Raw genomic sequence first — 63723 nt, forward strand, 5'->3', positions numbered from 1 at the left:
CATGCCAATCTCATCAACATTGTTTATGAGCTCGTGAGTGCTGCCCAGCTGCATGCACCTCCAGGTGAGTGTGGCTGGTGTTAGAGCAAAAAATTGTAGCTACTCCCATGGTGAGATGGTCTGTCCTCAAACCTTCTGTCCATCCCTTTACCTAGTTGCATAGTTACTCTTTTGCCTGTAGTCACCATTTTAGAGGAAGTTTAACCTTTCCTTGCATTAATGATACAAGCCAAGAAGTCTTGTCTGGGCTTTCTCCCTTTAGGGAGATCTCAGTCTGGAATAAGTGATTAACAGATTAATTTTTGTAAATGTTTTTTTTTATTATCCAACTAAGTGACTTATTTTAATATGAACAGATTTGCTGTACTCAGTGCTGGAGCTGGGGAGCTGGTGTCAGGTGGGTCAGATGTTGTACTCACAGTGCCATGTGGAGGGAGTGTACACCAATGGTAGCACTGATCCCCACACCCTGAGTGACCCTTACACCTCCTGGAGATTCAGTCCTCTGTTCTGTGATGCCAGCATCCCCATTGAGGACCTGGTAGTGTTGCCAGTTGTCACCCATGCCTTGAAGGGCTGCCTCATTTCTCACATTCCTACTCAGAACACTAACTTGATGCCATACCAGAACAGTCCAGGGACAACAGCCAGCCTGGGAGCAAATGCAGACTTCACCAGCAGCTTGCAGTACCTTGTGACTCACCTGCATGAGCGTGGCCAGGACCTGCTTGCCCTCCAGCTGTGCCTCAAGATGGTGCAACAGAACCCTGAGTCACTTCCTGCAGGATTTATACCAGACTGGAAGCAGGTGTTCACCATCCTTCTGAAGGTCATTGGAACACCCAAGCCAGACATCACTCTGGCTATTGGTTTGCTGCTGCTGCTGCCAAAGAAGGAGGCTCTTAGAGTGCTGAATGAGCTGATCAGGAGATTTGGGTTTGACTACATCAAGTTGATGTCTATTGGTGCAGCAGGGAAGGACTACAGCAGTTTGCTTGGGCTGACTGATGTGAAGGAGCAGTTTGAGGTATTGGTGAAAAGAGCCCAGTGGGGCAAGCGACTGTCTGACATGAATGTTTCATTCAAGGAAGCTTTTAGAGGTGACACAGTGGCTCTTAAGGCAGTTGTTAGCAATCTAGTCTCTCAGCCAACCTGCACATTTCCTCTCCTCCATGAGTACTGCGAAGACTTTGGGATAGATGTGACTGACTCATTGCTGTGCTACCTGCAGACAACTCTCCACTCATGGTCTCCTGTAGTGCCAGACAAGAAGCCTCTGCCTGGCGAGGTGGTGCAAGTTGAGCCTCCACATGCTGTCCTGTCCAAGTGTGAGGCCATCATTGCTGAGGTGAAAAGTAAGGCTCTGCTCTTTGATATGCTTTCATCAGAGGTGGAGCAGCTGAGCCCTTACAACTATGAGTTAATTCATCTGGTGTTGCAGCAGCTCATTACCCTCCAGGAATTCTCACAAGACATGGAACTTCACAGGCGAGGACTCGACGTGATCAGCTTTCTGAAGGTGTACCCCCGCCAGGCTCCGCCAAGCAATGCTGAGGTGGATGAGTGGATAGCCAAACACCCACAGAGCCAAGCAGAGCCAGACATTGCTAAATATCGACTTCCCTTCCATGAAGTTTACATTCATAGTTCAAGTTTTACAAAGACAGTGGAGGCAGAACTCAATATTTCAACCCTTGACATCTGGCTTCAGGCATCACACATCCTGAAGCTCAATGCTGACCACATGTGCCTGTCGGCTGTTCACAACACTGTGTCCAAGACAATGGAGCTGGAGGCTGCCACGAGACAGAAGCTCAGCACCTCCTCTGAGTCAGTGACCTCAACAACAACACCAAAATGGAGGCTGTGCAGCTCCCACAGCAACCTGCTGGCACAGGTCAGCCTGGTTATCTGCAGGATGCAGGACTACCAGCTCGCTGCAGCCTGCTGTACCTGGATGGTGAACCGGCTTCCTCCAGGTGCTGACAAAGTGGAGGCTGTCAAGAGGAGCTGCATGTTGGTGCAGCAGTGGAAGGAAGACACTGCAGACCCCAAGGCTGTCAGTGCCCATGCCAAGATGGAGAAGTGGTACCAGCAGCTGGGCTGTGAGCATGCCCTGCACAAACATGGGCTGGCTGAGCCCCAGTATCTGTCCCTCACCCGCAGCCCTCGCCAGCTGATCACTGCCCTGTACCACCATCCTGCCCTCAGCTCCCTCTCCACACTCTGCACCCACAGTATGCCTGACATCAACGCTTGTGTCTCAGAAATTTGCACTGTTACCCAACTTCAGAAGGCAAGTCCTTTATTTAATTTGAAAAAGGTAGATATGAATAGATTTGGAAATAAAAATATTACAGCAGCTTCTTTTTGAAGAAAGACAAGGTATCAATGGTGGAATGGATGTAGAGTAGAAAAGGATTGTTGCGCAAAGCAGGTCATCACTTCATTAAATACTTTTTCTTGCTGGTATATAACTGTAACTTGTCATTGTCTTCACAGATTCCTATGGCATTAGTTTTCTTGTTATTGTTTTGTACTTATTTTCACAGCTTCATACTAGCATCATTAGAGCTCCACTCTCATTGGCCGTACCATAACTTCCTTCCCTCATGGTGGTCACACCATAAGTTTCCTCCCTCACACTAGCCTTACCATAGCTCCTCTAGCTTACACTGGCCTCAACATAACTTCCTTCATACTGGCCACACCATAATCTCCCTCCTCACACTGGTCTCACCTTAGCTTCTCTAGCCCATACTCACACTGGCCACACCATAACTTCATTCCCTCACACTGGCATCACCTTAGCTTCTTTAGGCCCACACTCACACTGCCCTCACCATAGCTTCTTTAGCCCACACTCACACTGCCCTCACCATAACTTTCCTCCCTCACACTGGCCGCACCATAGCTTCTCTAGCTCACACTAGCCTCACCGTAACCTCTCTAGCCCACATTGGCCTCACCATAGCTTAGTTCTTGCTGCATCACCACTCACAGCCTTTCTTTGGCCTCCAGGTGGCAATCCTGCTTGACCTCCTGGAGCAGTGGCTGCCAGCTCCTGAGGACACCATGGGAGGTGGACTGGATGAGACTGTCACCAACTTCAAGATCTCACTGGACCCCACAGAGGCAGCTGAGAATACACAAGACAATACTTCACTTTCCAGGTTGGGTTTGGACTCCTTGTAGCCTCAGAAGTGTGTTACTGGTTCCCATACACCTTTCATGCAGAACAGTGTATAGGATATCCTTGAGTTATGAATGAGTTCCATTTCTATGCGACATCATAAAGTGGTTTTTGGTGCAGGTCTGAACCAGCCTAAGCAAGCACTTACAATATGTTGCTCACCTTTGCTAATACTATAGTACTGTAAAGTCACAATCTAGGGCAAAAAACATAACTACTGTACCTGTAAAAAATATATGGAAGATATACAGTAAATAAGAAATAATAAAGTAAATCAGTAACAAAATAGAATTAGCAAAGTGGAATGTACAAGAACGAGCACTGTCAACATCAGAACCACCAAATGGTGTAAGTCAAGACCATTGTAAACAAAGGATTCCCTGTAGATTCCCTGTAGTGACGAGTCCCACACAAGGAACCTCAGTTTATGTCCTCCACACCAATTGCTGAATGCTGTTATTGGCTCCACAGGGTCATCTATCTGCTGAAGTGTTGCCCCCAGGAGGAGGCTGTGAGTTACCTCCTCCAACGAGCATTGTCCGAGGACACCAGCATACCTGCCTCTCACTGCCTGCGTGCCTTGCGCTGCCTCCTGGCCATTGCTGACGAGGCCACCATACAGAAGAAGTACCCACAGGGCATAGCTGGGCTGAGGTGAAAAGCAGTGTCCTGGCACCAGGCATCTCATTCCCTGGCTTGCCTGTCACTCTTTGCTTCCATAAACTGCTGACTCGTACAGTTTTTTTCTCTTTAATAAATTTGACTTAACCTTATACTTACCCTGTGTTGTGATTATATTTTTGTATTTCTCCTCCCTCATCTGCCACTTGATAACAGACTTGTGATTCAAATAATTGCACCATTACTGTTCTTCCCATGCAGGAATCTCCTTAAGTCACTGAAGTATGTAAGTCGCCTGGAGGCCTTGGGGCACACCAGCACTGTGCAGCATTTCAATGGTATGGACAAGAATGCCTTAGTGGAGGGACTGTGGCGCACCCAGCGACACAATCCCAAGGCCCTGTGCCTCATTACAGACATCTGTCATGACTATAAGGTGTGTATCTACCTAGCTTACTTAGTTGTGACATACAGGAAAGGAACTATGCTCATATTGTTCCTTCTCTGTTATCCCAAAGTTTATCCAACTTTATCTTGAAATTATGTATTGTTGTTGCTTTGACCACTTCTCTGTCCAATGCATTCCAAACTTCAATAGTTCTATGTGGAAAACTGTGCTTCTTGATGTTCCTCTTGCATATGCCTTTCTTTAATTTCTTCCTGTACCCCCTCATGGTTTGCTCATCCCACACCATCAGGACCTCTCTGTCAACTTTCTCCTCTTCTTCCATTAATCAAAATGTTGCAATCAAGTCCCCTCTTGTTCTCTTCTGCTCCAGGGACATTAGGTCCAGTCTTAACAATCTCTCCTCTTAAGGGAGATTTGTCAAACTTGGGAGCATTTTGGTTGCAGCTCATTGTATCCTCTCCAGCTTTTTAATGTCCTTCTTCAGACTCAGTGACCAGACCACTGCTCTGTACTCTAGTTACAATAATCTTCATCATATCCTCGTCAGTGTATGAAAATGGCACTTTTATGTTCTCAAGAAGATTGTAAGTTTCCCCCACAATTTTACTGATATGCTTTCCCAGTGAAAGCTATCCATTACTATTACCCCAAGATTTTTCTCAGTGTTCCTTTTTCTGGATTTTTGCTTCTCCCAACTTATAAGTTTCAACAGGTCTATTTTTGCTTTTTCCAAACTCCAATACACTACATTTTCTTGCATTAAACTCCATTTTCCATTTTTTACTCCATTCATACATCTTATTCAAGTCCTCTTGGAGCAGGTCACAGTCCTCCTTATTCTTCACTTCCTTCATGACCTTCACATCATCAGCAAACAGACTTGTATAACTTCCTGTCTCTTCAACCATATAATTTATGTATACAGCAAACATAATCGGAGCTAGGACTGACCCCTGAAGAACTCCACTGTAAACATTTTTGAATGTAGATGTTTTGTCTCTTATAACTGTCCTCATCTCTCTGTCCTTTACGAAGCCCTCCATCTATGCCAATAATTTTTCTTCCACACTGCCTACTTGTCCAAGTTTCCACACTAGTCTCTTGCGTGGAACTTTGTAGAAGGCTTTCTTCATAAATGCAATCTTTCCATCCATCTCTTTCTTGTATTATATCAATAACTCGAATAAAAGCACACTAAGTTAGTTGCACATGAGTGTCCTTTTTGAAAGCTAAACCGTTTGTCACTTATTATGTCTTTGGTTTCCAGATATTTCATCCATTTGTCTTTAACTGCCCTTTCACAGATCTTAGCCACCATACTTGTCAATGATATAGGTATATGATTTATTAGATCCTCTCTCTTGCCTCATTTACATATTGAAACAATATTTGCTCTCTTCCAGTCTTCAGGGACTCTACCTTCCCTCAATGAACAATTTATGATACTGTGTATTTAAGCACTTAGCTCATTGCTACACTCTTTCATCACCCAGTTTGACACTCCATCCAGTCCATGTGCCTTCTTTGCATCTAATCCACTCAGTAATTTCTCCACTCCTTCGATAGATATTTGGATCTCATCCAAGATGTTACCATTCATGCTCATTTCCTCTTGATTATTGAAAACATCTGTGAAAACTTTCTGAGAACAGTCATTTATGACCTCTGCAATTTCTGCAGCTTTCATGTATTCCGTGCTTATCCCTTTGTTTTTTTTTGTTTTTTTTAGTTTACTGTTTACAAGTTGATAAAATAATTTTGGCTGATCCTTACACTTTTCTTCTATATCCTGCTAAAAATTTCTTTTTAACTCTGCATAGTTGAGCGTATTCATTTCTGGCCTCTGTATAGTTTTCCCATAGTTCTGGCTTTCTTTTCCTTCTCCATTTATTCCACATCTGGTCTCTCTTACTTTTTGCCTTCATTCACCTCTTGTCAAACCAGTCACTTTTCCTAATCTCTCTCCTGCTCACTTTTGGTATGTATTGTCTGACACTGTCATTATAAGTTTTAAGGGACAAGTCCCATTTTTCATTGATGGTATTGGTCATGTCAAAGGTGCTCCAATCTGCCTGTGTAAAATATTGTTTCATGGCTTTATAATCTACCCTACTATAGTTCAGCCTTCCAATCTTGTAACTCTCTTCTCTCTGGGACTTTAAGGTCTCTGTTATTTGGAGTTCAATTAGCACATGATCACTTGCCTTAGGGAAAGTCATAGGTGACACTCAATATTTTTGGGGTCTTTTGTGAAAACCAAGTCCTGTTTCGATGGTGCGCCATCACCCCTAAATCTTGTATCAATTGCAATCCATTGTGTTAAAATGTTTTCCATGGCTAACTTCAGCATTTCACTCCACGATTCATCACTTCCTTCAGTTGCCCACTCCTCCCAATTTAATTCTTTACAGTTGAAATCACCCATGATGGTCAGGTTTTTGCAGTGGCTTATAAGTTCCTCCATATCTGATAACTTTTTTCTTTTTTTATTTATTTATTTATTTATTTTATTTTATTTTATTTTATTTTATTTTTATTTATTTATTTATATTTTTTCTCCTTGTGTTCTTCAGTGTTCCATGAGCTTGTCCTTGGTGGTACATATATCACTGCAAAGTTCTTCGTGGTTTTACCCTTTAATCAATTCATCGTTATTGCTTTCATAAACTACTTCATCCACATGTAGGTCTTGGTTAAAATCATAACACCTTGTTTCTTTATTTTCAACTTTTTCCAAATATCATATTTTCCATCACCTATGTTTAAACACTCAATGGATTTATCCAGTTTTATCTCTGTTAGGCCCATGATATCAGGTTAATTTCTTTTGAGGTACTCATTTAACTCAGTACTTGCTGTGATCAGCCCATTCACATTTGTATACGAGTATGTCACTTTTAGGTTGTGTCTCCTTCCACCCTGGTTTTTATGTACCGCTTTCTTATTTTCATATCCATCACTTTCCAGTAGAGCATCTTTTTCTCTGTCTCTGATCTTTCCTTGTTTTTTACCTTTGCCTCTGACCATAGTTCATTCACTTTTGTCCTTTCCTCCTCATTAAGGTCTTTCTTTATCCAGATGTTTCTGTACTTCACCTTCTTTGCCAACCTACTCACCCCTGCCAGGGCTTCTTCAGCATCTATCTGTGATTTAAACTATTTTTAATGGCCATGTTTCTCCTTTCACATATTTTCTCAACCTCAGGGCTACTGCCATCACTCTTAACTTCTTTTACTATCTTTATAATATTAACTTTCTGTCCCTTCTCTCTCAAACTTGTGTGGAAAATTATCCTCTTTCATCCCAAAGACTAGTACACATTTCTTCTTGTCCACATTGTCTCTTACCAGGTTCTCATTTTCTTTGATCGCCTGAACAAATGACTCCCTTGCTGTAGCTGCCCGAAGGCAGCTAAAGGATTTTAGACCCACACGGTGACACGAATCATTTATTGCATACGGTCAAACCTGAAGACATATGTAATAAACATAAGACGTGCGTAGCACTACTAACCATTACATACTGTATCAACATAATGCATCACTAATCGTGGATTATGCTAATTAAGGCAATCGATCCCTCATAATACAGATGTGGAACTCACATGTTTGGGGTCTTAAGGAGGCCTGTCACCAAGCAACCCCTGTTTCTATATTGTAGTGGTCCGATCTTTCCCAGAGTAGTCACACCCTAACTCGGTGGCAGTACAAAGGGATCTGTCCCTCTGGGCTTCGTTCCTGTTGGCCCTCGGTGCCTCATGCCTGCCCATCTTACCCTTAGGTCAGCAATAGTTCCCAGATGACTCATTCCTCTACAGAGATCCCTCTGTATCTTGTCTACCCTGCACGCCATGTCATCAACTTTACCATGTTACCACAAACCTCACAATCTCTCTGCAGCTAAGCTCTCCACAGCTAGTTCCTCTCACACACCGTCACTACTGCAATTAACTATTATAATTAATTCAGTTTCCTTAATCTCTACTCTAATTAACTTAGTTTCCTTAGTGTTACCCACACTTCATATACTCATTTTAACTCTCATAACACAGATCATGTTACTTAGCATATGCTTGCTCAACAACAACTTCTTTCACCCGCTCGGTGGTCTTTCACCCACTCAGCGGTAACACTCCTCCTGTCGGGCTTCCCCCGAAATTCACATAATGCATAAACTCACGTAGTCCCAGTGCCATCCAACAGAGTTCGTAACCAGTGGCCCCTTTCTCAGCAATGAGCAGACAAGTCTCTTCACCTGATCAGATGACTGACAATTCACTGTGGCCATTACCTGAAGTAGATAATGGCACGTGGTGGGAGAGCAATTACGTCACTGAGTGTAAAAAAAAAAACGACATTTACGTTATGGTGCAAGCTGCGGGGAGAAACTCCATAACGTAGTCACTCACACCACTGCCGAGGCACCATTATGCGCAGAACTGACTGGTGATATTTTCAACTACATGGCAGTCACTTGGAATCGGTTAGTAAAGCTCTCCATATATATGTTTTATTTACGACAGGTTTCATCCTCTTCTCTGGTCAATAACGAGCTTCATAGCCTCAGCATCACACCAGTTCTCAGCACTTCGTTGTGGTTCTCCATTCATTACCACCCTGTTCTTTCTAAGGCTGATGCGCATAGCGACATAACTGTGAGTGCAGAATTTCAAAAGACCGTGATGAATAGGTCAGCATTCGAAGATGGCAGGATCTCTAGTGGTCTTTCTCCTTATGATGTACTCCCCCTGGTGAGACTTCCGGGACTCGGTGTCACATGCAAGCATTGAAGAGTCCTTGTCCTCCCCCTGTTCAGCTACGTTCGGTTCAGCTCCGAGAGTTAACAGTCCTTCCAAAGTGGCCTTGCTTACTCTTGTGTCTATGCAGGTTATCTGAGTCCAAGACGTTCGCTCCTCACACTTTAGTGCCATTGCAGCCAGTGATAGTGCCTTGCCTCTGTAAATACACAACCCCCTGATAGTGTCTAGCCTCTGCAAGCACACAAGCTCACCCTCTGGTGGTGTTTAGCCCATGCAAGCATACAAATGCACTTCCTAGTGGTGTCTGATCCTTGCAAGAACACAAGCTCACTTCTGGATGGAGTTTGGTCTCTGCAAGCACATAATTTCTCACTGCATCCTGCTAGTGTCTAGTCTCTGCAACCACACAAACTCCCTGCACCCTGCTGGTGTCTAGTCTCTGCAACCACATAAACTCCCTGCACCCTGCTGGTGTCTAGTCTCTGCAAGCACATAAACTCCTGCTGGTGTCTAGTCTGCAAGCACCAAGCACATATATTCATTCCCTGATGGTGTCCAGTCTCTACAAGCACCAAGCACATAAACTCATTCCCTGATGGTCTAGCCTCTGCAAGCACCAAAAACACAAACTCATTCCCTGATGGCATCTAGTCTTTGCAAGCACCAAACACACACACTCATTCCCTTATGGTGGTGCCTGATCCCTGCAAGCACACAAGCTTGTTCCCTGGTGGTAACTTGTCCCTGCAAGCACACAAGCTTGTTCTCTGGTGGGAGCCTCTGCAAGCATACAAACTCAGTCCATGGTAGTAGCCTCCCTCTGCAAGCATACAAACTCATTCTCAGGTAGTAGCCTCTGCAAGTACACACTCATTCTCTAGTGGTAGCCTCTGCAAGCACACAGACTCATTCTTTAGTGGTAGCCTCTGCAAGCACACAGACTCATTCTCTTTTGGTAGCCTCTGCAAGCACAGCAACTCATTCTTTGGTGGACTGGTGTACCTAAAGGACTGACTGAAGGACTGGTGTCCCTTAAGGATTGATACAAACTCGTTCTCTGGTAGTAGCCTCTGCAAGCTCACAGACTCGTTCTCTAGTGGTAGCCCTGCAAGCACACCAACTCATTCTCTAGTGGTAGCCTTTGCAAGCACACCAACTTGTTCTCTAGTGGTAGCCTCTGCAAGCACACCAACTCATTCTCTAGTGGTAGCCTCTGTAAGCACACCAACTCCTTCTCTAGTGGTAGCTGCTGCAAGCACACCAACTCGTTCTCTAGTGATAGCTGCTGCAAGCACATCAACTCGTTCTCTAGTGGCAGCCTCTGCAAGCACACCAACTTGTTCTCTAGTGGTAGTCTCTGCAAGCACACTAACTCGTTCTCTGATGGACTGGTGTCCCTTAAGGACTGACTGAAGGACTGGTGTCCCTTAAGGACTAATACAAACTCATTCTTTGGTAGTAGCCTCTGCAAGCATACAGCCTTGTTCTCTTATGGTAGCCTCTGCAAGCACACAGACTCATTCTCTTCCTTATATCTCTCACTGAGCTGTGGATGTTGTTACAGTCATCCTTTTAGACCCTGTATCCTTTGTTCTGCCATCCTCTTGATGTCTGTTAACTTAGGATGAGCATGCCGAAATGGAATGGGGAGCTGGGAATGCCCATCCACTATATCCCATTTCCTTGACCTTAGCTTGATGACCTCTTTATCCTCCATTGAATAGGCTTTTCCTTCTATGTAGGTGAGCTCACTACCCCATATAGCTTCTATACTTTATTCCAGACATTCTCCAGCCCTTAAGGGGAACATTCTACCTCTGTTGTTCTCAGACGAGTCAGACAAGTCGTCCCCATCATTCCTAATGGGTCCATTTATAGTCCATCCTAAAGGGGTACGTGTTACAAAGGGTTCTCCGTGGCTCCCTGTCCTGACCTCGAGTGGAATGAATGCTTGTGGTACGTCCAGACCTATCAGTAACACCACCTTCAATAGTGTTTTACATGGCGTAACTCCCCTCAGGTGGTCCCACAATCTGACCTCATTACTGGCAGCAGCTGTCGCCAAGGAGGCTGGTAAGCGTTTGACAACTCATTGGTTGTCAGATGCTTACTGGCCTCCTTAGGATTTTGACAGTTTGACCCTTCCTCGTTCCCACGCTGACTGTGACCAAGTCGATCTCTTGTGCCTTCAGCATCAACGTCTCTCTCATGAGCATGTCTGCTTTCCCCACAGCTTGAAGTTGGTTAGCCAAGTGTTCAGTACAATATGATCAGTCACTGCCTGAATCTAAGAGAGCCCCAGTAATCAACCCTGTCTGTCCCCTTGAAGGTTTTCTTACATTAACCTTCACTATAGGTAAGGTGTCTTTCTTGTGGCTTGATTGTCAGGCAGAACTGTCATTCCCACTCCAGTGATTGTTGCTGGTGTGGCTTGTCTCAGCTCCTCTTGTCCATCTATATGGTTTTCCCTGTGCTATCATCGTCACAATCTGTTTGTCTCTTGCTTCCCCTTCTTCCTTCACTCCTCTGCCATTTGACTGTGTGATGGTTGCAATTGGGCTGACACTGCTTTTTTGTCATTTGTTGCTATGTGGTTTGGTCTCTTGACAATAATCTGGTTGGTCACTGGCCTTTTTAACTCCCTTTCATTGTTCCCAGAGGCATTTGGTAATGTTTCATCTTCCATTGGCCTATTGGGGCCCAATGGGTTCCTCATAGGGAAATGTAGGTATGAATGATAGAAAGTACATCCCCACAACTCCACAGAACTTGTGGCATCTGCATTCCGCCAGGCATGTGTAACATCGTTTATCATCTCTCGCTAGTAGTGTTCTAGCCTGTACAGACATGTCACTGAAAACAAGGCAACTCTGGAATGAGTGACTTCCCTGGCACACTGTATATAGTTGATCTCTTCTACCATGCTTTTTCTCCACTGATGTCACCATGACGGGAAGCCCCTACAGATCTACTCTGCCATATGCTTGGATGTTGTTGGGCCAGTCATGCCCATTTTACTTGTTCTAACATTTCTCTGAGAAGTACTTGAAGCCACTTGGTGTGTGGAAACTCACCATCATAGCTTTTCCAATATTTAAAGAGGCTAGTTTCGTAACACTCTTGCAATCTTCCTCTAAACCGCTCAGCTATCAGTCTCACCTACCCTTGTGTGTCTCTTTCCCTCAGGTATCCTAGGTCTCATAGGTTCATTACACAATTTACAAGGTTGCATACTAGGTCTCTCAGGCCTTGTATGTCATTCCAACTTACAGTTGCTCCATGCCAAATTTTGTTGACTAATTCACTAATGTATGTTTCTTTGTCTCCATACTCCTCATACAAGGTGGCCAAAGCTTATTCATATCCCAATTTTGGGTCTTTAATTCGTATACTTCCTTGCAGTGCCACCATTATGGGTCCAGTGTAAGCTGATAAGAGCATTTTGTTGAGCTTCGTTCTGTAAGGGATGTTCGTTGCCTCCACATGGTCCTTGAAGGCCTGTCAAAATTCCCAATAGTCCCCACAAGAACCTCCACTAAATGTAGGTGGCGGCATGTAAGCGAGTCTCATGATGTCCATCATTTCTTTCATGCCTGGGACTAACGCTTCACCCCTCAGAATGTCTTGTCTTCTCCCTTTAATACTTCCACTACTGAGCCACCCCCTTGTTGGGCATCCTACCCTACCTTCTCTCTCTCTCTGTATCACATCCACTGACTGGCCACCCTCTTGTTGGGTGTCGCACTTTGCCGTTGGTTGTGTTGGGAAAAGGGCGTCGTGTGTCATGTTGGTTTTCTTCCCTGCATTCTTCCCTTTCCCTCTCTTATCAGGGTGAACTTCCTCCCCCTGGTAACATATCTGGGTGCATTTCCAGCTGGCACTAGACATGTAAGTCTCTTTCTCCCTCTGATCTCTTTTCCCCTGATTGAGACAATCTTCCTCCCCCTGGTTTCATACTGGGGTCTGTTCTTAGATGGCTTCATGAGGATGAGGTTCAGATAAAGCACAACAAGTCAATTGATCTTCCTCACCCGTTGGCAACACAGCGCCATGCCCCGTTGCTCTTGTGAATTTCTTCAGCTCTTCTTGCATTGTCTCCATCGTTTCCTTCCTATGGGTAAGTCCTTCCGTGACCACTTGCATCAGTTAGCTCTTGCATTATCTCCTTTACTTCCTTCCTCTGGGTACATTCTTCCATGACTACTTGTGTCAGTTATTGTATCATCTCTCATCTCCTTTATTCGTGTGGATGTTTGTGGATACTACTTTGCTTCGAGAGCATTGTCATCCAGGTGAGCCTCATTCACTGACTCTTCATTTCGTGGTGAGCTCAGCCTTCCATCCATTGTGACTGGGAACTGGAAGTAGATACTTCGTTAAAGGGGTGTTAGCTGAGGGGTTGGTAATTGAGTCCACAGGACTGGTGTTACAGAAGAACTGCTAGAAAGGCTGATATCACTGAAGGACAGACTGAAGGACTAGTGTCCCTTAAGGACTCACTGAAGGACTGGTGTCCCTTAAGGACTCACTGAAGGACTGCTGTCCCTTAAGGACTCACTGAAGGACTGATATCACTGCTTCTGATGTCACGACAGATTCCTTGATTGTTGTCCACCATCTGATGTACATTTGTCACACTGCATGTGGTGTTCACCATACTTACTTAAACACACACACACCTGTATGCAAATTACTTCTCTTCCTTCCCGGCTGAGCCACATGCGCCGGACACCCCCAGCTGTTCAGAACGAGGGCACTGCGCCAGTCTCCTGTCCAGGCAACACACACTCACTGCCCGCCCTCAAGGCAGGACGGAGGTGACCCGTGTGCTGCACACCCACCCTTGGCAACACACACGTGAACACACCCGCTGCCAATCCTTGAGGCAGGATGGATGGGCCTTGCCTGCTGCTTGCCCGTCCTCGGCACACACACACTCGGTGATCTGACCTGGGGAGGATGCCCGCCCTGTGTGTCACTTATCTGCTCCGTCCTCAGGGAGAACGAACTGCATCGGTCCCTTCTGGAGGCCCACTGGCGTCTCCCCTCGGGTGGTGTTGCTCGCTGGACATTCACAGAAAATTACACATCTGATTGTAGCTGCCCAAAGGCAGCTAAAGGATTTTAGACCCACACGGTGACATGAATCATTTATTGCATTCAGTCAAACCTGAAGACATACATAATAAATATAAGACGTGTGTAGCACCACTAACCATTAAATACTGTATCAACATAATGCATCATTAATCATGGATTATGCTAATTAGGCCAATCGACCCCTCGTAATACAGATGTGGAACTCATGTGTTTGGGGTCTTAAGGAGGCCTGTCACCAAGCAATACCTGCATCTGTATTGTAGTGGTCCAATCTTTCCTGGGGCAGTCACAGCCTAACTTGGTGGCAGTACAAAGGGATCTGTCCTTCTGGGCTTCATTCTTGCTGGCCCTCAGTGCCTCACGCCTGCTCATCTTACCCTTAGTTCAGCAATAGTTCTCAGGTGATGCATTCCTCTACAGAGATCTCTCTGTATCTTATCTACCCTACACACCATGTCATCAACTTTACCACGTAAACACGACCCTCATTACCTCTGCAGCTGAACTTTTCACAGCTACTTCCTCTCACACATATTCACTACTGCAATTAACTATTATAATGAATTCAGCTTTTTTAATCTCTACTTTAATTAACTTAGTTTCCTTAGTGTTAGCCATACTTCATATACTAGTTCATTTTAACTTTCATATCACAGATCATGTTATTTAACATATACCTGCTTAACATCAACTTCTGTCACCACTCGACAGTCTTTCACCCGCTTGGCAATAACACTCGCCTTGTCTTCTAATTGTTGACTGACAATGTCCTTGAGATTTTTTTGCATCTCTTCCTTCTCATTCTTCTGTTCATCATGTTATTTTTCCATCTTTTTTACCCTCTATGAATTGATTTTCACTTTATCACTAATTTCTTTAAGGGTTACTTCATGGCTGTTACACTTAACCTTTAGTGTGGCATTCTCTTCCTTTAGTTTTTCCAAACTTGTCTTCGTCTCACTGTATACCTTTAGAACACTATCATATTCTTCAAACTTCTTTCTCTGGTCATTGTTTTTCTTTGATTAATTTGTCCTGCTTTTCTAAAATTCCAGCAATCAACCCTCTCATTGCTCTTAATTCCTTCGCAACATTAACGATCCTTCTCATATTTGTTCTCCTTTTTTTTTAAATACCTGAGAAATTCCACATTCCACTTGACTTGCCAAGTTGCCTTAACCCCAGAGGAGTTTTTATAGAAATACCTCTAGGTTGCAGAGCTGAAGTGAGAGTAGATAAGGGTTTGTTTACATTACCTTCATCGATAGTGCCACAGCTGAGATCTTCTCTATCCATTTCTCATCACAACAAGCACATTTACAGGATAATTTTTGAGACAGGACACACACTAGCAGCTCTCCTTCCTTTTGCACATATCTAGGCATCCTTGATGAAAGCAGTAGGCAGCAATCAGGATAAATAGCTGAATCTCGTAGAAGCACAGTGCTCACACGTGTGTGTGTGTGTGTGTGTGTGTGTGTGTGTGTGTGTGTGTGTGTGTAGGAGGGACACTAGCCAAGGGCAACAAAAAAAATAATAAATAAATAAAAAAGAAAAAAGCCCACTGAGATGCCAGTCCCAGAAAAGGGTTCAAAGCAGTAGACAAAAATTGAAGGATAAGTGTCTTGAAACCTTCCTCTTGAAGGAATTCAAGTCTTAGGAAAGTGGAAATACAGAAGCAGGCAGGGAGTTCCAGAGTTTACCAGAGAAAGGGATAAATGATTGAGAATACTAGTTAATTCTAGCATTAAAGAGGTGGGCAGAATAGGGGTGATAGAAAGAAGAAAGTCTTGTGTAGTGAGGCCGTGGGAAGAGGGGAGGCATGCAGTTAGTAAGATCAGAAGAGTAGTTAGCATGAAAATAGCAGTAGAAGACAGCTAGAGATGCAACATTGCAGCAATGAGAGAGGCTGAAGACAGTCAGTTAGAGGAGAGTTGATGAAACGAAAAGCTTTTTGATTCCATCCTGTCTAGAAGAGCAGTATGAGTGGAACCCCCCCAGACATGTGAAGCATACTCTGTACATGGACGGATAAGGCCCTTGTACAGAGTTAGCAGCTGGGGGTGTGAGAAAAACTGGCGGAGATGTCTCAGAATGCCTAACTTCATAGAAGCTGTTTTGGCTAGAGATGAGATGTGAAGTTTATGTGAAGTTCAGATTATGTGTAAAGGACAGACTGAGGGTGTTCAGTGTAGAAGAGGGGGACAGTTGAGTGTCATTGAAGAAGAGGGGATAGTTGTCTGGAAGGTTGTGTCGGGTTGATAGATGGGGGAATTGAGTTTTTGAGGCATTGAACAATACCAAGTTTGCTCTGCCCCAATCAGAAATTTTAGAAAGACCAGAAGTCAGGCATTCTGTGGCTTCCCTGTGTGAAATGTTTACTTCCTGAAGTGTTGGATGTCTATGAAAAGACGTGGAAAAGTGCAGGGTGATATGTTTCATCAGCATAGGAATGGATAGGGCTAGAAGTTTGGTTTAGAAGGTTATTGATGAATAATAAGAGAGGGTGACAAGACAGAACCTGAGGAACACCACTGTTAATAGATTTAGGAGAAGAACAGTGACCATCTACCACAGCAATAGAACAGTCAGAAAGGAAACTTGAGATGAAGCTACAGAGAGAAGGATAGAAACCGTAGGAGGGTAGTTTGTAAATCAAAGCTTTGTGCCAGACTCTATCAAAAGCTTTTGATATATCCGAGGCAACAGCAGAAGTTTCACCAAAATCTCTAAAAGAGGATGACCAAGACTCAGTAAGGAAAGCAAGAAGATCACTAGCAGAGTGGCCTTGATGGAACCCATACTGGTGATCAGATACAAGGTTGTGAAATGATAGATGTTTAAGAATCTTCCTGTTGAGGATAGATTCAAAAACTTTAGATAGGCAGGAAATTAAAGCAATAGGACAGTAGTTTGAGAGATTAGAGTGGTCATCCTTTTTAGGAACAGGCTGAATGTAGGTAAACTTCCAGCAAGAAGGAAAGGTAGATGTTGACAGACAGAGTTGAAAGAGTTTGACTAGGCAAGGTGCATGCACGGAGAACAATAGGAGGGACCCCATCAGGTCCATAAGCCTTCTAAGGGTTTAGGCCAGTGAGAGCTTGGAAAACATCTTTGTGAAAAGTTTTAATAGGTAGCATGAAGTAGTCAGAGGGTGGAGGAGAGGAAGGAACAAGCCCTGAATCATCCAAGGTAGAGTTTTTAGTAAAGGTTTGAGTAAAGAGTTCAGCTTTAGAGATAGATGTGATGGCAGTGGTGCCATCTGGTTGAAATAAAGAAGGGAAAGAAGAAGCAAAGTTATTGGAGATATTTTTGGCTAGATGCCAGAAGTCACAAGGGAAGTTAGATCTTGAAAGATTTTGACACTTTCTATTAATGAAGGAGTTTTGGCTAGTTGGAGAACAGACTTGGCAAGGTGCCGGGCAGAAATATAATTGCATGAGATTCTGGTGATGGAAGGCTTAGGTACCTTTTGTGGGCCACCTCTATCATGTATAGCACAAGAACAAGCTGTGTTAAACCAAGGTTTGGAAGGTTTAGGTCGAGAAAAAGAGGGAGGAATGTACGCCTCCATGCCAGACACTATCACCTCTGTTATGTGCTCAGCACACAAAGATGGGTCTCTGACACGGAAACAGTAGTCATTCCAAGGAAAATCAGCAAAATACCTCCTCAGGTCCTCCCAACTAGCAGAGGCAAAATGCCAGAGGCACCTTCACTTAGGGGGATCCTGAGGAGGGATTGGTATGATAGGACAAGATACAGATATGAGATTGTGATTGGAGGAATCCAATGGAGAAGAGAGGTTGACAGCATAAGCAGAAGGATTAGAGGTCAGGAAAAGGTCAAGAATGTTGGGCGTATCTCCAAGACGGTCAGGAATATGAGTAGGGTGTTGCACCAATTGCTCTAGGTCGTGGAAGATAGCAAAGTTGAAGGCTAGTTCACCAGGATGGTCAGTGAAGGGAGAGGAAAGCCAAAGCTTGTGGTGAACATTGAACTCTCCAAAAATGGAGATCTCTGCAAAAGGGAAGAGAGTCAGAATGTGTTCCACTTTGGAAGTTAAGTAGTCAAAGAATTTCTTATAGTCAGAGGTGTTAGATGAGAGATATACAGCACAGATAGATTTAGTTTGAGAGTGACTCTGTAGTCATAGCCAGATGGTGGAAAACTCAGAAGATTCAAGAGTGTGGGCATGAGAGCAGGTTAAGTCATGCACATAAACACAACATCCAGCTTTGGATTGAAAATGAGGATAAGAGAAAGTAGTAGGGAACAGAAAAGGGGCTACTGTCAGTTGCCTCAGACACCTGTGTTTCAGTGAGGAAAAGATGTGGTTTAGAAGAGGAGAGGTGGTGTTCTACAGATTGAAAATTAGATCTAAGACCATGAATGTTGCAGAAGTTAATGAAGAAAAAGTTGAGGGGGGGTATCAAGACACTTAGGGTCATTATCAGAAGAGCATTCTGACCTGGGGACATTTGTGGTCCCCTCCCCAGATGGGGACTCTGAGGCTGGTGTAGGAGTTGCCATGATTATTTTGAATTTTTGAGTGAAAGGTGTGTATGTTGTTAGGTGCTTGTAGTTTTGTGTGGAGGAAGAGAGTTGTCTTTAGAGGGCAGGCTGTGAATGCCCCCTTGTGTTGTGAGACACAAAGGGAAATGTTCAGTGAGGTCACAGCTGGGTTTAATGATAAGTTCACAGCATCCCCTAATCCAGTGCTTTAGACCCCACTGGGAGTAATTATCGTTTTGGCAGGTGCCTACTGTCTCCTCCTTAGTTGTATTTAGCTAGTTGTGGTTTAGAGAAAGGAAACCATTTGGTATTGAATCATGTGTGACCTGTTCTTTGCTATTGCATAGTTGTGACACCTTGGCCATGTCAGCCACTTCACTCCTCACCCTTGTACTATTAAGGAGCAGCTGGCTGTTACAGAAGAGCTTGAAGAATTTAACCATCCATTCCAAACTCCTGACTCAGAGACCACTCTCTGCACTTCTGCATCATAATGCTAGTATTGATATACATTTTCATAAATCCATTATCATCAATTTTTTATTAATTTCCAAACCACAAGTTCCATTCAAATACCAACTAATGAGTGTCTCCTGCAGGTGACAGCGGCTTCTCTGTGGGGTGCCTTGCTCATGCAGCTCACACACTTTGTCAAGGTGAGGCAGCAGATGTCCCACACACTTTGGGTTTGTCTCATGCTTTGTTGGTGGTAGGAAATGAAAGAACTACTTTTCTGAGAATAGGCTTTTCTCAGGGTGAGTGAGGAAGGAGTAACAGATACCCACCACTGCCTTGCTTACTTTACTATTTCTCCCTTTTTAAGCCTGATAAAAAGAAAATTGTCCAAAATTATGTTTGAATGACATTTATTTGCAAATACACTGTAGAAGGTATGTGGTAAATGGCATGTTTTGGTGTTTAGATTGGACAGCTGGAGGTGTCTGTGATGGAGCGAGTGTTAGTGCAGCTGAAGAGTATGCCACACCTGTTGGTGGTGCCAGCCCTCACCACTGCTTGGACCACCCTCATTGCATACCCTTTCACTAAAGGTGTGTATGTGTTGCACATTGAGTCACTTCTTATCACAGGAAAACTTAGCAGTTGTTTGAGGGGACACATGATGCGACTATGTTCTTTTCCTAAGGATCAGCAAATTCTTTTGAAACATGTTTTAAGCCATTCCTTTTAGGGAATTCACTGCATGGGGCACTTAAATAATTTGTTGCTGCAGGACACATGCTGCAGTCAGAAAGGAAATTAGACAACAGAGATGAGGCATCAGTGAGGAGTGAGTGGCACAGTTAGGCAGAATATGAAAATTTTAGATTTCTCCTACTACAAGTCAAATGGTGCCATATTGCAGCTGTGGCTCCTGTAAGTGAGACCAGCCTAGCCAGCTGTGTGCACAGTGTAGACCTGCTGCTGCGACACTGCCCTGTGGTGGTGTCCACAGCACCCCTTCTGCAATACTGTGCAGACCTAAGCTTGTCAGTACTTGGCCTGGCTATTGCTGCTGCTGACCTAGACAACTCTCATGACCTGCAGGTAAGTGGCTATTAACACTTTCCTTGGAAAGTTGATAAAAAATATTGTGCATGTGGCCACCCCTTAGAAGAAGAGTGGCCAATAATCTTTTCTCTCGTGAAGGATGGTAGTTAATGAGGAAACAGAGATAAGAATGGGAAGAATTGTGATCATGCCATTTTTATCTCTTACCTTTAGAATAGAAGCACTGATCCAATGTCCTCAGTTTGAAGCCAGAATACCTTTTCAGCTTCTACCTTTACAATAGAAACAGTATTGCAGTGCCCTCAGCTTGAAGGCAGAATACTATCTTCCTAAAATACTATGTTACAGAGCATGGTTGAGGCAGCTGACTATAACACCTTGAAGAACACATACCTCAAGCTGAAGCCCCAGTTTGCCTTCCCCAAGCGTGTTGAGGTAAGCTCTACACATTTCCAGCCATCAGTGTTGGCAAGAGACAGTGAGGAGGCAACACAAATGTGGCACAGCTGTGTAGGCATTCTTAAACATAATTTCATCTTATACTCATTGAAGTTTCATGACAATTTGTAAACTGGATGAGTCTTCCTGAAGACTTGCTGGACTGCCTCACAAGTGTTGGAAAATATGTTGAGATGACCATAAGAATTTCTTGAAGATCTTACATGGAAAATTTGAAGTGTTAGGTACTGCAAACCTATATGTTTATAATGAATGCCTCATGTTTTGTCGATGTTTATTATTTGATTACTTGAATTTCTCTGACTAATGCCCTGGTTCTCTAACTCTACAGGAGCTGCTGGAGTGATTCTTCTCGCCTGTGTAGAGGAAAGTGCCTGAGTGAGGTAACTGTACAGCCTCTTGGAATGTAGGAATCCCTCGCCTTTACATCAGTTATCATCTTGTTTCTCTGTCTGGTTAAGGAATTGCCTCACATTAATAACACTGTAGATATTTATAATAATCATATTTTGTTATTGATTACTGGAAGATAGACTTAATGTCTTCTGTAAAAAGCATAACTTCACATTTAAAAAGAATATTGATATGGCAGCCGTGTTTTGAGAAAGGGCTTGGAGAATTTCAAGTAAAGTGTTTAACTGCAAATTCAAGGTTTTGTTGACCTCAGTGTGTGTGTGTGTGTGTGTGTGTGTGTGTGTGTGACTGAAAGGAACTTTAGATCTATCCATAGTTTTTCACGTGTTAAAATGAGTAAGTGCACTACACACTAAAAATTACCGAATAGGTCTTTTTTTTCACAACATGAAGTAACATGAAACTTGCTGAGGTGACATTGTGAGTGGCGCTATAGTGTGACTACCGCCGAGACGCGAGGAACGTCACGAGATGTTTGACGCTGTAATGCGAGAAAACAATTAAACTGATAATAATGAAAATTAAATAGTAATCCGAAAAGAATGGGAGATCTGCAGAAGAGGTCAAGGTTTTTGGGAGGAAGTGGCGTGAACTGTACTGACCAACTGTGATTTACGTTGCCAGACCTACACGAGGCCCATCCCGCTGTGACGGCCAGCAGCAGTGTTGCCAGCAACGCGCAGCCGCCAGCACTCCATGCCTTATTGTCTCGTCCCTCGGCGTGTTCATTGTCAGGCTTATTTGAAGAGTCTGGTTTTGATCGCACGTAAAAACAGATGAAGTAATAGTTGCATGAGAGGACGAAACCCTTGGGGAGATAAAATCAGGTAAAAATATTAAGTGACAACTGAGCGCTAGTCGCCAGCGAGCGACGAGAGAGTTTGGAGTCCGAATCCTGATTCCCAAGTGGGTTTAGTTTCTCCTGAGCCTGGTCAGAGTAAGGGTGTGCGCTGCCAGCTCTGCGCCATGGTGTGTGAGCCAGCGTTGTGTAGACTCAGCCAGGCCCTCGCGTCGCCACTCGCCCCGATGTGATGCGGCCGCAGGACAAGACAATGAGGCTCAAGATCCGTAATTTGGTGCAGCAAGCTGCCGTGGCCTGCGTGGGCCTGACTTTGTGTGTGTTAATACTCCAAAATTTAGCTCATAGCCTGCGTGACTCTGCGGCGACAGCGGAAAGGCCCAGCTCGCCCAAGTTCCTCCCCGTGCAGGCGTGGCCGGAGCGCGCCCCAAGGTCCCTGGGCAGAGACTATGAGGTGGCCGCCGGGGCGAGCGACTCCAACACTATCCTGGGGGAGGGAGAACCCTCGGGAGGAAGGAGAGAAGAGAATCTGGAGGAGGAAGAGGAGGCCAAACAGAGACGTCTCTTAAATACCTTAGTAGCAACGGCTACTGCCCAACCCTCCACCAGCCTTGATGACCTCTTTATCACCGTCAAGACGACTCGAGGATTCCACCACACGCGCCTCGACCTCATCCTCAAGACGTGGTTCACCCTGGCGCGGCAACAGGTGGGTCTTGCCACGCGCACACTCGCCTCTTAAATATTCACTATAATAATTTAACTCATTAACTTCTGTGGACAACGTAAGCGTGATATACTAAGACCGCTGAATGAAATGCACCGACTGTCAAACGTTGCTGCTACGACCGTACGCAATTGTCATCTGTAGAACACGCCCGTGTGCAAGAGCGTCGTACGTGCTTGTTTCCAAATCACTTGCTAGAGCGCACAGAATCGCTGGATAGGTTTACTCATGTCTAACTCCCTTCCCATGCATGCGGTGAATGAAATGCTGGTGCTCATGGGAGGGAGGAGAGCATTACAATACTTTAAAGATTATGCAAGGGTGGTATATACGTAGTATCGCATGAACACACTAAACAAAAACGAAATAAAGCGGGATGAAGGTGTGTGTGTGTGTGTGTGTGTGTGTGTGTGTGTGTGTAGGGGAAGAAAAGATTGGGTGGTGGTAGTGGCAAGGCGCGGGACAGTCGGTGGCTGATAAGAGGAGGTGGAGTCACTTCCCGAGGGTGGGGGTCTGTCCTTTGTTGTGGCTTATCACCTGCCGCTCAGCTGTGTCGCTCACAGACAGCTGAGCGTCTTGAAGCCCAGATAACGCCGTGTCGTTGCTCCTCGTCTTTCACCTTGCACTCTGCCAGATTACTTTGTGATTACTTAGTGGAGAATGTGCAGGCAGTTCATTCCTTATCCAATACTTTACAAATCTAGTTAGATTTTAGAGAGCTGCTTTTTATAGTTTATTTAGTAAGACTTTGTTTATCTCATATGCATATTTTTCCTTTAAATCCGCAATAGAATCACTTCGACTTAGGTCACTTATATGTTGGTTAATTATTATAATAGCGATCTGAGTCAGGTGAGGAGTGTCTCACCTCATATTTATGGTGTCTGTTAATCTCACGTGCATCTTTTTCCCAAAACTAAACCTAGAGTAGAATCACTTTGAGTTAGGTCATGCATATGATCTTAACAGACCAGCGACTTTGGTAATGTGACGAAGCGTGTCATACGTGGCATGACCTAGCTTAGGGCCAAACGTCACACTTATCTCCGCTGTAGCATCGCTCCCACTGCGCCTCACATATCAGTGTTCCTTCCTTAACCTTTATCTGGTACTCTTGAGTTTCCCACGCATATATGATACGCGTGCACCACCTCTCTCTCTCTCTCTCTCTCTCTCTCTCTCTCTCTCTCTCTCTCTCTCTCTCTCTCTCTCTCTCTCTCTCTCTCATTGTTAATGACCCTCGTCCGTCGGCCTCGCCTGACCCGACGCCTCTCAATCCTTGACCTCAGCCAGAGGAGAGGTCAGGTCACCAAGATCAGGTGGCCAGAGCAGGGGCAGCGAAGTCAAGAGAGTTCAAAGTTGGTTGTTGTTGTTGTTGTTGTTGTTGTTGTTGTCGTTGTCGTTTTGTGTCTTAATACCGAAGGATGAGGTGGTGAAATCGTAAAATGATAGTAAATAGTAAATTTTAATAGTAACTGCAGTAATAATAGTAAATAATGACTAATGATAAAAAAAGAAACCGCGATGATTATAGTATTTGCAAGCGTCAAAACGAGAGAGAGAGAGAGAGAGAGAGAGAGAGAGAGAGAGAGAGAGAGAGAGAGAGAGAGAGAGAGGATCATCACGCACAATACATCACGGGGTTGCATACATTTGGTCAAAAGAGAGAGAGAGAGAGAGAGAGAGAGAGAGAGAGAGAGAGAGAGAGAGAGAGAGAGAGAGAGAGAGGAAAAAAGAGCAGGTGTTTGAAGGTAACTTTTTACAAGCATGACGTCACAGCTCCTCCCTCCATTCACCCCTCTTTCCTCCTCCTCCTCTTCCTTCTCTTACATGACATTGTGTTCGGTGTGACGATGAGTGGCAAGAGAGAGAGAGAGAGAGAGAGAGAGAGAGAGAGAGAGAGAGAGAGAGAGAGAGAGAGAGAGAGAGAGAGAGAGAGAGAGAGAGAGAGAGAGAGAGAGAGAGAGAGAATATATCCTCTTTAATCCTTGTTAAGAGTATCCCTTCCCCCTTTCCCCTCTCACCCCCTCTCCCAGTGGTGTGATTGCGTGATGGTGATTACAGTGATGGTCCAGTGACACCTCTGATTGAACTCTTCCTCTCTCTCTCTCTCTCTCTCTCTCTCTCTCTCTCTCTCTCTCTCTCTCTCTCTCTCTCTTGTCCCCTCATTTTCTCCCCTTCCTCTCCATCATCCCTCATTTCCCCTTACTGGTGCGTGTTTGTCCTGCTCTCCCCTCATCAGTGGCCCTCATTGCTCTCTCTCTCTCTCTCTCTCTCTCTCTCTCTCTCTCTCTCTCTCTCTCTCTCTCTCTCTCTCTCTCTCTCTCTCTCTCTCTCTCTCTCTCTCTCTGGCCGGATAATAGCGTGTCCGGATGATCCACTTAAACCAATAGATTACAATTACTGAGTAGCCACCGAGACTCCATGCGGGTGTGTGTGTGTGTGTGTGTGTGTGTGTGTGTGTGTGTACGCGCGCGTGTATGTCTGACCCGTGTTCTGAAATGCTTTGCTCTCTCACCACGATTGTTTTTCAAGGCCACAGCGATGACTAATAATCCTGTTCCCAAGAGTGTTTCCCCTGTTAATAATGTAGAAATCTTATCAGTATGTCACTAGAACCGTAAAAACACCGTTAAAAAACCCGTGTAACTTCAACTATGTAGAGCCTTTTGAAAGTAGTCGAGGTGCGGCTCAGAAGCGTTTCAGAATACGGTCATGCGTTTGTGTGTGTGTAGATAATATGCCGTGTGTGTGTGTGTGGATAATGTGCAGAGGCGTGGGTGATTACCGGTGGGTGGGGTGAGGATGTGTCTGATTGATTGAAGTGGAGTCAGGTGGAGTGAGGGACGTAGGTGGGGTGTGAGTGGCGGAGGAGGCCTTTGTGTGTGGAAGGAATGATGGTGGAAGGGGATGCAGGGATTGGAAGTGATGGAGGGAGGCAGGGGTATGCTGGGGAGAGACAGGGAGGAGTGACAGGAAGAGACAGAGGTGGAAGGGGAGAGAGGGTGGAGCAGTACTGATGATAAGAGGACGGAAGACACACGGATTGAATGACGCCATACACAGACACACACACACACACACACACACACACACACACACACACACACACACACACACACACACACAAGGAGTAACGCGAGAGGCTGGGAATACGTCTCGTTACGACCCTCACTCGTCTCAGCCACCAGACCAGATTCCGTCTCGCGCGCCTCCCTCCCCTATCCGCTTACTGAAATCTTAGCGTCCACACGGCCCTTTTTGTGAGGCCACGCACGGTACTCGTCACCGTCTTAACCTCGATTTATGGCCAGCAGGACCCAGGCGAAGACCAGATCCAGGCTAGACGCAACACAGTCATCCCGTGTCCTGTTGGTCTCCACATGGGATCTTTTATGGGTATTGCAGTGTAGGTTCAGTTTTCTTTCGTCATTGTGTGTGTGCTTGCAGTAACATGAAGGGTGTTTCAGCGATTATATCGTATTTGTATTATCAGTATTAGCGGTAGTTTTAATAGTAGAGGTAGTAGTAGTAGTAGTAGTAGTAGTAGTAGACTTGAAAAAATGGTGGGGCTTAGTGAACGACAATGGTCCCATCATAGGGTACACACCCAATGCCGCTAAGTCCGTCCTTATTGTAAAGCCTGAACACTATGACAGTGCAGTGGATAGCTTCAGTGGCAGTGGAGTTATAATAACAAAGGATGGACAACGGCATCTGGGTGCTGTCATCGGAACAGAGGAGTTCAAGAAGGAGTACATAGGAGAAAAGGTGAAGGAGTGGATACATGAGGTGGAAGTCCTGTCTGACATGGCCAGGACTGAGCCTCATGCAGCCTACTCTGCCTACACCCACGGCTTGCAGCATCGATGGAGATTCGCCATGCGCACCATCCCAGGCATCAGCCCTCTCCTTGCACCACTGGAGGTCTCGATAAGGAACACCTTCCTCCCAGCGTTACTGAGATACCACACCATCGGAGATGGGGAAAGGGCGCTGCTCGAACTTCCACCAAGACTGGGCGGGATGGGAATCACCTCCCCTGAGAAGTTGGCGACTGTGGAGAACCTCAACTCCCTCAAGCTCACCAGGTCCCTCACAGAGAAGATCATTGCTCAGGACGCACATGGTGAAATAGCCCAAAGTGCAGTCACTGAGCAAGGACGAATTATATCTAGAGATAGGCAACAACATCAACGAAACTGTCTCGAAGACCTGATAAACATCCTGCCTGCAACCACAGTGAGAAAAATCCTCACTGCACAGGAAACGGGAGCCTCTAACTGGCTAACGTCACTGCCCATCAGAGCGAAGGGCTTCAGCCTCAACCAACAAGAATTTGTCGACGCCATTGCTCTGAGGTACGGCTGGCCGATGGAAGGACTCCCCAGTACTTGTGTGTGTGGCTCCCCCAATGACGTCAACCACACCAGGACGTGCAAAAAGGGGGGATTCGTATGTATCAGGCACGATGAGGTGAGAGATCTGACCGCCAGCATGCTCAGGGAGGTGTGCCACGATGTCTCCACTGAACCGACCCTCCTGCCGCTAGACGGCGAGCACCTGCGCTACAGAACAGCCAACACCACCAACGAGGCTCGAGTCGACGTCAGTGCACGAGGGTTCTGGACAAGGGGACAGAAAGCATTCATGGACATACGGATCTTTGACCCGATGGCCGCCTGTCACCACGAACTCTCCCTGGAGGCCGCCCACCGCAAGAATGAGCAGGAGAAGATCCGAGCGTATGGGGAGAGAATCCAACACGTTGACCAGGGCAGCTTCACACCTCTGGTCTTCACCACATCTGGCGGGATGGGCTCCAAGGCTCAGTGCTTCTACTCAAGACTAGCCGACCTAATGGCAGAAAAGAAGCACCAGCCAAGGAGCCATGTCGTCGCATGGATGAGGTGCCGTCTCTCATTCTCCCTCCTCAGATCTGCCCTCCTGTGTCTCAGGGGGACAAGGCATTCCACTCCCATACCTGCAGACTTAGGAGGCCTCGACTGCGAGGCTACAGTGGTGGAGAGTGGCATAAGAGTAGATAGAGTAGAGGTAGAATGAATTTATAGTTAACAACTAATGTGTATATTATAGAGTATTAGATATGGTTGGATGCCACAGTCATTAGCGGGAGCTGGGGCTAATGACCTCCAAGTAATGGAGCCCCTAATTGACACATCAATAAACATGGGGTGGAGGTATTATTCTTTATATGTAGTAGTAGTAGTAGTAGTAGTACTAGAAGTTGTTGTTGTAGTAGTAGTTGTTGTTGTTGTTGTTGTTGTAATAGTAGTTTCGTGTTATTATCATTATTATTTTATATAAGACGGGTTCTGGCTTGAAGCAACAAAAAATAACAAAAAAAAAGGCCTACTGAAGAGTAGTACTGCTACTACTACTATTACTACTACTACTACTACTACTGCTACTACTACTACTACTGCTACTACTACTACTACTACTACTACTACTACTGCTACTGCTACTACTACTACTGATACTACTATTATTACTACTATAATTATTATCATTAAGCTGATATTACGTAATGAGTGATACATTATTTTGGTGATGGCACGGCGTCAGTGTTGGCGGCGCTGCGTCAAGCCACTCTGGGGACACACACACACACACAGACGCCAGCATGCATGTGTGGCTCACGTGGCAATTAGTCTTCATTACAAGTGATCCGCGCTGCTCTACGACCAGCGCGGGAGGGTCTGTGGTGTTGTTTGTCACATGCAGGCAGAGAGGAGCCAGAACCGCGGCGTTGACCTTCCCTCCTGCTTACTTAACCTTTTCAAAGTCATTCTTGAATCAGATCGTCCTCGCAAAGCCGCCGCTCGATAAAGCTGACCTTTACTTTGCTACGCGGTGCAGGGCGGGGCGGGGTAGAGCGGAACAGGGTAGAGCAGGGCAGGGGTGCTGGTGGGGGATGGAAAACTCGTTCCCATGGGACAGGCCACACCCCGGGGCTGTGGGCACTCAGCCACTCCTGCTCGCCCCGCCCTTTCATCCTCGAGTATTAAATAGGACGATTACATCCCTCTTTTGGAGCGCAGGCCTTCCTCACAATGGATACTTTCCTGCTCGTTCATGACGTGTGTGTGACGTGTGTGTGTGTGTTATTTTCGGCCCTCTCGCTTCTGTCTCCTGTCGTCTGCTGTTCCCTGCCGCCGTCCAGTATCTGATGGGATCATTACATTCCCGTTTAGAAACTCAGGCCTTCTTAAGAGCACTTTTTTTTTCTATTAACGCGCGGAGCGTGTCTGTGTCCCTCCAAGCCAGCCCTCGCCCCGCTCCTGCCCTCATCACCCGCCGCCCTCCACCACCACTGAACCAACACACCTCCTGGAACACGGAACTCACAAACGCGACCCGTAAAAGTGACACTTTCTCACGGGCTTATGGGTTTCGGAGGTTCTTCCACGGAGTCTCTTTTAGCCTCTCAGCCCTATGCCCCTTGGAGAGAGCGTGGCGGCACAAAGGGGCGGCAGATGGCTGGCTGGCAGGTCGGCATTGTGGATTGGAATGGAAGGGCAGGGGGTGGAGGGGGGCGGGAAGAGGGGGGTGAGGGAATTGAAGTCGCCTTAAAAATAATGTGTCCCGCCTTAAGATGGAGCTGGTGGGGTTATTAAAGGCTATTCTGGGCGTCAGGGGTGCGGGAGTTTTACGTCTCGTGTGTGTGTGTGTGTGTGTGTGTGTGTGTGTGTGTGTGTGGGAAGGGGGGAGAGGGATCGGATTGTGAGCAGTGCAAGGTGGCAGACAAGACAAGGCTGTGTAGTGATGGGTGGGGGGATATGGACGGACCTTTCCTCTTTCTTGTGGTGGTGATGGTGGTGGTGGTGATAGTAGTAGTAGTAGTAGTTATAGTAGTAATAGTAGTAGTAGCAGTATCACACCACAATTAGCAGCTTTCATTCATCCTTCCCTCCTTCCCTCCCACCAACCTTCCTCTTCCCTTCTCTCCTTTCGTCCTGTACACACATAAATCACAGCCTTCATCTTACGTAGTACCTCCTCGCGGCACCAAACTCCGCATCGTTATCTCATCTACCGCTTCCCCTTACCTCTTATCTGTTGGGGCTCAGATATCCTCAGTATTCTAAGAACGGGCGTGGCTAGCAAAAATTTAGTAAGCATTTCAAGTGTAGCTAGAGTGAAGTGCTTTGGGGTCGGAGCTGCGTGATAAGGGGACGGCAGTTTACCCCCGGTGTGGTCATTCATCTTGTCTGTGTTACAAAGGCCACTGATAGAGGCGATCACGGCCCTTTGTAGAGGCTCAGATTGCCAGCCCGCAGTAAACAATAGCGCCATCGAGTGAGGGCCAAGGTTCTTACTCTTTTATTCTGCCGGTCCTCCTCATCTCTCTCTCTCTCTCTCTTCTCTCCTCTCTCTCTCTCTCTCTCTCTCTCTCTCTCTCTCTCTCTCTCTCTCTCTCGTGTTTTTCTTGTCTCATTCTGCTGCTGACCTTCGTTCATTTGTCGCATTGTCTGCCACGCCTCATAACCTCGTCCAATATTTTTTTTTCCTTTTTTCTTTTCTTCTTTTTCTGTCTGTTTGTCTGTCTGTGTTGGAAAGTTCATGAACTGTATTGCGCATTTTCTTTATTTATACATTAGCCTCACTTGCTCTCCTCCTCCTCCTCCTCCTCCTCCTCCTCCTCCTCCTCCTTCTCCTTCTCCTCTTACTCCTACTCCTCCTATTCCTACTCCTCGTCCTCCTTCTTCTCCCTCACGCGGAGTCTCGTATGATTCAAGGACTCAAGTGAAGGATTTTTATCTTTCCTTTCTCTCTCATACCATGCACGATGACATCAGCGGCTTGGAGGAGGCGGACGAGGAGGCAGTTTATGCAGCGTTCCTAGCCACACAATACCGAGCACTACATCACTTCTTCAATACCAACTTAATTAAAGAATAATGAAGACATGACGCAGCGCTTGGCCGAGAGAGAGAGAGAGAGAGTGAGAGAGAGAGAGAGAGAGAGAGAGAGAGAGAGAGAGAGAGAGAGAGAGAGAGAGAGAGAGGCCAGTACCCCGATAACGACAAGGGGGGAGTGAGCTTACTGCCCCGAGAGAGAGAGACCAAGGGCGAGAGGAAAAAACAAACAGGAACAAACACAACGAGTGGGTGTAACAAGGACGAGGAAAGAAAAACCGAGAGAGGGAGAGGACAGCATGTAAAGAGGGAGCGAGTGGGAGAACAAGTGGGAGAGAGAGATGAGAGGACATACCGAGAGGAAATGAATGATGGAAGAAGGACCATGTGGGAAGAAATAGGAGAGAGAAGGAGTGGTGTGGGAGGGATAGGGGAGAGAAAAGAAAGAATAAATGAGTGTTGAAAGAAGAAGACGATATACGGAAAGGGAATAAGTGATGTAGGAAGAAGAAATAAAGATTACGTACTGAAAGGAAAGGAGTGATGTAAGAGCAGGAAGAGAGAGAGACAGAGAGATAACCAAGATAACCCAACCCAACACAGCACAGCACAACACAGCACAGTACAACACAGCAGTAGCAGTAGTAGTGGTGTCGGGGCGCGAAGACACAGCCATTAGCGGCCGGCCGTTCACACGTCGCGAGCGTTGGGCTGGCGGCGACTCTTGCTTAGGACCCTCGCGGCGGCACGCATTTGCATCTGGAATGAGGGAGAGTGAGAGGTAATTGGGAGGGAGAGGAAGCACGAGGAGGAGGAAGAGGTGTGCTGGTAAAGGAGAGGGAGAGGAGGAGGAAGAGTGCTGGTGGAGAAGAACGAAGAGGAGGAGGAAGAGGTATGTTGGTAAAGAAAAGGAGGAAGAGAAGAACGATGAAGAGGAAGCAAAACTGGATAATGAGACGGCAGAGATAGATAGATAGATAGATAGATAGAGAGAGAGAGAGAGAGAGAGAGAGAGAGAGAGAGAGAGAGAGAGAGGAGAGAGAGGAGAGCAGAGAGAGAGAGAGAGAGAGAGAGAGTATCACTGCACTGTCTCTTGTAACTCTACCATCCCTTATTTACCCCGTCGACCACAGTGATCCCGTCTCTCCCTCCCTCTCCCTCCCTCTCCCTCTCTCCCTACACATGAGGGCGGCGGGCGGCTGGCTGGAGTAGTTTTTGCAGTTGGTTACACAGCATGCAGCGGTATTTTGATCTCTTTCCTGTTATGAGCAGTCTGCAGCAATAGTCAGTAGTAGTAGTAGTAGTAGTAGTAGTAGTAGTAGTGGTAGTAGTAGTAGTAGTTGTTGTAGTTGTCGTTGTTGTTTTTGTCCTAATAGATGAATAGCAACCACAATAGAATAATGGCATGGTAATAGTAGTGGAAGGTAGTGCCAGAAAGTAGCAGTAGCAGCAGCAGTAATAATATAAGTAGTAATAACAGCAGCAGTAGTAGTCGTAGTCGTTGGGTGTCGTTGAGCTTGGTGGACAGAGGCAGCCGTCTTGCCAATGCCCTCGGCCATACAAACAGCCCCACGCCCCAGTATTGTGAGTGAATGAGCGACGGGAGGGGCAGGGAGTGAGAGAGAAAGAGAGAACGAGAAAAGAGGGGAGGGCCGAGGGGGTGGAGAGGGAGAGAGAGAGAGAGAGAGAGAGAGAGAGAGAGAGGAGAGACGAGGAGAGAGAGAGAGAGAGAGAGAGAGAGAGAGGGACTGGGGGGATAAAACCTGAATAATATCAGGAGAATAAAGGAGAGAAGGGAGAGGGAGGGAGAGGAGGGAGAGGATTGCGTCTTGGTTGGTGGCCGCGTCCCCGACACAACACAACAAGCTGGCGGGCGGGTTGTGCTGTGAATTGCCTGAGTGGATATTGGATCCCAGCGGCTCCTCCTCCCGCCCGTGTGTGTGTATGCAAACAAACAGATGCAGGCGGCCGTGGAGGAGGCGAGGCGAGGCGGGCTACTGGAGGTGCTGCAGGAGGTGTGTGTGTGTGTGTGTGTGTGTGTGTGTGTGTGTGTGTGTGTTGGTTTATTCCTTCGGTGGACAGTGCTACTATAACTCTTCTGTTTCCTCTCTCACCTCTGTGTGTGTGTGAAGTAATGGGAAGGAAGGCATTGACGTATTTTGTAGGTTGTAGAGTACAGGGAGTGGGCAGGTTCTGTAGCGTGCTAGCGGTGGACGGGAGGGTGACGCGGGCTGCTGGAGGCACAAGACGGTCGCGTGCATAGAGCGAAGGTTCAGTGTGGCGTACTCTTGTCTGTTGGTGTTACTGTCGACCCTTCTCCCTCTCCTGCATAGCTAATGACTTTAATGGACTATTTGGGGCACCTGCTTTCTCTCTCTCTCTCTCTCTCTCTCTCTCTCTCTCTCTCTCTCTCTCTCTCTCTCTCTCTCTCTCTCTCTCTCTCTCTCTCTTAATTAAAAGGGCAACGTAGATGAAAGATCTTCTCACGGGTGTTTCCTCTCTTTCATAGTGCAAAAAAAAAAAATCTATCATACTCAGTAGAAATATAAAAAGACACCATTGAAACCCTTGATAGCCTCCACCAAAGTCAAAGTAGAAGTCAAGATAGAGTGCAGAAAAATCTGAGTCCTATCGTTCATCTGTGTGTCTTTAGAAGCATTGCCTTGAGTAAGCTGAGAAGGGAGGTTGTAGGAGGCGATAAGACGGGGAGGGAGAGAGGGAGAGAAGGGGAGAGAGAAGCTTACCTGTGTTGATCAAGGCTCTCCTCGCCCTTCACTGGGAGAGGAGGGAGATTATCACGAGATATAACAGGGAGAGAGTGAAGGAGGGACGGAGGGAGGGAGAAAGAGAGAGAGGGAGATGGTACCCGTGGGAGCAAAGATCTTGTCCTTAAATTTGTCTTCTTTATTTTCATTTTCTTTCTTACTATACTGTCTCTCTCTCTCTCTCTCTCTCTCTCTCTCTCTCTCTCTCTCTCTCTCTCTCTCTCTCTCTCTCTCTCTCTCTTATGGTCATTGCCCTTTATCTCTGTTTTCTCTCTTTCTCTCTCTTTTTCTGTGTGTGTGTGTGTGTGTGTGTGTGTGTGTGTGTGTGTGTTACCAAGTGGCCTAGATGAATAATTACACTTGTACACACACACACACACACACACACACACACTGACGCACGTTCAGTTTCCCAGGCTCTCTCTCTCTCTCTCTCTCTCTCTCTCTCTCTCTCTCTCTCTCTCTCTCTCTCTCTCTCTCTCTACTCTCTCTCTCTCTCTCTCTCTCATCTCATCTCACCCTCCCTCCCATCTCACCCTCCCTCTCTCTCCGTCTCCCTTCTATTCACGTGCCGTCAACCGAGTGAGGACTGACTGGTGGTGACTGGCGACGTATTGTTGGCCACGGCGTCATCCCCTCCTCCTCCTCCTCCACCCATAAGGTTAGCGTGATAACATGCCCCACCGGACAGATTGTGTGGCAGTGAGAGGAGGGAGGGTCTCTCTCTCTCTCTCTCTCTCTCTCTCTCTCTCTCTCTCTCATTGTCGGAGTCTCGAATTATTTGAATGTGGAATATTTCATGCATGACTAGTCTTGCGTACAGGGTGAAGCAAAAATTAAACGTGTATTGTGCTGCTTCACCACTTCCTCTGCCACTTCTACTACTACTACTACTACTACTACTACTACTACTACTACTACTACTACTACTACTGTAACTTATTATTTTATTATGATTTTTAGTCAATGCCGTGAATAGTGATAATAATAATTGTAGTCTTTGTTGATGTAACGGTGTGTCCTGTAATAGTAGTAGTAGTAGTAGTAGTATAATACCATGGACACAGACATTTAATTGCAATATGCATATTGAACAGTGGAAATATTCCGGGCGGAGAGAGAGAGAGAGAGAGAGAGAGAGAGAGAGAGAGAGAGAGAGAGAGAGAGAGAGAGAGAGAGAGAGAGAGAGAGAGGAGAGAGAGAGAGAGAGAGAGAGAGAGAGTAATAATGAAAGTCCTTAGTCACTGCACATATGTATACATTCACGAGAGAGAGAGAGAGAGAGAGAGAGAGAGAGAGAGAGAGAGAGAGAGAGAGAGAGAGAGAGAGAGAGAGAGAGAGAGATTTCGTAGAGAGCACTGTTGAAACTCGAGGCGTTAAAAAGCCGAGCTGGTATCAGGCACCGAACTCAACAGTTGTTCGTCGCCTAGGGGGGATCGAGACCCGGCGAATTTGATCCTTCCTCTGTTGTTAGTTCCCACACTCCCTGAGCCCCCGTGCCCTCCCCTGTACCCCACCCTCCTCCTCCTCCTCCTCTTGCTCACCCCTTCCCATCCCTTCCAGATGAGATTTTAAGTGTCTTGTTATTGTGTTTGTGTGATAAGTGTTAATTGTCCGCCTCGCTGACATGCTCTTGTTGTCGCTAGTAGTAAAGTAGTTGTTGTGGTAGTGGTGGTGGTGATTGTGGTAGTAGCAGTAGCAGTAGCAGTAGCAGTAGTAATAGTAGTAGTAGTAGTAGTTCATTTCTATTGTCAGGGCTATTGCTATTTTTATTGCCACTACTACTACTACTACTACTATTACTAACTACTACTACTACTAACTACTACTACTACTAACTACTAACTACTAACTACTACTAACTACTACTACTACTAACTACTACTACTACTAACTACTAACTACTACTACTACTAACTACTAACTACTAATACTACTACTACTGTTATTATATGTGCTCGCTGAGTGAATTCTTCATTATTTTTCCCGTAGTTGTAGCATTATTATTATTATTATTATTATTATTAGTAGTAGTAGTAGTAGTAGTAGTAGTAGTAGTAGTAGTAGAAGTTTATTAATTGTTGTCATTTCCACTACCAGCACCACCACCATCACTGCTACTACTACTACTACTACTACTTTTCCGCCTCGTAACCTCGCAGGTCTCAGTGTTGTCTCCTCGCTACACTAATCGTCCCGTTCTCCCATCCTGCCTCGACACAAACAGCGAATGGTTCCTTCCTTTTATTCCCCAGCAAATAGGAAATCTGAGCAAATATTTGTGGTGTGTTATCCCACCCACGCTTCCCTCTCCCTCCCCTTCACTTCCCTTCTTTTCCCTTCCCTGTGTCCCTTTCTCTCACATCCCGTCTCTCCCTCTGTCCCTTTCCTTTTCCTCCTCCCCCTCCCTCCGTCCCTCCGTCCATCCTTTTCTCCTTACTTTTATTTAACTTTTTAGTTTATTCACCTGATTTCTCTGTTCTCTATTTGTCTAATTTTTCCTTGTATCTTTCTCCTTTTCTTTCGCTTTAACTTCCTCTTTTTCTATATTTCCTGTTTTTCTCAGTAATTCCTTTTTTCCTCTCCATTTCTCCAGCTTTTTCTTTACTCCTTTCTCTTTTCTCTTGTTTTAACTTCTTTCTTCTTATATTTCTTGTTTTCTTCAGTAAACCTTCGTACTTCCAATCTTCCTCACTTTTTCCTTCTTCAGTAGAGAGAGAGAGAGAGAGAGAGAGAGAGAGAGAGAGAGAGAGATGTGAACAAAACAGGACTTCTTCAGTATGATGACCACGGAAACCCAGCAGACCACCGCCACCACCGCCACCACTGACCACTGTCCAAAGCCTCGTCTCACCTGCGCGACAAAGACATCGCCGCCGCCACTGCTCACCTCAAACTCATTAACGCCTTCACTCTGCCTTCGCCACCGGAATGAGGTTGTTACTCTCTTGTCTGTCTTCCGATCTTCCTTTTTCTTTATTTTTCTAGTCCTCAAACCTTTTTTTTTTTTTATACATCTTTTGTGGTGATACATGTAAAGGATATGTAAAGGTTGTTTGGTTAGTTTTTTTTTCTATTTTCTTTCTACCTTTTATTTTCTTTGTCGTCGTTTTATTTTTTAAATCCTTATTTATTGTTATTATTATTATTATTTATTTATTTTTTTTTTTTGTCCCTTGATACATGTCAAGTAATTCTGTTAATTTATTTGTCCCTCAGAAATGATCGCCGTCACTTTGCGTTCGTTGGTTGAACCAGTTTCATAGGCAAAGGCAACTCAGAAGACTTGTATCCTTCACTGGTTTTCTTTCCGTTTCATTTCTCGTGTCTTTATGCCCATTACAACTCTCTCCCAGCACTGTGCTAAGCTTGACGCGTGTACGACCTACAATTTGCTTAAAGATTGCAATGCATCGCCTTTCAGTGTTCATAACTTTCACAGCGACGCGGACACGAGCACACCGGAAATCCTTATCGCCTTGTGAAATGTTTCTTATCGAAGGGTTTTGTTCGTGGGATCTGCGTTTCATAAACTTCACAGTAACATTATCTCCCCACCTGCTCACCGTAACATTATCGCCCAATCTGTGTGTCGAGATACCAAAACAACAGGAGGGAGGTGTTAGTGAGTTACAAGACAGCCTTGTGGATGGTAAAATATCACTTCGCCTCCCACAGGAATACATAAGCAGGCGAACAAAAAAAGGCAGGTCGGTAATAACATCCCTGATACACTCTACATAAAGCATTCACAATCTCCTGTCACATTAACCTTCCTCCTCCTCGCAATACTCGCATAGGCCTCGAAAGGAGAGAGAGAGAGAGAGAGAGAGAGAGAGAGAGAGAGAGAGAGAGAGAGAGAGAGAGAGAGAGAGAAACACGATAATTACATACACGTGATCCATAAATTGGTCCAGTGTGGGTCTGTGACGTGACGGTCCAGCCAAAGGGACGTTTACAAACAATTTAACTGGAGGCAGGTGAGGGGCGGCGGCGGCGATGGCGAGGGTGGTGGTGGGTGAGGGTCGAGTGACTCCTCAAGTGGGCGGGAGGACTCGATTGGGGACAGGCCTATATTTACCGCCCCGTCGGCCCGTCACCCTACACTGTAACGGCCTGGGGGGGTGCTTGGGAACGCCAGGGGTTTTGGGACTCGGGGACCTGGGGACTGACAGGGGGCGGAGATTTTGAGCTGTGGGGAGTGGGGTAGGAGACAGGCCACTGGGGAGGGAGTTTAGCAGAGGGGGTGCCCGGGGTGCTAATGAGATGGGTGTCCTCGTGGAGAAGTTGATGGCGTGTCTCAAACCGTCTTCAGAAAACACTTTGCTTCTAATTATGAATCTTTGTCGCGTTAGTCGTTCATTTGTCTTTTTTTTTTGGCGGGGGGGGGGGTGATCCATGTCTTCTTTTCTTCAATTCTTATGTTTCTTGAAATTATAGATAACATTCCGTCATATCACTAACACCGCTTCTTTGCAATACTTACCATTGTCGCTCCTTTCTTCCCTTACAATCTTCAAAAAACACTGCTTCTTCAATTATTGTGTTTCCTTTGTAAATAATCTTCTTTCGTAGAGTACCTCCAACAGTTTTTTCCCTTTTCCCTCCTTTCCTTCCTTATAATCTTTAGAAAAAACATTGCTTCCCCAGTTCACTTATATTTCCTTCGTAAATTTTCCTTATCACCACTATCCCTCCCTTGCATCACTCTCCCTCGTCGCTCTTTTCCTTCTCTTCTCACTTTTTCAATTTCTTGCATTCCGTTCGTAAGTAGCCTTCCTTCATGCCTTCACTATCCCTCCTTTGCAACACTTTCCCTAGTTGCTCCTCTCCTTCCCTCCTCACTCAGCGGGCACAGCGTGAGAAGGCCTGGAGCAGCGAGCGGGACCTTCACATGACAGCCGAGGGAGGGACTTTTATGAGACGTCTCAGGAAGGGAGGGAGAGGAGGACTACGGGAGACATGTGAGAGGGGAACTTCAGACATGTGGGAGAGGCGCGGGTCCCTCTGGCTCGTCTGAAGGGCTGCACTGGCTGGTGGTGCAATCCTGACGGGGGAGAGGGGATGGTGGAAGGTGGGAAGCCTCTCTTGTGGGTCCTCGCAGGTCAGAAAAGTGACGAGTGTGTTATTAAATTTCAAGACAAGGGTAAGGGGCGCGGCTTACCCCACCTGGTGTTCCCAAGGCCTCTGTGGTCGTGAGATAATGTACTTTTCAATACCGTCGCTCCAGGTATCATCATCGTCTTCAGCTTAACCTTGTCTTTCGTTGTAGTTCTCACTGGGCCTTCTACTCTTACTTATTAACTCTTTTTAGTAACGAAGAAGTGAATAAATTTGACCGTCAGCTTAAGTCTTTAACCATGACTATTTTCAAAGGCCACAGAGATGATTAGCCAGTTTCTCGAAAGTGTTTCTCTTGACAGAAATGCAGAAATCCTTTTAATATGTCACAAGCACCATAAGAAAAACACCCTTAAAAACACGTGCAATTTCAACAAGAGCCTTCTGAATATAGTGGAGGTGAGGTGCAGGAGTGTCGCTCCTCGTCCCTGCAGAAGTTAAAAGAGTTCAGCCTCGAGTCAAGTGTTCAAGTCCTCATCAGCGTCCAAGAGCCTCATGTCACTCCTCGACTTCCACACACAGATGAGCTTTTTTTTGCCCCACCATCTGCTGTGCCTCTCATTATCCTCTCAGACCATAACGCTTCGTATCATTTTCTTACACCATAGTTTTTTACAGTTTTCCCTTCGTTCCCTTTGTTTCTCACTATTCTCTAAAATCATGTTTCTTTTATTTCCCATTGAGAAGCTGGTTTAGTATTGTTTTCTTGGCAATTCCACTTAATATCCGATTTAAAAGTCATGTTTTCTATACGTTACAGTTATCTTACTCTCACTCTGTTATGGCCTGTGAGATGACTTTTTCCCCCTTCGCTGCTTCCCATTATCCTCACACATGTTCGCCAGCGTCATCTTGTCTCGCTGACATTTTCCCACCAGACCAGCGCCTTAACACGCCAGGCCAAACTCCGCTTTACTTTCAAACCCCCATCATGTCTCCCATATTCCCTCCTGTTCTTCCCTTTTATCTTGGTTAAGCCAGGAACACTACAGTACATCATCACTTTTCCTTTCATTCCATCTAACCCACTCATGACTTCCCTACTCATTTACTCTCTCTCTCTCTCTCCTTTACACATTTCCCTTCCCTACAGAACGTCTCTCCTTCCCTTTCTCTCGCAGCTAACACACACACACACACACACACACACACACACACACACACACACACACACACACACACACACACTCCTTCACTCTCTCACAGCTCTCTTTCCGACAGAACATCTCGTCTCCTTCCCTCCCTCTCATCTAACCCACTCACCACCACCTCGCTGCTTCATTCTCCCACAGCTCTTCTCTCCCTTTCCCCCCCTATCAGCTAACGTCTCTACCTCCCGACTCCTTCACTCTCCCTTCTACAGCTCTCCTCTGCCCTTCCCTTCCTCTCACCTAATCCACTCACCACTTCACTTCTTCACTCTCCCTCCTTTCCACATCTTCCCTACAGAACGCCTCCTTTCCTTCCCTCCCCCTCAGTTAACTCACTCACCCACTCACCACCTCCCCTCTCTCCTTTCGACACACCACAGATCCCTCACCTCCCAGTTCCTCCTAGTTCCTCGCCTCCAGTCTATCCCTCTCCCGCCTTCTCTCTGCCCCGGCCGCCCCTCCATGTGGTCCCAGTCTCACTATCCCCGGGGCATGAAGTCCTTGTTGGAAGATAATTGCAAGGCAGCGCGGTGTGATTGTAAGGACGGCCTCGTAAATCAAGGGTCGCCTCTTTCGTGGTCATTCTTGGGTCAGGTTGGATTCGGAAAATTGGTGGTGATTGCCTCTCCGCCAGGTAGTATGCGTCAGGGGTGTTGGTGGTGCGTGTGTGGTGGTGGTGCTTAATTACAGGTGTTTGCTGGTAATTGTGGTGGTGTATATGGTGGTGGGGATTGGGTGTTGGGTGACGTTGTGGTGGGGTTAGGATGTGTGTGTGAGTGTGTGTGTGTGTAGTGGTGGTGGTGGTGGTGGTCGTTGTAGCTGGGAAGGTTTGTTTGTTCAGTAATAGTCATGACTCGGAGGGAGGAAAGGTCAGAGGTGTGGTGGTGGTGGTGGTGATGGTTGTTTCCTCAGTGGTGGTGATGGTGGTGGTATCTCGCCGTGTTACCACATTTCTATGATAAACAGGTCACCACCACCACCACCACCACCAGCCAGTCTTGTAGCTTCTGGTTGGCGCTTCAGACTCAAGATGAAACAGTACACTTACCAGACTCTCTCTCTCTCTCTCTCTCTCTCTCTCTCTCTCTCTCTCTCTCTCTCTCTCTCTCTCTCTCTCTCCACGCAATAACAACGTATTTTCCTACCCAGTCATGTACAATGAAACAATAACAATCACTGGAAACTAATGACTCCTCTCCGCCATAAACCAGAGCGTCGCATTGCCACTAAGGGCCATACACTGAAACCTATCCGCGCTGCTCTCCAGCTACGTACTTTCAGAATGTTTCATTTTAAGTGACCTGTTCTAAAGGTGTTCTCAGGATTCTAGTGACATATTAAGAACATTTTTACATTGTTAACAGGTGAAACATTCTTGAAGACACGATCATTCTTCCTGTGGCCTTGGAAAACAGTCGAGATGAGAGAGCAAAGTGTTTCAGAACACAGCACTACTGATCATCTCGCTGGGCCGGCCACTCCCAGGCATCAAGGCGCAGTTACTTGGCCGCGGCGGTGACTCGCTGATTAAGAACTCCCGCCAACCAGCGCAAGAGTGACGTGCGTGGCAAGTAATGCTGGCTGGGAGCGGGTCAAGGGTGAGGGCAGCGGGTGAGAGGCGGGCGACGGCAGCCACAGCACCAAAACAAACACACGCCACGCGAAACGAACCCCAGCAGCAGGTGAAGACTGACCGCCAGACTGACAGATGCACAGATAATAAGCAGTACAGAGGGGGAAATATTATTGTGTAAGGGAGTGTATGTAAGGTGCCCCACACGTCTGAGAGTACACATGTAATGTTTCTTTGCTTCTTGTGAGGATATTAGTACAGTACACAGGGAAGACAGTACAAGGTCGTATAAGGCACCCCACACGTATGAGAGTATGTATGTTATGCTTTCTGGCTTTGTATGAGACGGCTACTCGTATGTGGGATGTATTTATAACTGTCTTAGTACGTGCAAGGAACACCAAGAGGAGACGAGACACGGTATAAGGAAGAATATACGACAACACGAGTAAGAAGGAAGAAAATATTTAATGATAGAAAGAACACAGAAACACGACATAATGGATTTAAAACCAGCATATCTCTAGGTCCCTTTCAGACTTTCTGACTCTACTATTCTGGCTGCAACATTCGAGAACAACAAACTACAATATAAGACAAAGAAAGTGCCGACCTGAATCTATCCACCTCGCTTCACTTCACAGCTACACGATTACCCTGCCTGTTTAACATCCGAGAACAACAAACTACAGCACAAGACAAAGAAGGTATACAGTTAAATCTATCCACATGTTAGTTGATTCCTTACGACAACAACCTCGCATCACTTTACAGCCACACGATGAGTCAACAGCAACGCATCACAAGGCACACAAGTCATCATGTTTACCCAGTGCTGAAAATAAAGATAAAACTCAGATACGTGAAGCGTGTTGTTGACAGGCGGAGCGGCGAGTCAGCGGAGTCTTGAGGTCATAACATGGGCAAATGTTTCCAGAGGGTGAGGGAGGGAAAAAATATCAGCGAAAAACATCTTCAGGTAGCCGAGAGGAGCGCTTCGAGGATGTAAACTGTGGCCAGAGGAGAAGGAAGAAGAGGAGGAGGACACTGAGAGTGGTGATCGGCCGGAGATAATGTGGTAGGAGGGAGGTGAATGGGGGCGAGTGGTGATGAGTATGGGGCGGGGAAGGACATGAGAGGGAGGGAGTGTTATGGGATCTGCCAGGAATCTGCTAACAAGTATCTCTCTCTCTCCCCAGACTTGGTTCTTCACGGATGTTGAGGATGAGGAGTACCAGCGGAAGACAGGTGAGACACACACACACACACACACACACACACACACACACACACACACACACACACACACACACACACACACACACACACACACAAACTGAAACACACACACATAGAGAGAGAGAGAGAGAGAGAGAGAGAGAGAGAGAGAGAGAGAGAGAGAGAGAGAGAGAGAGAGAGCAGCTGGTGTCAATAGCTTACAGAGCACAAGACGCTGAAATAACAAACATGATATCAGCGGCACAATATTTCTTTGGATTTTTATCGAACACACACACACACACACACACACACACACACACACACACACACACACACACACACACACACACACACACACACACACACACACACACACGCGCGCGCGCGCGCGCGCGCACATCGCGTTCCCTGTTACAATGACCTTTGTTAAAACGGTTTGTTAAAAAAAAATATATATATATATATATATATATATATATATATATATATATATATATATATATATATATATATATATATATATATATATATATATATTAATTACTCTCTTACGGACACACACACACACACACACACACACACACACACACACACGATTTATTTTCACAATCTTGATCAAACATTACTCCTGCCGTTATCACTTGCCTCCGCCGTCTGTGATCAGCCTCTCTCACTGCACAACTCTCTCTCTCTCTCTCTCTCTCTCTCTCTCTCTCTCTCTCTCTCTCTCTCTCTCTCTCTCTCTCTCTCACCACTTCCTGTCACCACCGCATCTGTTAGCTGTCATCATCACCCAACTCCCCCCCTCCTCCTCCTCCTCCTCCTCCTCCTCCCTTCTTTCTCTGTCCCACCTGACCCTGCCTTCCCACCTCGCTATCCACTCTTCCCCTCCTCACTTCCTTTGGTTCTCCTCCTCCTCCTCCTCCTCCTCCTCTTCCTCTTGTTTACTCCTTACAGCCATTCTCCTTTCCTTTCTTCATCCCAGCTGCCCGTCCTTCCCTCCTTCCCTCCCTCCTCCCTGTCACCTCTTACACATACCTCTCTCCCTTTTTGCTTAACACACCCACACTCCTCCTCCTCCTCCTCCTCCTCCTCCTCCTCCTCCTCCTCCTCCTCCTCCTCCTCTCATCTTGCTTTATTATTCTTTGCACTCATAATTCTCCTTCCCCTTCTCCATTCTTCTCCTTCATGTTCTCATTTCTCTTCTCCTCCTCTTCCTCCTTCTCTCCTGCAATTCTTATCTCCTTTTTATTCTTCATTCCTTCTTTTTTTTTTTGTTTATCTCTCCTTATTTTCTCTCATCTCAGTCATTAGTTTTCCCTTCTCTCGCATTCCTCTCCTCCTCTTTTTTTTTCTTTTAATTATTTCATCTCTTCCTTCCCTGTCATTCTTACTTCTTTCCTTCTCCCCCTCCCTATTCCGTCCCTCTTTATTCCTTCTTTTCTTGCTATCCTTTCCTCCCATCTCTCACATTTCATGCCTCTCCCTTCTCTTCTACCCATTACTTCTCCCTTCCCTACCCTGCCTACTTCTTCCCTCCCCTTTCCCCTTCCCTTACTCTTCACTGTGCTCTTCATTTCTTCCCTCCAATGCCTACTTCTTCCCCTTCCCCACCTTTCCCCTCCCATCTCCCCATCACTGGTCCCTCCCTCGTCGCCTCATGCCAGTAACAACGCCAATTAGTTAACAGCCACCCTCCCCTCTGCCTCTCCCTCCCCCAGGCGGGCACCTCATCAACACAAACTGTTCGGCGTCCCACAACAGACGTGCGCTCTGCTGCAAGATGGCCGCGGAGTTTGACGCTTTTCTACAGTCTGACAAGAGGTAAGAGAGAGTAAGGTGTCATTTCTGCTGCCGTTCTTTCACTGGGGTCTTGACATCGTAGGTGCTAGCTGGACTCATTCGTTCTCCCCGGTCAGACAAGAGAATATGGTGTCAACTCTTGTCGTTCTTTCATTGGGGTCTTGATATGATGCAAGTTCGTTGTTTTCATTTACTATCCCCGGTCAGACAAGATGTAAGAACGTAAAATATTATCTTTGTAGTCGTTCTTTCATTGACATTGTAGGGGTCGAATTTGGGGACTTGTTAACCTAGGTGCTTATTATCTTCCTTCACTCGCCCCAGAAGAAAGAAATGTAATGAAGGTTCACGGTCTCACTTATGTAGTTCTCCCAGTTATTTCTTTATAAACAAACTTTCATGGTCAAACTTTGAGACTTGATATCGTATGCACTCCTTGCCCTCATTCACTCCCTCCAGAAGAAAGGAGTGCAAGGAAGATTCAAGGACATTTACCGTATTTTTTTTTTTTTTCATTGCCTTCCCTAATTCCACTAGAGTAAGGTGGGCGGGTGAGGAGCTCGAGTTACCTCCAGGGCGGGAAGAGGCAGCCAGAGTATTGTGGAGTTTAGGGCGTCTGTTTGTTGTGTTGGGGGTGGTGGTGATGATGGTGGCGGTGCAGGTGTGGCCTGCCAAGGAGGGAAGATTAATGCAGCAGCGTGGGGAGAGAGGTGGAGAGGGGGGCAGATGAGAATGGAGGCAAGACACCGGGTAAGGACCGTAATTACTCTGAAACACTATTGCGCCACACCTCCACTATATTCAAAAGGCTCTAGTTAAAGTTAAACGTGTTTTTAAGGGTGTTTTGTATGGTTCTAATGAGAGATTAAAAATATTTCTACATTAATAACACTTTAGAGAACCCGAGTAATTATCTGTGGCCTTTGAAAGTAGTCGTGGCGAGAGGACAAAGCATTTCTGAATACTGCCTTTAGTGTGAAGGAAAAGAGGGGACGGGGAGGGAAGGACACGAGGGAAGGACACTGAAGGAGGGATGGAATGCTAAGAGGAAGATTAGGAGAAGCAACGAAGCAAGTAAGAGCAGGTGAGAGCGTCCCAGGCAGGTATGAGGGGGATGGTTTGATTACATTAGACTCTTGATAACCGAAAGCTGCTCTCCCTCCCTCCCCTCCCTCCCTCCCTCCCTCCCTCCCTGAGCTAAACGAACCTGAGTAACAAGCCGCAAGTGACACAGGTGCGAGGTGCCACTTAGGGGACTAATAAGTGTCGGGCCGCAGGCGTGTGTGTGTGTGTGTGTGTGAGGGATGGTGGCGAGGATGGTGGTAGTGCAGGCGTGGCTGGAATATCAGTAGAGCCAGTATAAGGAAAGAGACAAACGAGGTAATATCAACTGCACAAGTTTTTAATGTGTTTTATAATTGTAGTGAGAAATTACCAAGATTTCTACATTATTAACAGTAAAAGCACTCTTGAAAACTCGTCTTATTACATCTATCGCCTTTGAGGATGGAGGCAAGACAGTGGGCAGTATCGAAGAGTACGTGACGAAGCCGAGGCCGGAGGTGGAGTCGGGAGACGGTCTGGCTGCGGTGGTTGCCTCTGGGCGCACCTCAGGCAGAGATGAACAATGACACAGCCGCTGCCTCGCCGCCCTCGCCACATGTGCACGCCCTACCCTGCCACTCAGGGCTTTTACAAGGGACCAGAAGCACCAACTGATCTTTCAGACTCTTGCTGGTTTGATTTCACTACGCTGTTCAACCCTGATTGTTAGTATGATGGGAAATTTACCACAGTACAGAATATGAGCAAGAATGTGTAATCTACGCCTACTGCTTGATTTCACTATACTACTCAACCCTGATCATTAGTGTTAGTTTAGTTAGTAGTTAATATCTGAGGAAATTTACCACATTATACGTAGAAATCTACGTATACTGTGGTAAACTAGAAAGTGTAATCTACGCCACCAGTTTTTCGTTAACATTTTCACAGTCATGGCTCCTATTCAAGCTTGACAGAATGGTGTGATGCAACTCTAGAATAATAAAAAAATACCTTTAATACGGCGCCATGTTCCTATAGGTGTAGTGACCACGGCAGACCGCTCTCTCATCATTTGCAATAGTTCAGCAACACTGACTCTCACTCCTGTCGTCCATACTAGTCCGTTCATAAACTTTTCAAACGAAAGCTCTCCAAGGTTTCCTTTCTCAAAGCATGATCTGAGAAAAATACCACTAGCAGCAAGAGAAGCGATGCAACAGTCCAAACTCTTAGCGACTGTACTTTTATTTTTGTTCGGTAAATTCATGCAGGAATCCGTGCAAAAAAAAATGGCAGGTGTATTGTAATTAGCATTCAAAAGGGTTAAGGCTGTGAGTACATGAGGGTGTGGCGGAATGGCGTGTGTATAGCGGAGGTGTAGGCACTGTGTGGACGCGTGCTTATCACCACCCTCTGTGTCCTGCAGGTGTTCTAGGTCCGTATTCTGAAACACTTCTGCCAGCACCTCCGCTACTTCCAATAGGCTTTACTAAAAAGGTTTGAGGTGCCGTGTGTCCTTTCGTTCTTTTGCTAATAAAATCTTTAAAGTGTCGGAGAAGGATGCTATTTTCGCGGTGAATTTTTGAGACCCCGATCTAATTGGCAAAAATATGTTTTAGTGTCATATGTGGATAATGAAGGCAATTATAAGAGTAAATTTAGGGTAAACTTAGCTAAAATTTACAGGCAGTGGTAGCGAGACTAGGTGTCATGATGGATTCCCCGCCCACTCATCCTTTCGTGACGTCGATGTGACGTTTAACTGTGACCCTAAAAGTAATCACCCATGCAACCACCAGGCAGCAGTTCTGTCTTTTCGCCTTACACACACACACACACACACACACACAACAATAGGACACGGCCCCTCAAACCTTTAGTAGGGAGGCTTAGCCCTAATGGTCCTAATGATTTCGTGTAGTGGTTCTACATTATAATCACGCTGCAGTGACTGTGAAGGGAATTCGCTCTTCTACACATTTCATATACCAGGTGCAAAGGCTCGTCTTCATCATTTGATGCAGTTTAGATTCTATAAAATTGCGTCTCTTCCTCGTAATTACATCTTGCACGGGAGTGATTCCGACTTCTAACAGACACAGCTACGAGTCTGTATATTTCCTGACTCCTAGCAAAGATTTCACCGCTTTCTTATATTGTACAGTTAGCTTCTCGGGGTGGTGCGTGAGCCGGTCTCCGTGTTACAAAGGAGAGAGGACGTCATGGCTGCGTGGAATACCCTGCGCTTGTTGGCAAGTTGTTGTTAGTGACGCGAAATATAGCAAACTTATTTAGTTGCGACTCGTTAGATGGTTGGTGATCTCGATACAGTACTCGTTGTCGTTGAACCACACCCACAGGTACAGATTGTTACTACTATACAATAGTGTAGCGGAGCGTGTTGTGAGCGCCACAGTGTCCTCCGCCTTCCCACAAATCATTAGAAACTTTTTTTTTTTTCATTCAACACCGTGGCACAATACTGACAATAATCAAGCACATTTCTCTGGACGTGACCAGGATTACTATATCATACATTAGTAACAATGCATGTAAATCCCCTAACAACTCATCAGCACCGACACTCCTCTCCAAAATCCTCATCGCATTGTCCATATATACAGTAAATAACAGGCGGCTCCACGAGGCCCCTTGCCGCACATCCGTCGTGGCCTTGGTGGTGGCGGAGCGGAGCGCGTTCCTGGTGTACGTGTGGATAGTAGACAGATAGCCAGCAGCAACTGAACTAGCTTATCAAGGGGCACTCTGTCTTTGGCTTTACTGTAACCATTGAATAATATATACAGCTTTGTTTTCTTCCAATACGCAATGTCATCTTTGGAGCCAGTCAGCATCTCCTAAACAGCCTGGCAACTCTGAGGCGCCTATTCAGAAACGCTTTGCTCTCTCACCAAGACTATTTTCAAGACCACAGAGATGATTATCCGGGTTCTCAAGCGCGTTTCTCCTGTTAATAATGTAGAAATGTTATCAATTTGTCACGAATTATAAAAAAAACACCCTTTTAGTTCGTCAATGTGAGTTTGTCTGTATTAGTGGCATATTAAGTATTCATTTTCTAGGGAGCTAGTCACTTGCTACTGCGGTTGGATGGTACTCGAGTCATACAGGCCTCAGGTCAGATGATCCTCAAGACAGATCGGCCTGAGTGTAAATAATAAGCCTCCGTGCTCGAGACACTTGGTATCCAAACAACTTGGTCCCCATAGAGTCTAGACTAAGACGTCTGGACTACAGGCCTCGTGAAGCTCCTCCATTCCTCATTTCCTCCTCCTCCTCCTCCTCCTCCTCCTCCTCCTACTACTACTACTACTACTACTACTACTACTACTACTACTACTACTACGACTCTCCGACACCCTCCTTCCTTTCCACTCCTCCTTTCTTCTTCTTCCTCTTCTATTCCTCATTTTCTCCTCCTCCTTTTACTACGAGTACCATCCTCCACCCTTCCTCCCCCTTCATTTCTGCCTCCTTCCTCCTCCTCCATTCCTCATTTCTTCCTTCTCTTGCTGCTACAATCTACGCATTTCAGTCTAAAAAATATCTGAAAATCCCCGGGAAACCCAGGAAATTGACGGAAATATTGACGAAGAGGCACGGGGAAGGAGGGGGGAATGTCTGTCTGGGTTTGATGAGGTCATATTTTCATGGTGGGCGCTCTGAACGAAGCTGCAATCCTTCAATTTATTTAAGCCTTATTTGAGCCATTTTTAGGGCTATTTATCTGTTTTCTGGGTTGATTCTGGCTTTTTACATACTTAAATATTGATGTACAAACAGGGAGGTAGGCAGGGAAAATGTGCATTTTGGCCCGTATATTTACGTAACGTAACTCATTTTGAAAATCACGTGAAGAAAGAAGATGCCCAGATTGGAATGCACTACATATTCTGACTTGTCATATACTTTAACCAATACCGAAAATATGAAAAGTTTACCGAACTCAGTAGTAATAACGAAATTTATATAAAAAAAAAAAAGTCGTATGTAAATTTTACGAACGGCACCACAAAAAGTTTATAATATCAAGAAGGAAAAAAAAAAAAAATATTATATATATATATATATATATATATATATATATATATATATATATATATATATATATATATATATATATATATATATATATATATATATATATATATTTATTTATTTATTTATTTTTTTTTTTTTTATTATTTTTTTTTTATTTATTTTTTTTTATCCAGCAACGGACTGATTTCAAATTTGAAAATACGAACTGCTAGACTAGATTTTACTGAATATTATTACTTGGGATATGTTTCTTATATTTTTTAAGACGAATACCAGAACAATTCTAGGCGTGCTAATAAGAAAAAATAATTAAAGTTTTTTCGAGAAACAAACACAATTAGAGCATATTTTATTATATATATTATAACTCAATATAGTTTTCTAATAATAAATTAGATATCAAAACAATGCCAACTCCATTAATAAAAGGATAAATAATGATGTGAACCGAAATGGGCTTTTTTTTTTTTATCGTCCTCTCTTCCGTACCTCCTCCTCCTCCTCCTCCCTGCTCCTGACACTCCTCCTTTCCCCTCCACCTCCTCCTCCTCCTCCTCTCGAGTCTAGGAAATGCCTGGAATCACCTGGAAAACCATGAAAATTATGCTAAATATTGACGGAGAGAGACGGGAAACTGTTACCTTAGCAGCGGTGGGACGGGGCAGGGCTCGGCTGAGCGGGGCGGGGCGCCAAGGATACCGTGATCTGGTGGTGTGGTGTGAACACTGCACCTCCACCCGCTTCACTACGCTGTGATGTGTGTGTGTGTGTGTGTGTGTGTCACTACTCCATCTCCATGTCACCATGTCCATGTCCATGTAGTAGTGATATGTCACTACTACATGTCACCTTTCCCCCTTCCCTGCCACCCCGCACACTTAAATCCTCAATTTTGGTGTCTTTTTATTGCGTTTGCCATCCGAAGCACATACCATGTAACTTTTGGATGTAAACAAGAATCTGGTTTGAAAAATATGGTTTTGTTCAGCTTTCTGGCACCAGTTGGCATCTCCTGAACAGCCTGGCAACTATGAGGGGCTTATTCAGAAATGCTTTGCTCTCTCATCACGAGTGTTTTCAATTGTCGTGGCGAAGTGACACGGTTTTTTTTAAGACACAATGCAGCGTAGACGCCAGCTCACCACGACCTACTGTCCCCTTGCAGGTGGTGGTGTCACTTCGACGACGACAACTACGTCAATGTGGGCCAGCTGGTAACGACCCTGGCGGACTACGACCCCCTGCATGACTGGTACCTCGGCAAACCCTCCATCCGTGCCCCGCTCGAGATCATCAACAGGGACAACGTTTCGGTGAGAGAGAGAGAGAGAGAGAGAGAGAGAGAGAGAGAGAGAGAGAGAGAGAGAGAGAGAGAGAGAGAACTTTAGTTAATTCATGGATTTAATAATAACACGTGTCATATATTATTTACCATAGCACTTTATTAAATCACTTCCACTGGCGCACACACACACACACACACACACACACACACACACACACACACACACACACACACACACATTTCAGTTAACTCATTATTTTTTTCTCTCTCTCTTGCAGCAACGCATCTCCTTCTGGTTTGCAACGGGCGGCGCGGGGTTCTGCATCTCCCGCTCCCTCGCCCTCAAGATGATGCCCATTGCAGGGTAAGTCCTCTCCTATCATCCATTCACTCTCCCAACCGCTCGTCCACTATTCATATCCTGTCCAGTCATTCCCAGCATCCCTATTCCCGTCCAGCAACTCACAATCACTCTCCCAGTTACTCCCTGCCTCCATATCTTTTCCAGTCACTCCCATAATCCAGTCACTCTTAAATAATCTCCCAGCCAGTGTCCAATATCACCAGTCATTCTACCACTCTTCCAGTCACCAGAGAGAGAGAGAGGGAGAGAATGAGTGGTCAGTATGCACCCGTGGCCAGCAGTAATCGTTACCTGTCTGACCTGATGGAAAAAAATAATAAAAAAGAAAGCTTACCTGGGAAAAAAAAAAACTTATTTAGTCAAGATTACCTGGCTGGGCACGTGGTCATCCCTTGCCTTCCTCCTTTCCCTCCTCCTTCTCCTCTCCTCTCCCTCCGTTACCTCCCGTCCATACCAAGGTGCGCGCATTCTTCCTTCTTCCTTCAGTTCTCTCTCCTTCCCATCCTGTGCAAACTTTCACCTTTTCTTCTTCTTGTTTGTTTGTTTGTTTGCACGTTATCTCTCCCATTTAAACTGTTTACTGGTTTGTTTCTTCCTTCGTTCGTTCGTTCGTTTGTTCGTTTCTTCTGTTCTTCCTTATTTATTTCTTCCCTCCTTCCCTAATTTATTTTTCTTCCTTCCTTACCAGCTTGCTTTTCATCGTTTCCTTCTTATAATTTTCCTCCTTTCTTTCTTACCTTCTTTTCCTCCTTTCCCCCCTCCATCCCTTCACCGCTCTTTCCCTCCACCACTCTTTCCCTTCCTCACTCCTTTCATCATTTCCTTCTTTCCTCTTCCCTTCCATGTTGCTCTACCTTCTTCCCTTCATACCCCCTCCTCCTCCTTTCCCTATCGTTCTCTCCTGTCATTACTCTGACATGCATTGAGCAACAGGCGTCTCTCTCTCCCTCTCATTCTCCCTCCCTCTCTCCTTTTCCCTTCAAGCAGTATTTACTACCAGAAAAACAACTTCCCTCGTGCCCACTCTCACCTCTCCCTTTCACCTCCCCCTCTCCTTCTCCCTCTCCCTTTCCTTCTTTGCCGCACACTCTCTCTCGTTCTGTTCTGAGTAGGAAGAAGAGGAGTAGGAGGAGGAGAGGAAGAGAACGTGAGGAAGAGGAGGAGAGAAGAGAAGGAAGACACTTGTTCACCTTGACACACTGCTGTCCTTTGCTCTTCCTTCTCTCTCTCTCTCTCTCTCTCTCTCTCTCTCTCTCTCTCTCTCTCTCTCTCTCTCTCTCTCTCTCTCTCTGTCGCTCTCTCTCTCTCTCTCTCTCTCTCTCTCTCTCTCTCTCTCTCTCTCTCTCTCTCTCTCTCTCTCTCTCTCTCTCTCAGCAAATAGTCATCATCCGCTTTGTTGCTTTCTCTCTCTCCTCTGCTTCCTGTCTCTCTCTCTCTCTCTCTCTCTCTCTCTCTCTCTCTCTCTCTCTCTCTCTCTCTCTCTCTCTCTCTCTCTCTCTCTCTCTCACACACACACACACACACACACACACACACACTTCCCTTGTGATGAGTAACCTCCCTCACCCCCTCACAACCCCCATCTCTCCCTCCCCCCACTCCCCATTGCCTCGGGTTCACCTCTGCACCAGTAGCCAATAGAGGTCAAATTATTTACTATTAAACGTTCATTTCGCCCTCAAAGCACCGCCAAGGTGAAAGCGACTTAATGCCAAAGTGACACAGAGGTTGAATTCCCATGGGTGCGGCACGAGGGTCGGCCAGGAGAGGTGACAGGGAATAGAGGGCCTTGTGTGCGTGGCTGGATGGGCGGGAGTAGCCTGGCTGAGGGTGGCAGGTGGTGGGCTGAAGCTGGAACGGTGGTGGTAGTGGTGGTGGTGATGGTGGGGGGGAGAGGGGAGGGGGAAGGCTGTCGCTACCGCCACCACCTCTTGTACCACTGTTTCCACTGCCACTACCACCACCACCACTACCACCAGCATGTTACCATCTTACAGCTAATACTGCTGATGTTATTGCTACTACTGCTACTGCTATTACTAATACTACTTCCACGGCCACTACCAACAGCATGTTACCATTGTTACAACTGTTGATGTTACTACTACTACTACTACTACTACTACTACTACTACTACTACTACTACTACTACTACTACTACTACTACTACTGCTATACTACTACTACTACTACGATGGCATTACTGTTACTAATACTAATTTCACTTCCGCTACCACCACCACCACGTTACTACTACTACTATTACAACTACTACTACAGTTGATGCTACTAATTTTAATATTTCTACTACTGTTTCGAATACTAATGCTTCTTTCACCACCACCACCATGTTACCACTTTTACAATTGCTACTAATCCAGTTGATGCTACTTCTACTATTGGAACTACTACATGACTACTACTGCTTCTTATACTACTACTACTACTACTACTACTACTACTACTACTACTACTACTACTACTACTACTACTACTACAGCAACTAAACTACTACTACTACTACTACAACAACTAAATTACTACTACTACTACTACTACTACACGACTACAACTAATTATTACTACCATCATCCTCATCACCATAATTAGGATAGTGTTGTCACTAGCTCAAATATGCAATAAAGATTACTTAAATGAAAGGGCATCTTTATAATATAAATTATACAGGAATGCATATTTTTAAAGATAGACAGGCAGAGGAAAGGATGGGAGTTGGGAGGATGGATAATGACAGACAGACAAGCAGACAGGCAAAGAAAAGGATGAGAGAGTTGAGATGGCGCTCAGACAAACAAACAAGTAGAGGAAAGAACGGGGAGAGTGGGGAGGTGTAGGTGGATGATGGCGCTAGTGGCGAGGAAGGAAATAGCTCGAGCAGTCAATTACTTTTTTTTTCCCTTGGCGAGCAATCACAGTTGGGGCGAGGCAAGGGTTCACTGCTCTGGTTAAGTTTCGGGCTAAAGGTTGCTCGCTTCGTTCCCTCCATCCCTCAACTGGCGGCCGATTCAGCTTTTAACTTTCACCTTTTTTTCTTGTGTTGCAGTGGAGGCAAGTTCATCAGTGTGGGGGAGAAGATAAGACTGCCTGACGATGTTACCATGGGATATATCATTGGTGAGTAAGCTCTCTCTCTCTCTCTCTCTCTCTCTCTCTCTCTCTCTCTCTCTCTCTCTCTCTCTCACTGTCGGTCAGGAATTCAAACTCAAAGCACTTTCTCTCCTCAACAGAACATCTTTTACGCAAGAAACTGACGGTGGTAGACGAGTTTCATTCTCACCTTGAGCCGATGAGACTCCTCAACACAGACTCCCTCGACCGACAGGTGAGAAGCGGAGACCTGCATGGAGGGAGGGAAGAAGGGAGGGAGGGAAGGAGGGGAAAGGTAAACGAGAAGGGAGGACTGGGAGAAAGGAAAGGTAGAGAGGCAGAGTGGAGGAGAAGGAAGGTGAGAGGAAAGCAAGCGTAGGAACAAAAGGGAAGGAGGAGTGGACGAGGCAGGTGAATGTGAGGATTGATTAGGAAATTGTGCGGAAATTGAACAGGCTAGGAAGGAGGAGAGACGCAGAGGAGGAACAGGAGGGAAGGAAAGAGTGGATGCAGCAGACTTAGAAGAGAAACTGAATGGTTGATGGGAAAAATGTGAAGTGTGAATGCAGAGAAGAAAGAAGAATAAGAAGTATGAATGTAGAAAGGAAGAAAAGATAAATAGAAGGAGAGAGAGAAAGAATGTGAGTGTAAATAGATAAATAAATAAAAGAAGTAAGGAGAGGAAAAAATAAGGAAAGACGAATGGAAGAAAAGAGAAAAAGAAAGAAATGTATGAATGCAGAAAAAAAGGAAGGGGAGAGAGAGGGTAAGGAAAGGAAGTATATATGGAATGAGAGGGTGGCAGTATAGCAAGGGAGCGAGGGACAGATGTGTTGAGGCGACTGATGTCAGTTGCGGCTGTCCTTGTTGCAGGTGAGCTTCAGTTACTCGCAGTACGGGACGGAGATGAACGTGCTGCCCCTGGACGGCCTCGACCCGCGCCTCGACCCCACCAGGTGCGTACGTGTGTGTGTGTGTGTGTGTGTGTGTGTGTGTGTGTGTTTTATCTTTGTCCAGAATTGTGATTTTATGGAGTGCAATTTTGTTTTATCCTTTTTTTTTTTTGTTTTAAAGCAGTTATTGGAGATGTGGTCGATAAATTGCATCTATGTATCTGTGTGTGTGTGTGTGTGTGTGTGTGTGTGTGTGTGTGTGTGTGTGTGTGTGTGTGTGTATGCGCCCGGGCATCATATCCGTAGAGTAGACCTACCCAACCAACTAAACACACACACGCACGTACAGTACACAAACAAAAAACTACCACCACAATCACCGCCACCACCACTGCTGCCACTAATACTAACATTACTGGTCTCATTCCAGGCTGCTGTCCCTCCACTGCAAGCTCTTTCCCAACTTCAGCTACTGCTCCGCTTAGCCTTGGTGGAGGAGGAGGAGAAAGGAAAGCATTGCCACGACGTCACCAGAGTACCGAGCGAGCGTGGCTAGTCTGGTCCAGCGCTGTGCTTCTGTGATATGGAGGGAGAGCTGCTCAATACAGCGGAGAGAGAGAGAGAGAGAGAGAGAGAGAGAGAGAGAGAGAGAGAGAGAGAGAGAGAGAGAGAATCATGTTCTAATCACACACTTTTAACGCAAGGTTGTTTTTATTTTATGTAAAGATTTTGTTTTCACTGCTAATTTTCTTCTCCCTCCATCCCTCGTCTTTTATTTTTTCCACTGTTTTTCTTTGTTGTGTTATTATATACCTGAGATCCTTATTACTTCCCTCTTTTCTTCGTTCCTTCTTTATTTTTTTCCTTTTTTCCTTCCTTCCTTCCTTCCTTCTTCCTCATCTTCTATTTTTCAGTGTTTGTCTTATTGTGTTATTTTATATTTGAAATCCTAATACTTTCTCTCTTTCTTTCTTTCGTTTCTTTCTATCCTTCCTTCCTTCCTTCCTTTTTTCCATCCTTCGTCGACGTCTTCCAAGTATTTGCTCACAACCTCCTTCACTGCCTTCCTTCAAGTCAGTGTTGATTCTCCACATTATATTAAAAAAGACATTAGCGAGAGAGAGAGAGAGAGAGAGAGAGAGAGAGAGAGAGAGAGAGAGAGAGAGAGAGAGAGAGAGAGAGAGAGAGAGAGAGAGATGCTAGTCACACGTACATGCACCCAGGTGGGACAGCAGCGTACATATAGGTTTTGTGTACCCCTGAAACACACACACACACACACACACACACACACACACACACACACACACACACACACACACACACACACACACACCCTGCTGCACTGTGATATACGTAGAGTGCCTCATTTAGCGATCCATTGCACCTTTGTCGCTAAATTTATTCCTCTTTTTTATAATCTCATTTATAAATTTATATTCCTTTCTGTAATCTCATTTATACATTTATAGGAATGTTGAAATTTTAATGGAGTTTTAGTGGACTAGAATATATGGCTGATGTATATTTGTAAATAAAATGTATGAATGATGCGATTTATTTTTAGTCTTACCTTTGTTTTGTTCACCTCACTAATGCAAGGGCTGACCAGTACCTTCATTCCTTCATCCTTTTCAGATCCAAGGTGTATCGTTTTTGTTCCTCTATTATCTTTAGTGAAAGCAAAATACTATTGGTAAGAGAAAACGTCTTTTCACTATATTAATGTAAAGTAAGAGATTCATTTCAGCTTTACTTAGATAATTTACAACAGGAAACAAGAGAGAAAAGTGCAATAAAAAAAAAAAAGCGAGAGAGAATAATTCATAGGTAGTAGGGATCCGTTGCAAAGGGAGATAATGCTTCATAGGAGTAGGGATCCGTTGTAAAGGCGATCTCTCTCACATCACTGATCTGCCGGGCGTTGAGAGAAGAAGAGAGCGTATGTTTACATTTCCGTGCTGTGTCTGGAGAGAAGAAGAGAGTGTGTGCTTACATTCCCGTGCTGTGTCTCAGCCGACGAGAAGGTGACCATGCCACATCTACTGCACGCCAAGGACTTCATGGCAGGTAAATGGAACAAAACAATGTAACTTGAGATTTTGCCAAAGTAATAGCTATGTGTTTGACTGTTTTAGGCTATGGTTGTACCAGTAACAATGTATGTGTGGTGAGGTTTATCTGGCGAGGCAAAGGGAGGGTGTGGGGCGGGGGTGGCGCGGCGTCAGCACAAAGCTAGTCCATACGTCATCTGTGTTCCCTGATTCCACTACACTATGAGAGAGAGAGAGAGAGAGAGAGAGAGAGAGAGAGAGAGAGAGAGAGAGAGAGAGAGAGAGAGAGAGAGTTACATAAAATAACAGGCCACAACATATCTTGCGGTCCTCACGAAATGACTTGACCTAGGACTACTAAGGTAATAATAGAAGAAAAGGACAGGAAAGCAGAAGGCTCTCTCCCCACCCTCCACTCCCTCCGGCACAAGCCGTACAGGAAAACAAGTCGGAAAAAAATATCTTATTGGGTTAGAAAAGGAAAAGCCGGAAGGAAATTTTACAGGGAAGAAAGGAAATAGGTGAAATGAGATGCCCCCCATTTCCTGTAGGCAAGAAGTTAATCGCTAACAAACAAACGCTGTTAGCCGCGGATCACAGACAAAATATTTATCAAGACGGCGTTTAAAAGTCTCTACGGTGTTGCAGTTTATCACGTCTCGAGGAAGCCCATTCCATAGATTAAGTACTCGGTGAAAAAAAAAAATAATAATAATAATAATAATTCGTGAGAGTTGAAGGATTTCCCAACAATTTTGCAACCATTTCCTCGAGTGTAATTTGAAGAGTCTATCGTGAAATATTTACTGCAGTCCATGTTATCAATGCCTTTGATGATTTGATGACACTTAGGCTTCTTTGTGTTAATGGGAATAGATTTAATTCTTTAAGATGCTCTTCATAAGATTTGTTTCTTAGGCTTGGTACAATTTTTGTTACTCTACGCTGAACGCGTTCAAGTTTATCAATGTCTTTCTGATAATAGGGACACCGTGTTCGAACACAATATTGCAAAAGGGGACGGACTAAAGAGTTATACATTTAGTTATATATTTTTAAAAATCTGACGATTAAGCCAATTATTTTATTTGCTTTCTTTACGACTTCTGAACATTGTTGGCTAGGTTTTAAGCTGCTCGATATTGTTACTCCTAAATGAATTTCGCTTTTAAGTTGGATACCATTTAAAATATACTTTGCTTTCTCGTTTCTATATCCTGTGTGAAGGACTTTGCTCTTATCTGCATTAAAACTCATTTCTCAGGTTTGCCCCCACTCTGACAACTCTAGATTTTTCTGCATTTCTATTACTTGTTCGTCAGAGACAACGGAATTCGCAATTTTAGTGCCATCAGGAAACTTCGATATTATACTGGTAACACCCTCATCTATGTCGTTTATATAAACAAGGAAGAGAACAGATCCTAAGACTGATCCCTGTGGTATCCTGCTGGTTACGTTAGTCCACTTGGATGCTTTTCCATTTATTACTACTCTTTGTTTACGGTTGTTTAGCCAATTTTCTACCTATCTCAACACGTCGCCTTGGATACCGTGTGATTTTAGTTTACTCAGTAAACCTTTGTGGGAGACTGTGCCGAAGGCCTTTTGAAAATCAAAATATATTATATCTACTGTTTTACTCTCATAATACTGGTTCAGAATATCATAGAAGAAATCTAATAGGTTCGTCAAACAAGAGCGTTTGTTGCGGAAGCCGTGTTGAGTACTTTTAAGTTGTTTTCTTCTAAGTGATTAACGAGTTTATCTCTTATCAGTGTTTCAAGCATTTTGCATACGACTGAGGTTAAGCCAACTGGCCGGTAGTTACATGGTAAAGATTTACTGCCTTTTTTGAAAATCGGAGTTACGTTAGCAAGCTTCCATTCATCATGCATTGTACCGAACTGCAGGGATTTATTTAACAATATAGTCAGTGGTTTAACTAAATCGGATTAGTTCGGATCTTTTTTTAAGATGCGGGGTGAAATCGTGTCAGGCCCGGGTGACTTGCTTACTTTAGGTTTATCGAAGCATTTTGACACGTCACTTTCTGTTATATCGATGGTACTTAAGACGTTGTTGTTATTAATTTGGACTGCTGTCGCCGTAGGGATATCGCTGAGGTCTTCTGCTGTAAATACTGAAGCAAAGAAAGTGTTTAGAATGTTATTAATTTGCTCCTCGTCGTTGGTGTAAAATCTCCATTTTCGTCAATTATGGAAGTAATCACTCTCTTTTTCCTGATAAAGCTATAAAATTCCTTCGGGTTCGGTTTACTCTGGTTCACAACATGTAATTCGGTGGACCTTTTGCTGTGTTTGATTAACCTCTTTGCTTTACGTCGTAACTCAACGAATCTAGTGTGTTCTTCGTTATTACTGAAGGATTTTAATATGTTATGGGCATCCCTCTTGGCGGGCAAGGATTCAGTTATTTGTGCGTTCCACCACTTAGGCTTAACGTTTTTAGTGGGACGATGATTTTTCATCGGTACGCATTCTTGCACTGCTTTTAAGTATCTATCCACGAAAAAATTCCAGTGAACATTAATATCTGTGGTGGTACGTAAGTGACTCCAGTTGATTTGATTAAGCACTGATTTGAGTTTACAGAAATTTGCTTTTCTGTAGCCTGTAGTCTCTCCCCTCCTCCTCAACTCCTCTCCCCTACCCTCCTTCCCTCCTCCTCCTTCCTGGCTCTCTCCCGCAACACGAGAGAGAGAGAGAGAGAGAGAGAGAGAGAGAGAGAGAGAGAGAGAGAGAGAGAGAGAGAGAGACACTACTGTGCGAAAAATAATTGTGTAATCTCCGTCTACTCTTGTTTGTGTGGGAAATTATAAACGATTGTTGGCGTGGTGGTGGTGGGAGGGGGAAGGAGGAATTGGCTGCACCAAATAAGGCAGGCGAGTCGTTTATTTCAAGTAATTATTACCAGGTTAACAATTTGGTCACGCAGTTTGTGTTACATCAGTTGTGTTTTATTTATTTATTTTATTTTATTTTTTTTTTTAGTTTGTTGACTGATTTTTTTATGTATTTATTTCTATTTTTTTTTTTTTTGCTTCGTTCATTGCTTTGATTCATATAATTATATTTTTACTAGATATGAATGGTATTAATCTCTCTCTCTCTCTCTCTCTCTCTCTCTCTCTCTCTCTCTCTCTCTCTCTCTCTCTCTCTCTCTCTCTCTCTCTCTCTCTAAGCCAGCCTTTATTAAAACTTGCGTAACTTGCTTTTTTTCTCTCCCAGTATAATTGTTTGGTTGGTGTGCGATAATAGTTGTACTGTTGTTTATTGACTTGTTTGCTTTCGTCTGACGCAGTGGTCCATGAATATTGTTTTTTACCCTCCTCCTCCTCCTCCTTCTCCTCCTCCTCCTCCTCCTCCTCCTCCTCCTCCTCCTCCTCCTCCTCCTCCTCCTCCTCCTTCACCTACCCACTCAGCATCTTATCAGTGTGAGTTGTCCCAGCCTCTCCTGCCCTGACGTGTGTGTTATGACTGTGTGTGTGTGTGTGTGTGTGTGTGTGTGTGTGTGTCTCGACCTCATAAAACACTCCACCCCTCGCATTTTTTTTCCTCTTCTTTTCCCTCCTTTCCCTCCCTCCCTCCCTTTCCTTTTCTTCCTCCCCCTCCTTTCCTTCTTCCTGACTCTCTCTCCCTCAGCACGAAACATCTTTTTCTCCCCTTTTCCTTTTTCTCCTCCCCTTTCCTTCCTTCCCTCACCTCTTCCTCGCCTCTTCTCTCCTTCCCTCCTTCTCCTCCTCCCTGGCTCTCTCCCGCAACAAGAAACATGATCTCTGGTACAAGTGGCCCTCAGGCACCGCCATGTGGCCCTCCACGGCACCCTTTCCGCCCCATTAATCACCCATGCCAACCTGCCACCCTGCCACCCTTCACCTTGCCACCCTTCCACCCTACGACGATCGTGGTAGGGTGATTGGATAGGATACGGAATAGGATAGTATAGGATAGGGTTTGGTAGGGTGATAAACCATTAATCACTCTATTCCACCGTGCTACCCTGCCTCCCTGCCAAGCTTCACCCTCGCGTTTGGGTGTTTGGGTAAGATAGAGGGTGGTAGTGATTGGTTGTGGATTGGTGATGCGGGGGCTGGATAGGATAGGAAGGTAGGAGGTAAGGGTTTTTGGGCTGGGGTGATGAGCGGTGATAATATTCTATCTTGGGTGTGTAGCACAGGAAGAGGAATGCGTGGTAGGGATGGGTAGGTTAGGTTAGGTTAGGTGTGTGAATAGGGAATGAGATGGAAGAAAAGGCTAGTATTTTGACATTATCTATTTCGTTGCATTCTTTCTTCTTTCCTCTCTTCGTAAAACTGAGGAAGGGAAGAGGAAGAAAATGAGAAAGACAAGGAGGAGGAGGAAAAAGAGGAGGAGGAGGAGGAGGAGAAGGAGGACGAAAGAGTATAAGAGTGTGAGTGATGTATCCCCCCTACCTCTCTCTCTCTCTCTCTCTCTCTCTCTCTCTCTCTCTCTCTCTCTCTCTCTCTCTCTCTCTCTCTCTCTCTCTCTCTCTCTCTCTTTCTGTTGTGATATATGATAATTAAACGTCAGATCGGCGTAATAAAGAGCGTGATAGTGATGATAAACTCCTTCCATTTCTCCCTTCCTCCCTCCCTCTCTCCGTTTCTCCCTCTCTCCCTCCCGCTCCCCCTCTTCCTCCCACGACCCACGGACTTACGACACAGCCTTAATTACCAATCACCTGTGGGATTAGAAAACATCTGGGGGAGAGAGAGAGAGAGAGAGAGAGAGAGAGAGAGAGAGAGAGAGAGAGAGAGAGAGAGAGAGATAAACATGAACAATCCCAAAGTCATTAATGTGTAATCGCTCTCTCTCTCTCTCTCTCTCTCTCTCTCTCTCTCTCTCTCTCTCTCTCTCTCTCTCTCTCCTTACTTCCTTCCACCCATGCCTCCGTTATCTCCATCAGCCTCCTTCCCTCCCTTTCTCCCTCCTCCTCCTCCTCCTCCTCCTCCTCCTCCTCCTCCTCCTCCTCCTCCTCCTCCTCTTCCACCTCCTCTTCCTTATCTGTCAGTCCTTCCCTCCCTTTCTCCCTCCTCTCCATCCTCCTCCTCCTCCACCTCCTCTTTCACCTCTTCTTCCTTATCTCTCACTCCTTCCCCCTTCCCTCTCTTTCTTTCTCAGATAAAAGGACAGAACCCTAATGAGACAAATTCTGTTTCTCTCTCTCTCTCTCTCTCTCTCTCTCTCTCTCTCTCTCTCTCTCTCTCTCTCTCTCTCTCTCTCTCTCACTTTTTTTCTCTCTTTTGTGGACAGTCACCGTCTTACTATTAGTGCCCCGCGGTGACTCTTAATGAACGGACGGAGTGACATGCTCTCCCTCCCTCTCTCTCTCTCTCTCTCTCTCTCTCTCTCTCTCTCTCGGGATCCCCTCTAGTGGTTACGAAAAAGGAATTTTGGGTGACTTCTCATGTTAGGAAACTGGTAACTGTCCTTTCTCCTCCTCCTCCTACACCTCCTCCTCCTCTTCTTCCTCCTCCTCCTCCTCCCCCTCCTCCAGCAATCATTAGGGCAGCGCCTGATTACCAAAGGACTCACTCAGCATCGTTAAATTCCTTCCTAACGACCATCCTCTCTCTCTCTCTCTCTCTCTCTCTCTCTCTCTCTCTCTCTCTCTCTCTCTCTCTCTCTCTCTCTCTCTCTCTCTCTCTCTCTCTCTCTCTCCTGCTGCCTCATCCAATTAACGGATGAACAGGTTTTTGTCACTGCCGGGGTTGGGGGGTGGAGTAGGAGAGGGCTGTAGGTGTGGAGGGGGGATGGAGAGGTGGAGATAAGGGAAGGTTGGCTCTCTCCACTTCACAGTCCACGCCCTTCTCCTCCTCCTCCTCCTCCTGTTATTGACTTTCTACCTCGTGCAATCACCTCACCTTTTAATTAAGAGAACACCAACGTAATTAAATCTTTGTACAGTTTGTTATTTTTTATTTTTTTTATTATTGAATCGCTGTTTTATTTTTATACTTTATATATTTCGGTGTGGTAGTTGTGGTGGTAGTGGTGGTGGTAGTATTATTAGTAGTAATGGTGGTAGTGTTACTATTAGTAGTACTGATAGTGTTAAAAGTAGTAGTGATTAGTGATTTATAAAGAAAAGGTGTCGCAACCTAGTAGTAGTAATAGTAGTAGTAGTAGTAGTAGTAGTAGTAGTAGTACAGCCTGACATCACCCTGACACACTCTTGGTTCCTGACCTCGCCTCGCCCTTATTTTCAGAACACCCTGACTCTGACATTTCCTTAAGGGACTGTGATTTAAAAGTTTGTGTATGAGAGAGAGAGAGAGAGAGAGAGAGAGAGAGAGAGAGAGAGAGAGAGAGAGAGAGAGAGAGAGTAGTGGCAAAAACTGGTGTACAAAGTTATGAGTCCAGTGTCGCTTCTCAACCGACCACACCTTTACACTCTCTCTCTCTCTCTCTCTCTCTCTCTCTCTCTCTCTCTCTCTCTCTCTCTCTCTCTCTCTCTCTCTCTCTCATCATTAATTTTCCTTTCTCCTCTCACATCTGTCCCTTCCTCTTTTCTCTCATCTATCCCTTCTACCTTCCCTTCCTTTTTCCTTATCTCCTTCCCTCCCTCCCTCCCTCCAGTGGGTGTGGCAAGCGTGGATCACTCTCGTGTCTCCTTCAGTCAACCAGTTACTTAATTCCTCTCAAAGGTCACTAGCTGTGGTGGTGGTGGTGATGGTGGTAGTAGTGGTGGTACTAGTGGTGATGTGTGTGTGTGTGTGTGTGTGTGTGTGTGTGCCAACGGTTGTGGTGGTGATGTGATTAATGGTGGTGGTGATATTGGTGGTGATGGAGATATAGTAGAGGATGGTGATGCTTAGTGTGTGTGTGTGTGTGTGTGTGTGT

The 63723-nt window shown here is 45.4% G+C and overlaps 2 protein-coding genes across 5 annotated transcripts in view; both read left to right on the forward strand.

The window, feature by feature from the left end:
• The window catches only part of LOC135108094 (kinetochore-associated protein 1-like), a 33913-nt gene extending 12703 nt beyond the window's left edge, over positions 1 to 21210 (forward strand). For all 4 annotated transcript variants that reach the window (XM_064018733.1, XM_064018732.1, XM_064018731.1 and 1 more), the window contains exons 21-30: positions 1 to 64; positions 357 to 2296; positions 3022 to 3173; positions 3665 to 3847; positions 4076 to 4250; positions 19197 to 19253; positions 19520 to 19646; positions 19961 to 20142; positions 20455 to 20541; positions 20897 to 21210. The exon at positions 1 to 64 is cut by the window's left edge and continues 160 nt beyond it. In XM_064018733.1, the coding sequence (XP_063874803.1) occupies positions 1 to 64; positions 357 to 2296; positions 3022 to 3173; positions 3665 to 3847; positions 4076 to 4250; positions 19197 to 19253; positions 19520 to 19646; positions 19961 to 20142; positions 20455 to 20541; positions 20897 to 20911 (2982 nt within the window). In that variant the 3' untranslated portion in view covers positions 20912 to 21210. The remainder of the gene's footprint in view (positions 65 to 356; positions 2297 to 3021; positions 3174 to 3664; positions 3848 to 4075; positions 4251 to 19196; positions 19254 to 19519; positions 19647 to 19960; positions 20143 to 20454; positions 20542 to 20896) is intronic.
• Positions 21211 to 21764: 554 nt separating this feature from the next.
• On the forward strand, positions 21765 to 56335 carry LOC135108098 (fringe glycosyltransferase-like). The gene is made up of 9 exons (XM_064018752.1): positions 21765 to 22487; positions 42198 to 42246; positions 43941 to 44043; positions 50297 to 50444; positions 50695 to 50780; positions 53846 to 53916; positions 54030 to 54124; positions 54763 to 54845; positions 55213 to 56335. The coding sequence occupies exons 1-9, from the start codon at positions 22011 to 22013 to the stop codon at positions 55265 to 55267; spliced, it is 1167 nt and encodes a 388-aa protein (XP_063874822.1). The 5' UTR covers positions 21765 to 22010; the 3' UTR covers positions 55268 to 56335.
• The last annotated feature ends 7388 nt before the right edge of the window (positions 56336 to 63723 follow it).

The sequence above is a fragment of the Scylla paramamosain genome, chromosome 16 (assembly GCF_035594125.1).
Source record: "Scylla paramamosain isolate STU-SP2022 chromosome 16, ASM3559412v1, whole genome shotgun sequence".
In the NCBI taxonomy this organism is placed as follows: Eukaryota; Metazoa; Arthropoda; class Malacostraca; order Decapoda; family Portunidae; genus Scylla; species Scylla paramamosain.

Excerpts from the sequence above, each read along its gene's own strand:
- LOC135108098 (XM_064018752.1), top strand. The coding sequence starts at position 22,011 with ATGCGGCCGCAGGACAAGACAATGAGGCTCAAGATCCGTAATTTGGTG. Across the intron at positions 42,247-43,940 it reads GGAGTACCAGCGGAAGACAG|GCGGGCACCTCATCAACACA; the intron begins GTGAGACACACA and ends TCCCTCCCCCAG. Across the intron at positions 44,044-50,296 it reads TTTCTACAGTCTGACAAGAG|GTGGTGGTGTCACTTCGACG; the intron begins GTAAGAGAGAGT and ends GTCCCCTTGCAG.